This window comes from Nomascus leucogenys, unplaced genomic scaffold, assembly GCF_006542625.1.
Source record: "Nomascus leucogenys isolate Asia unplaced genomic scaffold, Asia_NLE_v1 Super-Scaffold_241, whole genome shotgun sequence".
Taxonomy (NCBI): domain Eukaryota; kingdom Metazoa; phylum Chordata; class Mammalia; order Primates; family Hylobatidae; genus Nomascus; species Nomascus leucogenys.
In genome coordinates, this window is record NW_022095767.1 from 684,262 (window position 1) to 739,247 (window position 54,986).

Consider the following 54,986-nt stretch of genomic DNA (forward strand, 5'->3'; position numbering starts at 1 on the left):
GTAGAGACCGGTGCCTCAAGTGATCCACCCACCTCGGCCTCCCAAAGTGCTAGGATTACAGGCGTGAGCCACCACGCCCAGCCAGACCCTGTCTCTTAAACACCACGGGAAACCACGATGAGACACCACTATACACAGTAGAATGGCTGAACACAAGACCAAGGGAGGATGGGTACAACAGGACTCCTCAACTGTTGGTTGGTGCTCCTTTAGTAGATGGCTGAGTTGTTTTGGAAAATAACTGGGCAGTTTCTTAATAAAGTTCAAAAATACAGGCTGGGTGCAGTGGCTCATGCCTGTAATCCCAACACTTTGGGTGGCTGAGGTGGATGGATCACCTGAGATCAGGAGTTCGAGACCAGCCTGGCCAACATGGTGAAACCCCGTCTCCACTAAAAATACAAAAATTAGCCGGGCATGGTGGCGCGTACCTGTAGTCCCAGCTACTTGGGAGGCTGAGGCAGGAGAATCGCTTGAACCCAGGTGGCAGAATGTTGCAGTGAGCCAAGATCATACCATTGCACTCCAGTCTGGGTGACAAAAGCAAAACTCTGTCTCAAAAAAAAAAAATATATATATATATATATATATATATTTATTTATTTATTTATTTACCATGCAGCTTAGGAGTTGCACTCCTGGGTATTTACCCAAGAGAAATGAAAACTTTTGTTTTTACAAAAAATGTGTCCACTAACGTTTAGCTGCTGTACTCATCATTGCCAAAATTTGGGAACAAATCAATTGGATACACTGGTACATTTATACAATGGAAGATTACTCAGCAATAAATAAGAGCAATATCGACCTACACTGCAACATAAATGCATTTCAGATAATTTGTTGAGAGAAAGAAGCTAGAGACGGTAAATACTGTATAGTTCCATTTAGAGGAGGGCTAGAACATGCTCAACTGGCCTATGGTGAGAAATCAGTGGTGACCTTTGAGAATGAATATGGGGCCAGGCACCGTGGCTTCATGCCTGTAATCCCAGCACTTTGGGAGGCCGAGGTGGGCAGATCATGAGGTCAGGAGATCAAGACCATCCTGGCTAACATGGTGAAACCCCGTCTCTACTAAAAATACAAAAAATTAGCTGGGCATGGTGGCAGGCGCCTGTAGTCCCAGCTACTCAGGAGGCTGAGGCAGGAGAATGGCGTGAACCCAGGAGGCGGAGCTTGCAGTAAGCCGAGATTGCGCCACTGCACTCCAGCCTGGGTGACAGAGCGAGACTCCGTCTCAAAAGAAAAAAAAAAGCATATTTATTAGAAGGGAGCACAAAAGAACCTTCTATGATAAAGCAAATATCTTACCTTGATTTGGGTGATGATTCCACAGATGGATGCATTTGGAAAAGTTAATGAACCTGTACACAAATCACGTGCATTTTGCCCTGTGTGCATTCCAGTTAAATTTTTTCTACAATCTGGGTGTGGTGGTACGTGCCTGGAGTTTCCACTACTCAAGAGGCTGAGGCGAGAGGATCACTTGAACCCAAGGGTTCAAGGTGGCAGTGAGCTATGATTATGTGACTGCACTCCAGCCTGGGCAACAGATTGAGACCCTATCTTTTAAAAAAATCTGCACAAGGAGAATTGCTTGAACCCAAGAAGTGGAGGTTGCAGTGAGCCAAGATTGTGCCACTGCACTCAAAGCTGGGCAACAGAGCAAGACTCTATCTCAAGAGCAACAACAACGAAAATCTGCACAACTCATGGTAACAATTTTTTTCCTTTGTGACCACCTACATAGGAATGCAGCATCCCTTTATATCCCAACTCTCACTATCCAAATTGTCCCAATAATTATTTTATTTCCTTGAAACCCTAAAATAGCTATTTGGATAAAAACCCACTGTGCAACTGTTTCACATCCTGTGTAAGTTCAGAATATGGACTATGCTGGCCAGGCGTGGTGGCTCATGCCTGTAAACCCAGCACTTGGGAGACTGAGGTGGGTGGATCACCTGAGGTCAGGGGTTCGAGACCAGCCTGACCAACATGGTAAAACCTCGTCTCTACTAAAAATACAAAAATTAGCTGGGTGTGGTGGTGGGCACCCGTAATCCTAGCTACTCGGGAGGCTGAGGCAGGAGAATCGCTTGAACCCGGGAGGCAGAGGTTGCAGTGACTGGAAATCGCGCCACTGCACTCCAGCCTGGACGACAGAGCAAGACTCTGTCTCACCGCCCCCCCTCAAAAGAAAAGGACTATGCTACTGTTGTATCTCACCTGTTCTTTTGAGACAGGGTCTCTTGCTCAAGCTGAGTGCAGTGCTGCTATCATGGCTTACTGCAGCCTCAACTTCCTGGGCTGAAGCAGTTCTCCTGCCTCAGCATCCTGAGTGGCTGGAACTACAGGTGCACACCACCACACCTAGCTAATTATTATTATTATTATTATTATTATTATTATTTTGAGATGGAGTTTTGCTCTTGTTGCCTGGGCTGGAGTGCAATGGCGCGATCTCGGCTCACCGCAACCTCTGCCTCCTGGGTTCAAGTGATTCTCCTGCCTCAGCCTCCTGAGTAGCTGGGATTACAGACATGTGCCACCATGCCCGGCTAATTTTGTATTTTTAGTAGACACAGGATTTCTCCATGTTGGTCAGGCTGGCCTCAAACTCCCGACCTCAGGTGATCTGCCTGCCTTGGCCTTCCGAAGTGCTGGGATTACAGGCATGAGCCACCACGCCCAGCTGCTAATTTTTATTTGTAGAGGTGGGGTCTCACTATGTTGTCCAGACTGTTCTCAAACTCCTGGACTCAAGTGATCCTCCCACTTTGGCTTCCCAAAGTGCTAGAATTACAGGTGGGAGCCACTGCACCCGGCCCTACTTCTCACCTGTTCTAACAGGATTCTGTTTTGTGCAATGAATGTGTTAACCATTGTTGATATTGTCTTCTGCTTCCAAACCCCCTGTGTTGACTTTGGCCAGGTGCCTGGAGGCACCACTGACCTGGGTCCAATTATAGACGGTATCTTTAGTATCTTTTTGTTTGTTTGTTGAGTTATACCCCATGATCATTGCACTGCGGAAGGAAAATATAATTTATATCTGATTCTGTGCAGAATAGTTTTGTATTGTAGACAAACATAATCTTTCATGAGTTTAAGTGTTGAATAATTAGGTAATTGGTATTTTAAATGCTTTCTACTATGCCATAATCCGTGGTGGGCTGTTATATAGGTGTTTAAGAGTCTTTTATTGATATCCTAGGAAATTGTTTAGCGTTTTTGGATGAAGCTGGAAGTGCATTATTTTCTCTGCTTAAAATAAAAGCTGGGGCCGGGTGCAGTGGCTCACGCCTGTAATCCCAGCACTCTGGGAGGCTGAGGCGGGCGGATCACAATGTCAAGAGATGGAGACCATCCTGGCCAACACGGATGTAAAAATACAAAAATTAGCTGGGCATGGTGGCGCGTGCCTGTAGTCCCAGCTACTCAGGAGGCTGAGGCAGGAGGATCAATTGAACGTGGGAAGCGGAGGTTGCAGTGAGCTGAGATTATGCCACTGCACTCCAGCCTGGCGACAGAGCAAGACTCCGTCTCAAATAAATAAATAAATAAATAAAAGCTGGGCAGGTGGCTCATTCCTGTAATCCCAGCACTTTGGGAGGTGAAGCGGATGGATCACCTGAAGTCACGAGTTCGAGACCAGCCTGGCCAACATGGTGAAACCCTGTTTATACTAAAAATACAAAAATTAGCTGGGTTAGTGGCATGCACCTGTAATCTCAGCTACTTGGTAGGCTGAGGCAGGAGAATCGCTTGAACCCAGGAGGCAGAGGTTGCAGTGAGCTGAGATCATGCCATTGTACTCCAGCCTGGGCAACAGGAGCGAAACTTCGTCTCAAAAAAAATAAATAAATAAATAAATAATGGTTTATCCCCAAATTTTCTATATAATACTTTTTTGGGAATAGATTAGGTTTATATTCTGAGGGATGCCTGTTTATGGAGCTATAAACCTACCTACATAATATTTCATAAACAACCTATGTGTATATAGAAAAATATGTTCATGAAACGAGCTTTACCAAACGTTACTTACTCATTTTTTTTCTAGTCTAATTTTTTTGTGTGTGTGTGACAGAGTCTTGCTGTATTGCCCAGGCTGGAGTGCAATGGCACGGTCTCAGCTCACTGCAACCTCCACCTCCCGGGTTCAAGCAATTCTCCTGTGTCAGCCTCCCAAGTAACTGGGATTACAGGTGTGTGCCACCACCCCTGGCTAATTTTTTGTATTTTTAGTAGAGATGGGGTTTCACTATGTTAGCCAGCCTGGTCTTGAACTCCTGGCCTCAGGTGATTCCACCGCCTCAGCCTCCCAAAGTGCTGGGATTACAAGCGTGAACCACTGCGCCTGGCCCAAACTTTTTTTAATAAAAAAATTTTTTTTTTTTTTTAGATTTGGGACCTTGCTCTGTCTCGCAGGCTGGAATGTAGTGGTGTGATTATGTCTCACTGTAACCTCCGACTCCTGAGCTCAATCGATCTTCCCTCCTCAGCCTCCTAAGTAGCTAGGACCACAGGCGTGCACCACCATGCCCAGCTATTTTTTTTTTTTTTAAGACAGAATCTTACTCTGCTGCCAGGCTGGAGTGCAGTGGCATGATCTCAGCTCACTGCAATCTCTGCCTCCCAGGTTCAAGCAATTCTGCTGCCTCAGCCTCCTGAGTAGCTGGGATTACAGGCATGAAGTGTACACCTGTGGGCATTTCTTGTCAGGTAGGACAAGAGACTGAGAAAAGAAATAAGACACAGAGACAAAGTATAGAGAGAGAACAGTGGGCCCAGGGGACCAGCGCTCAGCATATGGAGGACCCGCACTAGTGCCAGCCTCTGAGTTCCCTCAGTATTGATTGATCATTATTTTTACTGTCTTAGCGAGCGGAGTGTAGCAGGGCAACAGGTGGGGAGAAGGTCAGCAGAGAAACATGTGAGCAAAGGAATCTGTATCATGAGTAAGTTCAAGGAAACGTACTGTGCCTGGATGTGCAGTAGGCTAGATTTATGTTTCTCTTTACCCAAACATCTCAGTGTAGCAAAGGGCAACAGAGCAGTATTGCTGCCAGCATATCTTGCCTCCAGCCACAGGGCGGTTTTCTCCTAGCTCAGAATAGAACGAATGGGAATGGTCAGATTTACATCGAGACATTCCATTCCCAGGGACGAGCAGGAGACAGAAGCCTTCCTCTTATCTCAACTGCAAAGAGGCCTCCCTCTTTCACTCCTCCTCCTCAGCACAGACCCTTTACAGGTGTCAGGCTGAGGGACAGTCAGGTCTTTCCCTTCCCATGAGGCCATCTCTCAGGCTGTCTCAGTGGGGGAAACCTTGGACAATACCCAGGGCTTTCTTGGGCAGAGGTCCCTGCGGCTTTGCGCAGTGCATCGTGTCCCTGGTTAATCAAGAACGGAGAGTGGCGATGACTTTTACCAACTGCCTGCAAACATATTGTTAACAAGGCACATCCTGCACAGCCCTAAATCCATTAAACTTTGATTCATTGCAGCACATGTTTCTCTGAGCACAGGGTTGGGGCTAAAGTTACAGGTTAACAGCATCTCAAAGCAGAAACAATTTTTTCTTAGTACAGATCAAAATGGAGTTTCTTATATCTTGCTTTTCTACACAGACACAGTAACAATCTGATCTCTCTTTCTTTTCCCCACACAGACACCTGCCACCAGGCCTGGCTAATTTTTGTATTTTTTGTAGAGTCGGGGTTTTGTCATGTTGGCCAGGCTGGTCCCGAAATCCTGACCTCAGGTGATTTGCCTCAGCCTCCCAAAGTGCTGGGATTACAGGAGTGAGCCACCACCCTGCCTGGCCATGCCCAGCTATTTTTAATTAGAAAAGGTTTTTGTTTTTGTTTTGTTTTGTTTTGTTGCACTACTTTGCCCAGGCTGGTCTAGAACTCCCAGGCCAAAGTGTTGGGATTATAGGCATGCGCCACTGCACCCAGCCACTGTTTTTTTTGAAATGAAGTCTCGCTCTTGTCCCCCAGGCTGGAGTGCAGTGGTGCGATCTCAGCTCACTGCAACCTCCACCTCCCGGGTTCAAGCGATTCTTCTGCCTCAGCCTCCCGAATAGCTGGGATTACAGGCGCCTGCCACCACGCCCAGCTAATTTTTGTGTTTTTTTTTTAGTTGAGATGGGGTTTCACCATGTTGGCCAGGATGGTCTCCAACTCCTGACCTCAGGTGATCCACCTGCCTCAGCCTCCCAAGGTGCTGGGATTACAGGCACGAGTCACTGTGCCCAGTGTCAAACATTTTTTAAAACCGGTGGCTGGGTGGCCAGGCGTGGTGGCTAATGCCTGTAATCCCAGCACTTTGGGAGGCCGAAGCAGGTGGATCATCTCAGGTTAGTAGTTTGAGACCAGCTTGGCCAACATAGTGGAACCCCGTAAAAAATTATCTGGGCATTTGTAGTTCCAGCTACTCAGGAGCCTCAGGTGTGAGAATCGCTTGAGCCCAGGAGGCGGAGGTTGCAGTGAGCTGAGATCTTGCCATCGCACTCCAGCCTGGGGAACAGAGTGAGACTCTATCTCAAAACTAACAAACAAACAGACAGTGGACTGTTATTAAAATGGAATCTGTGCAAATCTTGGGTGAAAGATGAAAACGGTGGGGTGGGAGACCTCCTCTGCCACCTCTTCCAAATACTGCAACTTGGAATCTGGAACCCACCAATGTGGCCCTGCACCCAGCAGGTGGAGAAACCCGGATGCCAGGCCAGGCCTGACGGGCGGTGATATATTAAGAGCCTCATTCACTGGGGAGCTTGGGCACTTTGGGTTCCATGGGGTTGGCTCTGGCCTGGCGTTGGGGATCCCTGGGCCTGCTGAGGGGTGCAGGAGCCCGGGTTGGTGCAAGGAGCTGGGCTCCAGTCACGTACAGGACAAGCCACTTTATTTCCTTCCCCTGCTATGCCCTCCTTCTGCCCGTCATATCCCACAATCAAGCTACCAGAAATCTCAGTTTCTCTGCCCTCAAACCCCAAATCTGGCCCTCTACACCTTCCACACTGGGTACCACCCTGGCCAGCTGCCATCATCTCCCACCTGAACTATTGCAATCGCCTTCACGCAGGACTCCTGAGCCCCAGCCTCTTCCGTCTGTTCCCCATATGGCCTCCAGAGGGCGACTGTTTCCATCGTGGGAGCTAGTGGCCCTCCGCAGCTCAGAACGGAGAAAAATCCAAGGTGCTCCCCATAGCCTCCGTAGGATGTGCCTTACTTCACAGACCTCACCTCTTCCCACTCTCCTCCTCCCTCTCTTACTCCAGCCTCTGCCATTCCTTGAACATGCCAGGCCTGCTGGTGCCTCAGGGCCTTTGCACAGGCTGTTCCTCTCTTGGCTGCTCTGACCCCAGATTTCCACCTGGCTCTTCCCACACCTCCCTCTCGACTTGGCTGCAATGTCACTTCAGTGAGCCTTCTCTGACCGCTTTATTTAATTCTACCACCCCTGCTTCCTTCCCCTGCCCTCACCCACCCAACCCATACCCTGTTCTACCCTTTTCTCTCTCTCTCTTTTTTTTTTTTTTTTTGAGATGGACTCTCGCTCTGTTGCCCAGGCTGGAGTGCAGTGGCGCGATCTCGGCTCATTGCAAGCTCCGCCTCCCAGGTTCACGCCATTCTCCTGCCTCAGCCTCCCAGTAGCTGGGACTACAGGTGCCCGCCACCACGCCCGGCTAATTTTTTTTTTTTTTTTGTATTTTTAGTAGAGACAGGGTTTCACCATGTTAGCCAGGATAGTCTCGATCTCCTGGTCTCGTGATCCGCCCGCCTCAGGCCTCCCAAAGTGCTGGGATTACAGGCGTGAGCCACCACACCCAGCCCTTTCTCTCTCTCTTTTTTTTTTTTTTTATTAAGAGATGGGGTCTTGGGCAGACGCAGTGGCTCATGCCTATAGTCTGTGCACTTAGGGAGGCTGAGGCAGGCAGATCACTTGATGCCAGGAGTTTGAGACCAGCCTGGCCAACATGGCGAAACCCTGTCTCTACTAAAAATACAAAAATTAGCCAGGTGTGGTGGCGCCACCTGTAATCCCAGCTCTTCAGGAGGCCGAGGCAGGTGGATCACTAGCTGTCAGGAGTTCGAGAGACGTGGCAAAAACCTGTCTCTACTAAAAATACAAAGATTAGCTGGGTGTAGTGGTGGGTGCCTGTTATCGCAGCTACTCGGGAGGCTGAGGCATGAGAATTGTTGAACCTGGGAGGCAGAGGTTGCAGTGAGCCAAGATCGCGCCACTGCACTCCAGCCTGGGTGACAGAGAGAGACCCTGTCTCAAACAAACAAACAAAAAAGAGATGGGGTCTTGCTCTATGGCCCAAGCTGGTCTCAAACTCCTGAGCTCAAGCAATCCTCCCACCTCGGCCTCCCAAAGTACTGGGATTACAGGCATAAGCCACCACACCAGGCCTGCTCTACTTTTGTTTTTTTTTTTTTTTAAAGCCAGGGTCTTGCTCTGTTGCCCAGGCTGGAATGCAGTTTCATGATCACAGTTCATTTCAGCTTTGACCTCCCAGGCTCAAGTGATACTCCTACCTCAGCCTCCTAAGTAGCTGGGACCATAGGCCCATGCTACCCTGCCCAGCTATTTTTTTTTCTTAATTTTTTTTTTGTAGTGACACAGTCTCTGTGTGTTGTCCGGGCTGATTTTGAACTCCTGGGCTGAAAGGATCCTCCCACCTACGCCTCCCAAAGTGCTGGGATTATAGTTGTGAACCACCATGCCCTGCCCTGTTCTCCTTTCTTAATAGCAACAGTCCCCTCCCAACAGACTATAGAATTCACTGGTTTATGATGTTTATTGTTTCCTGCCTGTCCCCACTGGGAAGGTCACTCTGTGGGGGAACCATCTTTGAATTGTTCACTGCTGTATGCTCAGAGCCTAGCATAGGGTCCGGTGCATGTGCATAGCAGGAGCTCAATAAACACTCGTGGAATGGTGGAAGAGGCTGGTTCAGTCTCGACTCTGCTGCCTGGCAACTGTGTGACCTTGGATGAGCACTGCCAGGTCTCACCCGCCAGTGACAATGGCTCTGTTATGCCTCACCCAAAGGCTGCTGGTGCGGGTTACCTAAAAGCAGAAGAAAAAGCTCTTTGTGTCCCAGTTCCCAGCTCCCACCTTTCTCTCCCTTTCTCCATTGCCCCACCCACCCCTCTTGCCTCTTTAAAGGAGCTTGGCCCAGGAAGGAGGGCCCAGGCTGGCCCCAGATTAGGGTTGGTCCTGGGTTCTAGGCTCAGAGTGGCAGTATGGGGACAGAAAGGCAGAGGGCAGTGACTCAGTTTTGTCTCTCTTAGAGACAGGTCAATGTTCTTAGGCCTGTTGGATTCTGCCCCCTATCTGCTCTTTTTGAGGTCAACTTTATTGAGGTATAATTTACATACAATAGGCCAGGCAAGGTGGCTCACACCTGTAATCCTAGCACTTTGGGAGGTCAAGACAGATCATTTGAGGCCAGGAGTTCAAGACCAGCCTGGCCAACATGGTGAAACTCCATCTCCACTAAAAATACAAAAATTAACCAGGTGTGATGTGCATACCTGTAATCCCAGCTACTCAGGGGCTGAGGCATGAGAATCACTTGAATCCAGAAGGTAGAGGTTGCAGTGAGCCAAGACTGCACCACTGCACTCTAGCCTGGGTAACAGAGCAAGGCTGGCTCCAAAAAAATTTTTTCATATGATAAATTGCACCCATTAAAGTCAGTTAGGCCAGGCTCATGCCTGTAATTCCAGCACTTTGAGAGGCTGAGGCAGAAAGATCGCTTGAGCCCAGGAGTTTGAGACCAGCCTGGGCAACACTGCGAGACCCTGTCTCAAAATAAATAAATAAATAAATAAATAAATAAATAAATAAAATACAGTGAAATGAGTTTTGACAGATGAATATACTGTGAAAAACCACTCCCATAGTCAAGATACATGATATTCTCATTATCCCCAAATTTCCTCATGCTTCTTTGCAGTCTGCCCCTCTCTCCAGCTCCAGGCCCCGGTAACCACTGATCTGCTTTTGGTCACTATGAATTAGTTTTACCTCTTCTAGAATTTTACCTTGGTGGAATCATATACTATGTAGCTTCTTGCATCTGGCTTTTTTTTAATGTGTCATAATGCTTTTGGGATTTATTCTTGTTTTTGCATGTATCAGTAGTTCGCTCTTTCTTTCTTTCTTTTTCTTTTTGAGATAGAGTTTCACTCTTGTTGCCCAGGCTGGAGTGCAATGGCACAATCTCGGCTCACTACAACCTCCGCTTCCTGGGTTCAAGCGATTCTCCTGCCTCGGCCTCCCAAGTGGCTGGGATTACAGGCATGTGCCACCATACACAGCTAATTTTGTATTTTTAGTAGAGACAGGGTTTCTCCATGTTGGTCAGGCTGGTCTCGAACTCCCGACCTCAGGTGATCTGCCCACCTCGACCTCCCAAAGTGCTGGGGTTACAGGCATGAGCCACTCGCCCTGCCTAAAATTTTTTTGGTAGAGACAGGGTCTCGACATATTACCCTGGGTGGCCTCCACCTCCTGGGCTCATGTGATCCTCCAGCCTTGGTCTTCCAAAGTGCTGGGATTACAGGCATGAGCCACCACACCTGGCTAATGTAGACAGGTCTTTACATGCCACCATTGTTCATAGCAAATATTTTGTAACATGTAGGGCTGATACGCAAAATATTTACTGCTTGGCAAAGTCATCGGTCCATCCAACATCCGGGATATGGGTCCCTCTTACCTCCCACTGTACCCAGTTTAACCCCTGGACTGCTGGGCCAGAGGGCAGCCCAGGGGATCCCCAGGGAGAGCTAGGAGGATACTAATAGTCAGGGGGTTCATGGCAGTGACCGTTTATGAATGGGTAAATAATCCATAATTTAGTATTTTGCTGTTTTAACCACTGGCGTAGCCATACCAGGGCGTGTGCTGGCTTGAATGTCAGTTCCGGGAAAGTTCTCTCTGTTCTCCTGAAATGAAGTTCATAGATGGTATAACCCACTGGCACATGATTTAACATGATTTAAGAAAATCCTACTTTGGGAGGCCAAGGTAGGCAGATCGCTTGAGCCCAGGAGTTTGAGACCAGCCTGAGCAACATGGTGAAACCCCATCTGTACCTAAAATACACACACACACACACACACACACACACACACACATTTTTAGTAGAGATGGGGTTTCACCATGTTGGACAGGCTGGTCTCGAACTCCTGACCTCAAGTAATCCACCCGCCTTGGCCTCCCAAACTGCTGGCATTACAGGCGTGAGCCACCGCACCTAGCTAATTTTTGTATTTTTAGTAGAGACGTATCACTGATGGGCGGTGATACATTTTATATATATATATATATATAAAAGCTGGGTGTGGTAGTACGTATGTGTAGTCCCAGCTACTCGGGAGGCTGAGGTGGGAGAATCGCCTGAGCCTGGGAAGTTGAGGCTGCAGTGAGCCAAGACTGTGCCACTGCACTCCAGCCTGGGTGACAGAGTGAGACCCTATCTCAGAAACAACAACAACAACAGCAACAAAAAAGATCCTTGGTTGCCCTAAATGTAATAAAAAGGAGAAATAAGAACATAGTAACTTACAATAAGCATTTCGTTATGCGGATGTGTGGAGCCAGTCCCCTAGAACCCAAGGAGGTAGGCAGATGTTTACGCCTGTAATATAGACAATTCCAACAACTGAAAACATGTGGACTGGTGTCCAATTACCAACAGCCATGTGCAATGTGATTTTTTTCACATGGTGGACAATCTTTGGCCAAGTTTTGAACAAAACACAATACAAACTTCCCTCATTTTTTGTGGTAGTTGCACTTTCTAGAGGATTCTGAGGCCATTTAAAAACAAAAAGGACTTTGTATGTACAAGAGAGATTTTTGGCCAGGGTTTTCACCTCCAAGTAAGGCTAAAATTTAGTTGGTCTGAACTAGTATGGAAATACTGTTCTTTCTTGTTTGTTTTTGAGACAGAGTCTTGCTTTGTCACCCAGGCTGGAGTGCAGTGGCATGATCTCAGCTCACTGCAACCTCCGCCTCCTGGGTTCAAGTGATTCTCCTGCCTCAGCCTCCTGAGTAGCTGGGACTACAGGTGCCCACCACCACAGCCGGCTAATTTTTGTATTTTTAGTAGAGACAGGGTTTCACCATATTGGCCAGGCTGTTCTTGAACTCCTGACCTTGTGATCCGCCCACCTCGGCCTCCCAAAGTGCTAGGATTACAGGCGTGAGTCACCACACCTGGCCAATACTGGTTGTTAAAATACTGAAATACTTCTGACTGGATAATAGTACAAGAGTAGTTGAGAAAGCACTAAAATTCAATACATATTTGAATAAAAATGAATTAGTTCAAGTTAATTGTGACAGATCTTTGTCATATCATAACTTGGGTGATAATAAGGATTTTTGTTTTTTTTGAGACAGGGTCTCACTCTGTTGCCCAGGCTGGAATGCAGTGACATGATCATGGCTCACTGTAGCGTTGACCTCCTGGGCTCAGGTGATCCTCCCACTGCAGCATCCTGAGTAGCTAGGACTGCAGGTGTGCACCACCACGCCCAGCTAATTGTTGTATTTTTAGTAGAGACATGGTTTCGCCTTGTTGGCCAGGCAGGTCTTGAACTCCTGGCCTCAAGTGATCTGCCCGCCTCAGCCTCCCAAAGTGGTGGGATTACAGGCATGAGCCACCCTGCCTGGCCCCCAGTCTGGTCTTGAACTCCTGGGCTCAAGCAATTCTCCTGCCTCGGCCTTCCAAAGTGCTGGGATTAATGGTGTGAGCTACCACGCCCTGCTCAATTTTTGAAATGTTTTGTAGAGATGAGGGTCTTTCTATGTTGCCCAGGCTGGTCTCGAATTCCTGGCTTCAAGCCATCCTCCTGTCTTGGCCTCCCAAGGTGCTGGGATTACACTATGCCTGGCCTAAAATATTTTAAAACTTTGATGCATACATTGACATATACTAATTTATATTACAGTACCAGTGGCAAAACATTTTGAATATTACGCTTCCTTCCTGAATGTCCAATGAGACATCTGGAAAATGCATGAGACAAGGGATGATGCTGTACTGTGTGGAGATTCCTGAATATTACAAGACATCTGCATCCCTGGACCACGTCTGCCAAGAGCCAAGAGCAGCTTCCAGTCATGATGATAATGCAAATCATCCCCATACATTTCAGAATCCTCCCTGTGGACCTGCCAAGTCTCTTTGTGAACCATTTTTGGGTTCAGTGGTTAAAAGCAGGGGTTGGGTTACAAGAAGTCAGGCTTTGGATGTCTGAGCCTCAGGAGACCGGGCCAGTCATCTTCTCTTGCTGGTCTATGAAGCCTCCTCCTCCCAGGAATGTACAATTCTGCAATATTACCAATCTCCCCAGTTTACAGGTTCAGAGAGGCAGCGACTTGCCTGAGATTACAAAGAAAGCAAGTGGCCAAGCCAGGATTCAAACCCAGCCAGACTCTGGACCCCTTTACCTCGAATACACTCCTGTGAGAGGAGCGATCTCATTGCTTCCACTTCCCAAATGCAAGGTGGGGGCGCAGAGGCAGAGTAAACAGAGGCCCTGGGAGGAGGTGGCAGCCCTGGGAAACCCAGTCCTTTCCAACCTCAGAGCCCATGTCTTTTCTTTCTTTCTTTCTCTTTCTTCTTTCTTTCTTTCTTTCTTTCTTTCTTTCTTTCTTTCTTTCTTTCTTTCTTCTTTCTTTTCTTTCTTTCTTTCTTTCTTTCTCTTTTTTTTTTTTTTTTGTGGGGGGATGGGATAATGCTCTGTTTCCGAGGCTGGAGTGCAAAGGTGCAATCAGAGTTCACTGCAGCCTTGATCTCCTAGGCTCAAGCAATCCTCCTGCCTCAGCCTCCCCAGTAGCTAAGACTACAGGTGCATGCCATCATGCCTGGCTGATATGGTTTGGCTGTGTTCCCACCCAAATCTCATCTTGAATTGTAGTTCTGATAATCCCCATGTGTCGTGGGAGGGACCGGGTGGGAGGTAATTGAATCATGGGGGCGGTTACCCCCATGCTGTTCTCATGATAGTGAGTTCTCACGAGATCTAATGGTTTTATAAGGAGCTTCCCCCCTTTTGCTTGGAACTTCTCCTTCCTGCCATCACAAGATGTGTTTGCTTCCCCTTCAGCCATGATTGTAAGTTTCATGAGGCCTCCCCAGCCGTGCTGAACTGTGGGTCGATTAAACCTTTCCTCCTTTATAAATTACCCAGTCTTGGGTAGGTCTTTATTAGTAGCATGAGAAGGGACTAATACAATGGCTATTTTTTTATTCTTTTCTAGAGACAGGGGATCTCAATATGTTGCCCAGGCTGATCTTGAACTCTTGGCCTTAAAGGATCCTCCAATTTTGGCCTCCTAAAGTACCGGGATTACAGGCATGAGCCACTGTGCCCAGTCCTTGCTTATTTTTAACATTTTGCCTCTTATTTATTTTATTGTTTATTAATTTATTTTATTTTTTTGAGATGGAGTATTGCTCTGTTGCCCAGGCTGAAGGGCAGTGGCGTGATCTCGGCTCACTGCAAGCTCCGCCTCCCGGGTTCACGTCATTCTCCTGCCTCAGCCTCCCGAGTAGCTGGGACTACAGGTGCCCGCCACCATGCCCAGCTAATTTTTTGTATTTTTAGTAGAGACGGGGTTTCACTGTGTCAGCCAGGATGGTCTCAATCTCTTGACCTTGTGATCCATCCGCCTCGGGCTCCCAAAGTGTTGAGATTACAGGCATGAGCCACCATGCCTGGCTTTATTTATTATTTTTAACTGAGAAGAGTCTTGCTCTATTGCTCAGGCTGGTCTCGAACTCCTGGGCTCAAGTGATCCTCCTGTCTCAGCCTCCTAAAGTGCTGGGATCACAGGCGTGAGCCACCGTGCCCGGCCACGTTTTTTTTTTTTTTTTTTTTTAACCTGTGGTCTTGAATGCTGGGTGCTCACACCTGGGTGTGCAAAACAAGTCATTGGGATGAGGCAAGAAACATAAAAAACCCCTATTCATATTCATAATTTTAAAATGGAATAATTTAAGCTTTATTACTAACATACAGATAGTAGTATCTGTATGTATTTATAAATAAATATACACATATTGGGAATACATGCCCAAATACCATTTATTCTTAGGTGCATAATCAAATAAGGAAGGCTGCCATTGCTTTCACCTGCTAAGTGGGTCTCCAAGCCCCTCTTGGGCACCATGACTAGAGAGGGGCATAGTGGGTAAGACAATTGTGGGCTCCAGAGCCTGAGCACCTGGGTTCAAGCCCCGGATCTGCCCCTTCCTAAGCTGCCTGACCTTGAGCAAGTGACTTCACGATTCTGGCCTCAGCTTCTTCATCTGTATAATGAAAATAATAGCAGCTGTCACTTCAGAGGGCTCAGGTGAGGGACGCATTAGCTGATCCAAGTGAAGCACTGAGAATGGTGCCTGGTACCCAGTAGGTGCTCAGTGTGAGCTATGGTTAAACCATTGTCTACCCTGCCGTGCAAGTGGGGAAATAGGTGCAGACAGCTGAAATAATGAGGTAATAATCATGAGTGGAGCTGAGATTCAGAAGTCGCTTCTTTTTCTTTTTTAAAAATAGAGACGGGGTCTTCGCATGTTGCCGAGGCTGGTCTTGAACTCCTGGGCTCAAGCGATCCTCCCACCTCGGCCTCCCAAAGTGCTGGGATTACAGGCGTGAGCCCCCGCGCCCGGCCCAGCACCCGGTTCTCGACCACAGCCGCACCTCGGAGCTCTGAGCATTTCCTCCTCTGCAAGACTTGAATAGAATAGTTAAGAGTAGCATGCAGGTCACAGGGCTCTCCCAGGAGGGAAGGAGGTCGCAGTCGGAAAGAAGGGGCGGTGGTCACTGCTGTCCGCCTCCCACAGGGGCTTGGAGAGAAGTCCAAAGGCTCAAGAGAGTAGAAGATGGCTATGGAACAGAGGCCCTGGGCGTACAGTCGCCCCGGCAGCCACAGTGGGCCACCAGGAGCGGGACCGGCGCGCCCTCTAGTGGCGGAAGCAACCCCTGCAGCCAAGGGTCCCGCATCCTGGAAGCAACTGAGGCACAGAGAAACGGCGACGCCCCCCCAGGCCCACCGGGCTCCGAAGCGATAGAGCCAGGATTTGAATCTTCCCAGTCTGGCTCCAGAGCCTGCACTGTTTCCAAAACTCTGCCCCTGCCCTAGAGCGCAGGGCTCTCGGAATCTTGGGCAGGACACTTTTTTCGGGTCTGGGGCCGTGCTGGGCCCTGCGGGACGGCGTGACATCCCTGTCTCCCTCCATGACTGGGATGACCCAGGATTTCCCCACGCATATCTACGGCTCCCAGTGGGCATGACTATTTGATAAATCTGGAGGTCGCTTCCCATCCTCGTCCTGGTGCTCTCCTCCTGCCAATGTCAGCCTTCTCTCATGCTCTCCCTCGAATTTCTTTCTTGGTCAGTTTCCCCCTTCCCCTCTCCGCGACATCCCTCCACCCCTCACCACTCACACAGAGCTTCTCCACATCCAGACAGACCCCCGAAAAACAAAGGCGAGGTTATCAGGGCTTCAGCCGCTTCCCGTCAGACTCAGCAGTGCCGGGTTGGGGTACTGGGGGTTCTCGATGACCCCGGGCCCGAACTTGAGCTCCAGGAAGCGGCGGTAGTTGTTAGGCGCCTGCGCCACGAAGCCGGCAAAGGGCAGGGGCACCAGCGGCTGCAGGAAGTGCTCGGGGAACTCCACATCCTGCCGGTGGTCCAGCCACGTGTCCTTGGTCATGACGCCATTGCGGGGGTAGAAGGGCCACAGGTCCACGTGCAGGTGGTTGCTTTCGCTGTACTGCACGCGGAAAAAGTCGCCCTCGACCGCCTTCTCCCATACGAAGCCGCGCTCATCCACTACCGAGCCGGCCTCTGCCCCCCGCAGCTGCTCGCAGTTGCCCACGTCCTCCAAGTAGATGCCCAGGTCCACGTCGTAGTCCCATGGGATGATGTCCCCGTGGCGGGCGGCCCCCAGCAGTGAGCCGCCCTCGAGCCAGTAGCGCACGCCCGCAGCCTCCAGCACGCCCACCACATAGCGGGCGGTCTCGCGCAGCGCGCGCAGGCAGCAGGGGGGCGTCCAGCGCTCCTCGTAGAGGTAGGCGGGCGTGTCGCCCACCACCGTTCCGAAGCAGCGCGTGGTCTCCTTGTTGCAGCCGAACCACTCCAGCCGCCCGCCCTCCCAGCTCACTAGGCGGATGCCCAGCGCGCGGAGCAGCGCCGCCCGCCGAGCGCGTCCCTCGCGCTCCGCCTTCCAGCGCGCGTGGGCCGTGGCCAGTGGGGGCTGGCGCGCCGCGGCAAAGGTCAAGTCCAGCAGCTGCACCGCCCAGCCGCGAAGGGCGGTCTGCAGAAAGAGGCTGGTGCCCACCGGCCGGGCCAGGGGCGCCGAGAGGTTGAAGAGGTCGCGGGCCCGCAGGAGCACCACAGCATCTCCGTCCAGGGCGTCGCAGCGGGGCGCGGCGGGGGCTGCGCCATAGCGGGCGGTCCACTCTCGCAGGCTGACGTTCAGGGCCAGGCACCTGGCAGGGTTGGCCGTGGCAACCGGGGCGGCCACCAGACGTGCGCTTCCCGCGCGGAGCGCCTCCACCATGCGCTCTAGCTGGCCAGGTGCCTCAGCCCGCGCCCCATCAGGTACCAGGGCCACGAACTCGGTGGCCACGTAGGTCTCCGGGCGCGAGGCTGCGGCTGGCCGGTCCAGGGCGGGCTGGAGCAGCGCCAGACGAACGTTGGGGATGCGGGGCAGGGCCAGGGGCGGGTAGGGGAGCGTGTCGGCTGCCACCACCACGGGCTGGGCCGGGTCTTGCTGCAGGAAGGAGTTTACCAGCTCGGGCACCGCGTTGTCAAATGCCTCGAACTCCCTCACCAGGACAGTGACACGGAGGCCGGCAGCGGAGGCACGGCGGGGTCCCCGGGCCCGGGAATTCCTAGGCTGGTGCTGCAGCCACGAGACATAGAAGAGGACCAGAAGGTTGAGGGTGATGGCGGCCGCCAGGGCAGCCTGGCAGCGGGTGAGCCGCATGGGGCCGAAGGCTGGGGCTAGCTGGGCCTCCGGGGCATCCTGGGGGAGAGGGACGAAAGGGAAGGCAGCAGCTGATTGTCAGAACCACCCCCTGTGCCACCCTCAGCCTTGCCCCTTTCTACAGCTCTTTCTCAATTCCATTTCTTTTCCCTATTTGTTTTCAGCTTTGACTTCCCCTCCTCCAGGAAGCACTCCCTGACCTCCCAGTCTGGGCCACGCACCAACTCTGGGTGTCCTCAGAATTTTTTTTTTTTTTTTTTTTTTTTAAACAGAGTGAGTCAAACTAATAGAAACATAAAGTAGAATGACGGGTGCCAGGGGTTGCGGGCAGGGGGGAATGGGGAGTTGTTTGATAGGTACAGAGTTTCAGTTTGGGAAGATGAAAAGGTCCCAGAGGTTTGTTGGCACAGCAGTGTGAATGCACTTAACACTACTGAACTGTGTGCTGAAAAATGGTTAAGATGGTACATTTAATGTTATATATATTTAATCAGAATTTAAAAAAAATTTTTAAGTGGGGTGCTGAAAAATATACATGAAAAAAAGAAGGTTAGGCTGGGCACCGTGGCTTACGCCTGTAATCCCAGCACTTTCAGAGGACAAGGCGGGTGGATTACCTGAGGTCAGGAGTTTGAGACCAGCCTGGCCAACGCGGTGAAACCCCATCTCTACTAAAAATACAAATGTTAGCTGGGTGTGAGGGCGGGTGCCTGTAATCCCAGCTACTCAGGAGGCTGAGGCAGGAAATCGCTTGAACCTGAGAGATGGAGGTTGCAGTGAGCCGAGATGGCACCATTGCACTCCAGCCTGGGCGACAGAGTGAGACTCCGTCTCGAAAAATAAATAAACAAACAAACAAATAAAAAAAAAAAGAAAAACAAAACAAAAGTGGGGTGGGCCAGGTACAGTGACTCACACCTGTGATCCCAGCAATTTGGGAGGCCAAGGCAGGAGGATCACTTGAGTCCAGGGGTTCCAGACCAACCTGAGTAACATAAGGCTACTTCATCTCTACAAAAAATTAAAAATTAGCTGGGTGTGGTGCTACTCACCTATGGTCCCAGCCACTCAGGATGCTGAGGTGGGGGTATGGCTTGAGCCAGTGAGCCATGATCGTGCCACTGCACTCAGCCTGGACGAGAGTGAGACCCTGTCTCAAAAAACCACCAACAACAAAAAAGTGGGGTAGCTTGCATCAAAAGAGGCTGCCAACCTTAGGACACTCCCCTCCACATTCATTGGCCACACGCTCAAGCACCAGATGGCGCTGTCTCCTTGTCCCCACCGCGACTTTGAAAATTTGGCTGGCCAGTCTCCAGCACAGGTGGTGTAGCTCTGGGTTCCAAGCAGATGATCAAATAGTTTCCCTATGAAGGCTTTTTGTAGGTTTCTGCCCTTCCTAGAGAGAGGGGGCATCCAACTAACCTCCCTATGTCCTAAATCCTCTGTCCCCTCCTCCCCATTTCCACAGCTCCCTCCTCAACCAGGTCCACCCACATTCCCATCCAACCTCCCCCTGGTCTCCTGGCAATTCCTCTCCTCGTGATAGCCAGAGGAGTCTTCCTAAAGCACAAGTCGGACTTCTCCTGCCCCTGCTCTGAACTTGCCATGGCTCCCCAGTGCCCAGGGGAGAAAGTGGAAGCTTCTCGTGACATTCCCCTTGACTGCCCCGCATTCCACCCTCATCTCTTGCCATGCTTTCCCCAACCTGTATGCTTAAGCCACCCTGAACATTTTCTCAAACTGCTCTTATTTCTTTTCTTTTTTTTATTTTTTTTTTTTGAGATGGAGTCTCCCTCTGTTGCCCAGGCTGGAGTGTAGTGGTGGCGATCTCATCTCACTGCCAGCTCTGCCTCCTGGGTTCAAGTGATTCTCCTGCCTCAGCCTCCCGAGTAGCTGGGACTACAGGCGCGTGCCACCACATCTGGCTAATTATTCATATATATATATATATATATATGTTTTTTTCTTTTGAGACAAAGTTTTGCTCTCATTGCGCAGGGTGAAGTGCAATGGCGCCATCTAGGGCTCACCGCAACCTCAGCCTCCCAGGTTCAAGCAATTCTCCTGCCTCAGCCTCCCAGGTTCAAGCAATTCTCCTGCCTCAGCCTCCAGGTTCAAGCAATTCTCCTGCCTCAGCCTCCCAGGTTCAAGCAATTCTCCTGCCTCAGCCTCCCGAGTAGCTGGGATTACAGGCATGTGCCACCACACCCAGCTAATTTTGTATTTTTAGTAGAGACAGGGTTTCTCCATGTTGGTCAAGCTGGTCTCGAACTCTTGACCTCAGGTGATCCACCCGCCCCGGCCTCCCAAAGTGCTGGGATTACAGGCGTGAGCCACCGCGCCCAGCCAAAAACAGCTTTTTTTTTTTTTGAGACAGAGTCTTGCTCTGTTGCCAGGTTGGAGTGCTGTGGTGATATTGGCTCACTGCAACCTCCGCCTCCAGGGTTCAAGTGATTCTCCTGCCTCAGCCTCCCGAGTAGCTGGGACTACAGGCGCGTGCCACCATGCCTGGCTAATTTTTGTATTTTTAGTAGAGACGGGTTTTCACCATGTTGGCCAGGATGGTCTCAATCTCTTGACCTCATGATCCGCCTGCCTTGGCCTCCCGAAGTGTTAGGATTACAGGAGTGAGCCACCGCACCCAGCCAAAATAATTTTTTTTTTTTTAAAGGGACAGTGTCTTGCTCTGCTGCCCAAGCTTGAGTGCAGTGGTGCAATCATGGCTCACTGCAGCCTCGAATTCCTGGGTTCAAGCCATCCTCCTGCCTCAGCCTCCCGAGTAGCTGGGACTACAGGCATGCAATACTGTGCCTGGCTAATTTTTCAAACACATTTTTGTGGAGACTGGCTCCCACCGTATTGCCCAGGCTGGTCTCGAACTCCTGACCTCAAGTGATCCTCCCGTCTCGGCCTCCCAAAGTGCCAAGATTACAGGTGTGAGTCACCATGTCCTTTCTAATCTTTAGAATCTTGGAATTGCCTTCTGGACCTTAGATTGATTCTTCCTTCCTTCGATCCTTCAACATCTATTTTTTGAATTCCTACAACATGCCAGGCACTGTTCTAGGTACGGAGAGACGGCAACAGATGCCCAGAGACAGACAACATGCCTGCCCTTGTGGAGTTCCCATTAGTGCGGGGGCAGGAACCTTTGCAACCACAGAATCTCAAGCCCTTCAAAATCTTAGAATCTTGGAGTTTAGGTACATAGGAGCTCAGGACACACATTAGATGGTTAGTCTGCACATCCTTGAAGGTCACAGCAAGAGACTGTCTTCCTGCTTCTGTTCTTGTTGTCTGTTCCTCATTCAGCACCTCGAGAGATCCTGTTACAACTCACATTTCGTCCTTTCCTGGCTCTGCTCAGGCCCTTCCGTGGCTCACGCCTCGCAGGAAAAGCCAAGGTCCTCAATGTGGCCCATAAGGCCCCGCGTGATCTTCCATCCTTTCCTACTCATTGCCTCAGCTCTAGGAACATTGGCCACCAACACCATCTTTCAAACACACCTGGGACACTCCAGCTGCAGAAATGCCTGTTGCCTCTGTGTGAGTGTTCTTATCCCAGATATCCACATAGGATCCACCCCACTGTGCCGTCCCCCACCCCCATCACTCCAATGTCACCTTCCCATAACCCCTTCCTTTGGCCATTCTATTTAAAAATGCATCTTAGTGGGCTGGGCACGGTGGCTCATGCCTGCAATCCCAGCACTTTGGGAGGCTGAGGTGGGCAGATCGCCTGAGGTCAGGAGTTCAAGACCAGCCTGGTCAACATGGTGAAACCCCATCTCTATTAAAAACACAAAAAAATTAGCTGGGCATGATGACAGGCGCCTGTAATCCCAGCTACTTGGGAGGCTGAGGCAGGAGAATTGCTTGAACCTAGGAGGCAGAGGCTGCAGTGAGCTGAGACCATGCCATTGTACTCCAGCCTGGGCAACAAGAACAAAACTCTGTCTCAAAATAAGTAAATAAACAAAAATGCATCTTGGCCAGGTGTGGTGGCTCACACCTGTAATTCCAGCACTTTGGGAGGTGGAGGTAGGCAGATCGTTTGAGACCAGGAGCTTGAGATCAGCCTGGGCAACACAGTGAGATGCCATCTCTACAAAAAATAAACAAAACTAGCTGGATGTGATGGCTTGCACCTGTAGTCCCAGTTACTTAGGAGGCTGAGGTAGGAGGATCACTTGAGCTGGGGAAGTCAAGGGTGCAGTGAGCTGTGATGGCGCCACTGCACTCCAGCCTGGGCAATAGAGCAAGACCTTGTCTCTCTTAAAAAAAAAAAAAAAAAAAAGCATCTCCCTATCACCCAGGTACTTCCTATCCCCCATTCCTGCTTTATTTTGCTCCCCTAGTAGTTATCACCTGGATTTTACTTAGTTTGTTTGTTGTCAGAATCTCCATGGAAGGCAGGGAATCTGTTTTCTTCCCTACTGTATCCCCAGAGCATAGCTCAGTGCTTGGCACATAGCAGGTGCTCAATAAATATGTTGAATGAATGAGTGACTTGAATTATTAATATAGGGAACGTCGGCTGGGTACGGGGGCTTACTTCTGTAATCCTAGCACTATGGGAAGCTGAGGCAGGAGGATCGCTTGAGCTCAGGAGTTCAAGACTAGCCTGGGCAATATAGCAAAACCCTGTCTCTACAAAAAGTACAAAAATCAGCCAGGCGTGGTGGTGCCTACCTGTGGTCTCAGCTACTTAGGAGGGAGGCTGAGGCGAGAGGGTCCCTTGAGCCCAGGAGGTGGAGGCTGCAGTGAGCTGTGATTCAGCCACTGCACTCCAGCCTGGGAGACACAGCAAGACCCAGTCTCAAAAAAGAAAGATAGGAACCTCTGGCTCAGAGAGATGAGAAGGATGCAGGGGCGAGAACCCAGGTCTCCGCTTCTGAGGCCCTGGCTCTTGCCACACTGTCTGACTGACTCTGGGACAGGCAGGAGGTGCCCAGGAGGGCAGAGGATAGCAGCCAGGTCCTGGATACCTTCAGGCCCAGCACAACACTTGGCCCTCGCAGACCAGACATCAGCGGATTTGATGGCCAGATAAGGAGGTGCCACCTGCTGGTGAGGGTGTGAGGGAAGCTGAGGCAGGGAAAGGAATCATCTACTACCCTGACAAAGCCATGCAGACTTCACCCCCTCTAAGGGCTACAAACCCCTTCGTTGGGGCAAAGTGGATAAGATGATGATTTTGAAGGTCTGAATGTTCTACATTTTTCTGAATCGGGAGGATAATAATAACAATTCTAGCAGCTCACCATGTGCCAGGCCCTGTTCTAAGCACTTTATGCATATTTACTTGTTTAATCCTCGTGTTATGATCACATTTAAAAATGGAATCCAGCCGATGTGGTGGCTCACGCCTGTGATCCCAGCACTTTGGGAGGATGAGGCCGGGGGAGATTGCTTGAGCCTGGGAGTTTGAGACTAGCATGGACTGGTAAGACCCCGTCTCTACAAAAAAATTAAGAAATTAGCCAGGCATGGTGGCATGCGCCTGTAGTCCCAGCTACTCTGGTGGCTGAAGTGGTAGGATTACTTGAGCCTAGGAGGCAGAGGTTGCAGTGAGTCGAGATTGTGCCACTGCACTCCAGCCCTGGGTGACAGAGCCAGACCTTTTCTTTTTTTTTTGAGACAGGGTCTTGCTCTGTCGCCAGGCTAGAGTGCTGTGGCACGATCTTGGCTCGCGGCAACCTCCAACTCCCTGGTTCAAGGGATTCCCCTGCCTCTGCCTCCCGAGTAGCTGGGATTACAGGCATGCGTCACCATGCCCAGCTAATTTTTGTATTTTTAGTAGAGATGGGGTTTCACTATGTTGGCCAGGATGGTCTCGATCTCCTGACCTCGTGATCCGTCCGCCTGGGCCTCCCAAAGTGCTGGGATTACAGGCGTGAGCCACCGTGCCTGGCCGTGAGACCTCATCTCAAAAAAAAAAAAAAAAAAAAAAAAAGGAACAAAGGCACAGAGAGTTAAAGAGTTAAAGTCTCTTATTCAAGGTCACACAATGTGAAGTAGTGGACCCAAGAGTTGATCCAAGAAGCTGGCTACACAGTCATACTTTAAACCAATAAACTTTGCCTTCTCTCTTGGGTTCTTTCTGAAGCCCTGACTCTCAGCCCATCTTTGGTGAGCCTTCCCCAGCCCTAACCTGACAGGTGCTTTCAAAGCTTGGCTATGGCACATTAATAAATTAATTCAACTCAGTAACTCAACAAACTCAAGTACTCTTTGTGGTGGACCCTGTGTTTTGAGGATACAGAATGAACAAGGTACTTATTAGGTCAGCCCTCCAGAAGACAGAAGGAAGACTGACAGGGCCACGTGTGGTGGCTCACACCTGTAACCTCAGTACTTTGGGAGGCCCAGGCGGTCGGATCACCTGAGGTCAGGAGTTAGGACCAGCCTGGGCAATATGGTGAAACCCCCTCTCTACCAAAAAATACAAAGATTAGCTGGGCATGGTGGTGCGCACCTGTAATCCCAGCTACTGGGGAGGCTGAAGTGTGAGAATCGCTTGAACTTGGGAGGCGCAGGTTGCAGCTAGCCGAGATTGCTCCACTGCACTCCAGCCTGGGCGAGACCCTGTCTCAAACAAACAAACAAACAAACAAAAAAAAAACGGACAAAAGCCATGCAACTTACACACAGGGCAGGACACCAGCAGGGGGCGCAAGATTAGAAACAGGGGGCTTGCCTTAGAAATGGTAGTCAGAGCCGGAGAGGACAGTTAAGCTAAGAGTTTGTCTCTCCAGTCCCCACAGAACAATGTAAATGAATCCAAATTCTCTTCAGGCCTTGGGTTCACTGGGTCTGAGTTGTGATTTGGCCTGAGCCTCAGTCCTTGCATCTGTGGAATGTGAATGTGAAGGTTAGAAAAAAATGAGAGGGCCGGGCGCGGTGGCTCACGCCTGTAATTCTAGCACCCTGGGAGGCCGAGGCGGGCGGATCACGAGGTCATAAGTTCGAGACCAGCCTGGCCAACCAGGTGAAACCCCCGTCTCTATTAAAAATACAAAAAATTAGCCGGGCGTGGTAGCAGGTGCCTGTAATCCCAGCTACTCGGGAGGCTGAGGTAGGAGAATCGCTTGAACCCAGGAGGTGGAGGTCGCAGTGAGCCGTGACTGTGCCACTGCATTTCAGCCCGGGCAACAGAGCGACCCTCCATCTCAAAAAAAAAAAGAAAGAAAAAGAAAAAAATGAGAGACATGGGAAAGCCTTAGGGAATGAGGGAAGGGCAGTTTCCATGAGAGTGCGGGTGACACTGAGGGACTTCTTACCTCCTAGGTTGCAGGCTTGGGGAGTTCCAGGAGGGCAGTTCCAGCCCAGCTAAGCTGCGCTCCTGAGAGGAGGAGAACCAGAAAACCCCAAATCAGCCATTTCCGTACAATAGAGCACAATTTCATCTTATCCACAAAAGTGGCAAGAGAAAGGTCAGGGAATCTTTTCTCTTGAAGTCCCATAATCTCGGGCACCACCTGGGGTGTCTCAGGAGTGGGATGGGGTGAATGGGAGGGATGTCAGTTATTATAGCAACCTATAACCATCCCTCTAGCATGAATGTGTCCAGAAAAGGTAGGGCTAGAAGCCAACAGAAGCTGTCACCATGACAACTCTCTCCCTAGACACACTCCACCTCTGAGAGACATTCTTAAAACATCCCCTGGCCGGGCGCAATGGCTCACGCCTGTAATCCCAGCACTTTGGGAGGCCGAGGCGGGCCTGAGGCGGATCACCTGAGGTCGGGAGTTCAAGACCAGCGTGACATGGAGAAACCTCGTCTCTACTAAAAATGAAAAAAATTAGCCGGGCATGGTGGTGTATGCCTGTAATCCCAGCTACTTGGGAGGGTTAGGCAGGAGAACGGCTTGAACTGGGGAGGCGGAGGTTGTGGGGAGTGGAGATTGGGCCATTGCATCCCAGCCTGGGCAACAAGAGTGACACTGTCTCAAAAAAAAAAAAAAAAAAAAAAAATCTCCTCCTTGGTTGGGCTTGGTGCCTAGGGTCACTTGAAGGGGGCTGCTCTATTACCATAGTAATCAGGCCTTGACCTTGCCTGTTTCTCACCGTCCGGAGGACGGTCCAGGCCCTGTAACCATAGCAACTGCCCCTCAGCAGAGCATCTCCTCCTCTAAATACAAACACCTGGCTGGTTTGGTGCATGGGCCTCCCACGATGGGAAGGGGAAGACGGTTACCATGGTAATGCCAACTAAGTGGCTATGGGGGAGGGGCTGGGGAAGAGGTGCTTCTCTTAGATATCAGTGTCCTTGGGGCTGGGGTCCTTTCTACCTGAATGCTAGGTTGGGGGGGGGTTGCCATAGTAACCAATGAGGATAGGAGCAGAAGGACCACCAGGGACACTTAGGTTACCTTAGCAACCTTCTCCTAGTGCAGAGTCCTAAGAGGTCTGGGGTTCCATAACCACAAATGTGGGAGGGAGGGGAAGGCTGCCCCCCACCAACTCGCCCCCACCGCGGGGGAAGGGTTACCATGACAACCGACCTGGCCAGCAATCAGAGAGGATGGGGCCACTGCTGGTCGCCCTTTCTCTCGGAGTAAAAGTAATTGTCCAGGAGAGTGGTGTTGGGGTGTGGAAGGGGTAAGGCTCTTTCTCTGGGGCGAAGTGGGAGGAGGGGGGCAGAAAGCGGCCCCTTCCTCAGTCTCACTCCAGCGAGGGGGACCGTCGCGCGGGGCCTGGGTCTCCCTCGCCCTCCTCGGGGCGCGATCTCCCTCCCGCCGCCCCCCGCGCGGGCACGCTAGCCTTCGGTGTCGACCCGGGTGGGCGAGGCTCGCGCCCGGCCTCGCGCTCGCTGCCGGCCCCCCTTCCCGCTGTCCCCCGCCGGGCGCGCGCGCGGTGGTGGGGCGGCGGGGGAAGATGTTGGCGCGGCCGCGCAGGCGCGCGAGGCGCAGCGGGCGCGCGGGCCGGCCCCGGGGCCTCCATGATGGAGGAGCGAGCGGCCGCGGCGGTCGCCGCCGCCGCCTCCTCCTGCCGTCCGCTCGGCTCAGGCGCGGGCCCTGGCCCCACTGGGGCGGCCCCGGTCTCCGCCCCTGCCCCCGGGCCGGGCCTGGCAGGTAAGGGAGGCGGTGGCGGAGGCAGCCCCGGGCCCACGGCGGGCCCGGAGCCCCTGAGCCTGCCGGGGATCCTGCACTTTATCCAGCACGAGTGGGCGCGCTTCGAAGCCGAGAAAGCCCGCTGGGAGGCCGAGCGCGCCGAGTTACAGGTGAGCGCCGTCCCGGAACCCCCGACCACCCACCCGGCCCGGCCCGGCCCGGCCTCACCCGCCGCCGCCGTCGCCGCCATCTTGGAGCAATGGCCGCCGGGACGGCCGGGGGGGGGCCGGGAGGGGACCGCGACGGTCCCGGAGGGCGAGTGAGGAGCCGTCCGAGGGGTGTCCTGAGGGCACTCCGGGGTGGGACGGGACCGGGACGGCCCGAGGTGGGAGTGGAAGGACCGGGGGTGGGAGGGATCACCGGGACCGGCCGAGAGAAAGGGGCGGAGGGACCAGAACCGGCTGGGAGTGGACTGGGACTGAGCACGCTGGCCGCGGGGCTCCTGAGAGAGGCGACTCGGGCCCTGGAGGGGAGGCTAAGAGAATTCGGGAAAGGGTGTGGAGAGGAGCTGGAGGGGTCTGGGAAAGACCTGAGTGGTCTCCTGTGGGAATGAGCAGAAGCTTGCCGGGCGCCGAGGGACTCCCGACCCCGACCCCGACCCTGGCCCTAGCCAGGTGCAGGTTGGAGGTGGGAGCGTCCGAGGGGGGAACTTGGGACCCGCTGGGAAAGAGCGGGTCCAGATGGGGAACCGGGAGGAGTTAGGGAGAGGAAGTTCGGGAGCCTGGGATGGGTGTGTTTCGGGGCGACTGGACGGTGGGCACGGAAGGATGGCTGTGTAAGGACCCTAGGGTTGGGAGGAGTGTTTCGAGGGGTCCAGGATGAAGGTGTGTGCCTTCCCCTCTGCACAGAGAAACTTTGGGGATCCCGGGCATGTGTGGCTGCACAGTGCAGGGAAGGGATCTTTGGAGTGGAAGTGTGGACAGAGCAGGGAATGTACCCTAGGATCCTGGGTGGGAGAGCTTGAGAGTGGAAGTTCCACTTTGGGGGTGTGCAGGAGTGGGCGCGATGGCACTGAGATATGGGACGTGTGTTGTAGGATGTAGGTAGAGAGCCCGGAACTGGAGTGTGGGGGTGTCGGGCATGTCCAGTATGGAGGTGAGGGTCCTGGGATGGTGCCAATTAGGACGAGTTAGGGGTTACCCTGGGATGATGCTTTGGGGGGAGAATTTTGTAGAGCCCGAAGGCAACATGAGGAGGCATCTCAGAAGGAATGGGGGTGGGAGGGAAGGAGATATGTTTATGGAAGTCTTGGGAAAAGACCCCATGGTTTGTGGGGTAGCTTGGGACAGGGATGTTGTATGGAAGACTCTGAGGAGTTGGGTTAGGGTTTGTGACCTCGTGGAGCGTCAGGTCCACTGGCAGTGACTGGAGGACCATGGAGATGTCCGGATTTGAAGGGATCAGGAATGGCCCGCTGGAAGTCTGAAGACTCTTAGACTGGGTTATTATTAGCAGAAATTGTCAGTACTTGCTTGTAGCAGCCCACCTTTTCCCTTCCGATTTGCCGTTTTCTATCTAGTGGAAGCTGGTACCCAAATAAATAACTGATGAGAATTTTGTCGGTAGGGATGGGGTGCGGTGGCTCACGCCTGTAATCCTAACACTTGGAGAGGCTGAAGTGGGATAATCCCTTGAGCCCAGGAGTTCGAGGCCAGCCTGGCCAACATAGCAAGACGTCATCTCTACAAAAAAGTACAAAAATTAGCCAGGTGTGGTGACATGCGCCTGTAGTCCCAGCTACTCAGGAGGCTGAGGTAGGAGGATTGCTTGAACCCTGGAGGTTGAGGCGACAGTGAGTCATGATTGCACCACTGCACTCCAGCCTGGGCGAAAGAGTGAGATCTTGTCTCAAAAAAAAAAGCATTTTGTTCATAGGATGAGTAAAGACCCTCCAGTAACTCTCCCTCTGCCCTCACTTGTGGTGGCTGAGGCTTGGGGCTGGTGGGAGCAGAATCCTTATGTAACTGCTCTCACTTCTGTCCCACTCTCTACTTCCGAAGCTGTTTCCCAGCATACATCTCATCAGATCTTCACAATGCCCCGTGATGTAGGCAGAGGCAGTGTCATTACCTCACTCAGCAATAACGGTACCAGCTGCAATTTAGTGAGCACATACCATGTCTGGGGCGCTGTATCAAGTACTGTGGATACAAGCTGTCATTTAATTCTTGCAGCATTCTGGGACGATAAAGGATATTCCCCCTGCCTTTAAAAAAGAAATCAGGAGAGGAAATGGAGGTTTTGAGAGGGTGATTTATCTAAGATCCCAGCAGATGAGCAGAAGGGCTGGTCTGTGGACCTTTTTTTTTTTTTTTTTTTTTTGAGACAGAATCTCACTCTGTCATCCAGGCTGGAGTGCAGTGGCATGATCTTGGCTCATTGCAACCACTGCCTCCCAGGTTCAAGCGATTCTCCTGCCTCAGCCTCCCAAGTAGCTGGGATTACAGGTGTGCACCACCACGCCTGGCTGATTTTTGTATTTTTAGTAGAGACGGGGTTTTGCCACGTTGGTCAGGCTGGTTTCAAACTCCTGGCCTCAAGAGATCCACCTGCCTCAGCCTCCCAAAGTGCTGGGATTACAGGCATAAGCCACCATGCCTGACTGTCGGTGGACTTTTAAGCCCATGTTCTGTGCCTCTCTGCTACCCAGTACAGTTGAGAAAATTGGTTCAGGCAAGCACAGTGGCCTCCCCAGGGTCACCCAAGCAGTCATAGCAGAGCTGGGACTGAATCTTGGCCTCTGGGACTTTGCACCAGTGCACCGCACAGCACCCACCACACCATCTTCTCATCCTGGAGGCTGATGAGAGAAAAGATGTTTATCCCCTCACTTACTGACCCTTCTTGGAGTTTGAGAGAAACTTGTGTCTGGCATGGTGCCAGCACTGTCACTTTGTACTTTTGTTTTCTTTTATTCTGTTATTCTGTTAGTAGAAATTCAGACATCTCGGAGGGGGGTGTGTGTGTGCGTTAGTGTGTGTATACACATATATATGTGAGTGAAAAAGGAAAGTTCCTTCTCTTCGTCCCTTTCCTGGTCTTCCCTCCTGAGAGGGAAGAGTTACTGTGCTTGTGTAATAGATGAACTATGCTGTATGTATCATTTTGTGACATAATAATGTGTTTTGGTTTTCCTTTCATATCAGCACAGAGAACTCTTATTCTTTTTGATAGCTGCATAGCGTCCCATGGGCTGTTTGCACCATAGCTGGTTTGAGTTTGACCCTGGTTGGTGGACTTTTAGATTTTTTCAATTTTTTCCCCCCCGTCAGACATGGCTGCAGTGAGAACCCCTTATTCTTGTGCATGTATGAAGCAGAACAGATGAGTGGAATAGTAGAATGGATGTGTTTATGAAACAGTGATTGGGCCGGGAACGGTGGCTCGCACCTGTAATCCCAGCACTTTGGGAGGCTGAGGCAGGTGGATCACGAGGTCTGGAGTTCAAGACCAGCATGGCCAATATGGTGAAACCCCGTCTCTACTAAAGATACAAAAATTAGTGGGGCGTGGTGGCGGGTGCCTGTAGTCCCAGCTACTCAGGAGGCTGAGGCAGGAGAATCACTTGTACCCGGGAAGCGGAAGTTGCAGTGAGCCGAGATCACACCACTGCACTCCAGCCTGGGTGACAGAGCGAGATGCCATCTCAAAAAAAAAAAAAAAGAAAGAAACAGTGATTGACTCTGCCATGTTGACCTACCAGTTTACTCTCCCATCAGCGGCACCTCTTTTACACACCTTTACTTGAACACTTAGCTCTAACAGACTGTGTGACTTCCTCTGTGAGATCCCTTAAGACCTGGGCAGTGTCAGATTTTCCTGATGGACTCTGAATAACTTTTCTCTGAAGAGCTTAACACAGCTACTCCTAGCGGAAGACCTGCCGTGCGACCCTGCTTGGTACATGTGTGTTGAATGGCAGAGAAGGCAGCCCCTCGGGAGGTCCTGCCAGTAGACACCGTAAGTTTGGAGCAGGAAGGTGGTGGAGCTGCAGTCTGATGATGAGCAGGCATTTGCTAGGTAGGGGATTCTGAGAAGTAAGTGATGCAGTTTCTGCCCATCCAAAACTTCCAGGCTGGCAGAGGAAGCTTGTTCGCGCAGGGGACCGCAGAGCTGTAGATGTTCATGCACAGTTGATTGTGTGGCTCTGCCCCTGTTCTGTGGCAACTCTGAGAGGGGAAGCTTTTTGAGGATGGGAGGGACCTTTTAATGAGGGATCTGAACTGGAGATTTGTATAGGAGCAGCGACAGGGAGCTGCAGTGAGTGCGGTACCAGCAGAGAATGTGCGGAGCTGTCCCCTCCCCACTCCAGCTTCCTGGGGGCTTATCCCTGCCAGCAGCTGCTGAAGCTTGTGAAGGAGGTCCTTAGTAGATGCAGGGCTAGATGGCACGAAATGGGAACTCCTCCCAGGGAGCTGGGACAGGAAGCAGCGAATTCAGAGAGGCATCAGCTCCTGGGAGGACTGAATTGTTAGGACTCCTCCGAGGACTTTAGATGTCGCCTTGCTGGGAATAGCTGGAGGGGCGGAGAGACAGTAGCTGCCAGGTATCAGAAGGTTTTGGGGGCGCATGCTCTCTGGCTCTGGCCAGAGGGAGTGGCAGTGGGTGGATGTAGTGAGCAGTGGTGAGTGGCACTTCCAGATCCCCAACCGACCCTCAGGCCTACCTTGGCCCTCGCAGACCTGACAGCCAGTGGGGGCTGCTGGCGTTTGCAGCGAGGGAGAGACTGGCCACTGACGCTTCCCATTTTTGGTGGGTTTCCACCTCCCTGAGATGCTCCAACCACATCTTTCTGGTTCTCTTTCCAGAGGCACTGGGAAAGGGACAGCAAAGCAGAGTGGGCGGCTGAGACCCTCACGTCCTCATTAGCAGGAGGGAGACCACGGCTCGATGAGGCAGCAGAGGGATGAAGGGGGAACCCAGCCAGTGACAGGTCTGGGTGGGATGCCCAACTCCACCTCCTGCCCCCACAGATAGACCACCACTGTGTCCACTGCCCCTGTCCTAGTCCAGGCCACTACCGTTCTGTCCTGGGATTTCTGGGACTGCACTCATCTGTGATGGAGGTCTCTGTGTCCAACTCTGCTGCTCTCCTGCTCCCTCCCTCTAGTCTCCCTCCAGAACTCCCTCCAGTCAGTTCTCCATGTTTTAGCTGGGGCTGCCTTTGTAACATATGAATCGGTTACCTCTCTGTACTTAAAACCCTTCCATGGCTTCACTGAGCCTTTTACACGTTCTGAAGCAGCCATCCTGGCCTTCTTAGAGTTCCTTAAGCCCACCATGCAGCTCTTGTCTCCATCCTCTGCCAGCAGGGGCCTTCCCTCCCCTGGCTAACTTCTCTTCAGCTTCAGGCCTTAGCTGAACTGTCGCCTCTTGTCCCTCCTCCCATAGCATCCTTCGCTCCCGCAATGGGGTCCTAGTCATATTGCGTGTGAGTTTCTGCTTATGCCTGTCTCCTGCACGGGACTGAGCCCTGTGGGTGCAGGAACCACGTGGCTCCTCTGTTATTCCCCAGTGCCTTACTGGGGCACCTGATGCGTGTGGGCAGTCACCAAACAGTGGCAGGTGTTGACCAAGGTGTAGGTTCCCAGCAGGCCGAACTGCCCCTGGGAGGTTGAGGGATCAATCATCAAAGCCCAGGAGGGCAGGGAGGAGAGTGAGGAGGAAAGTTAGGACTTGTCTTTGGTGGTCGGTCCGCCTCTCCTCACATCTTCTCCAGTGATTCAGAGAGTAGATTTGGGGGACTGAGAAGATACACATAGGACAGAAACTCATGCTTCAGAGATGTTGATGTCATATAAGTAGTTTCCCTGTCTGGCCTGGGATGTTTATATACATATATGTTGGTAAAAAGTGTTAAGAGGGAAAAAAATTTCCCATTCTCGAAGTGGACAGATGAGTTTTCTTTTCTATAAGGTAAATGGTGACATGTATTTCTTTTTTTTTTTTTTTGAGACAAAGTCTCGCTCTGTCGACCAGGCTGGAGTGCAGTGGCACGATCTTGGCTCACTGCAACCTCCACTTCCCAGGTTCAAGCGATTCTCCTGCCTCAGCCTCCCGAGTAGCTGGGATTACAGGTGTGTACCACCACACCTGGCTAAGTTTTTTGTATTTTTAGTAGAGATGGGGTTTCACCATGTTGGCCAGGCTGGTCTCGAACTCCTGACCTCAAGTCATCTGCCCACCTCAGCCTCCCAAAGGGCTGGGATTACAGGCATGAGCCACTGTGCCTGGCCAATCCAGACATTTCTAGTTGATCTGGGGTCTCCAAGGGATCCTACCTCCCGTAAGGAACTGGGCCCATTTCGGAGCTGCAAAAAATGGACAGGGAAAATAAAAATGATGAGAGAAGTAGAAGCTGGCATTTGTTAGCCTTTATTCTGTGCCAGGCCTTGACTGAGCAGAACCTAGCACATGAGGGGAGGGCACTCTTATGAGTCTCATTTTCTAGAGGGGCAAATGGAGGCTTAGAGAAGGCCGATGACCTGCCTAAGATCATGTGGCGAGTAAGTGTCTAAGTTGGGCCTGGAGCTCTGGCTGTTCTGGGCTGGAATGGTGGGGTGCTTGGGGAGAAGCCAGAGATGAGCCCTGGGCCGGGGCTTTGGCAGAAGGGCTTCTGGACCATGGTCAGGGGCCAGGATCCTGCCTGGAAGGCAGTGCGCCCAGTGTCTCCAAATGACCTGTTGACAGACTGGAGCAGACGGGGCAGCTCAAGCCAGCAGACGGTGTGAAGTGCTTGGCAGGAACCCAGGGTCGTGTCTGTGGCACATTTCTCTCACACCCTGGGCGGAATGCAGTGGGACGGCTGGTCCCCACAGTGGGCTTGGCTTGTAAAGCTTTTCTATTGGAGCAGGAGCCGAGCCGAGCCACCCACTCTTGTCTCTAAGCTCTAGAAGTAGCTTCCCACGCCTCCCAGAGACAGATGCTCTGGTAAGAATAGTGGGACGCCACCTCCACCAGCAGCCTTAGGGACAGCACCTGCCAGAGGGCATCGGGGGTAGTCCAGGGCGGTGAATGCCCACCCTCCTCTCCACTGCCATCCCTGACCCGACTTCCCCCCAAAGGCAGCCACCAGGTGAGGCCCAGGCTGGCCCCGTTGTCATCTCAGGGGTTAAGGGCTCCCCGTCGGCCCTCATTGTGGGTGACGTGGCAGGGGGCCCTGGAAACAGATCCAGCCTGTCCTCTCAGTGCTCCCTGAACCCTGGCTTGGGGTCTTTGCACCTGAGGAAGTGGCTGCCGCCCATCACTGTGGGGTGGCTGTGGGCTGGCACTATACCTGGGTGAGTGACGGACACACCGGCAGTGAGCCTGAGCCCCATTGTCTTCCTTTGCCTCCTGTCTGCCCTCCCAGGCTCAGGTGGCCTTCCTTCAGGGAGAGAGGAAAGGGCAGGAGAATCTAAAGACGGACCTGGTGCGGCGGATCAAGATGCTAGAGTATGCGCTGAAGCAGGAAAGGTGAGCCTTCATCCTGCCCTGGGCCTGCCTTCTGGGTCCATCTCAAGCACAGCGTCAGGAGGCCACCAGCCACGCCTCCTTCCAGCTAAGGGAGATTTGGAGTCGACATTCTTTTCCATCATTCCAGTACCATAAGATTCTAGGGGAGAAACAAGACAGAGTAGGTGGGATTTGGGCTAGACATCAGGAACAATATTCACAATGCTAGTGGCCCGCTGTGAGCCAAATATCGTATAGTCCTTACCTCCGTTATCCCTTATCCCTTCCAATAGCCTAACGGGTATTGTTAGCCCTGTTTCAGATAAGGAACTGGGGTTTCAGGGCTGATGGTTTCTTCAAGGGCCCCTGAGAGCAACCTAGGTTGCCTGACTCCAGGGAGCGGTTTCTTTCACCAGGCCAGGTCTGTGGGGGGTGCTTCAGCCTCAATGGTAGGAGACCAGTTGGGGGAGGCCCTGTGATTGGGGGTTTGGGATTCCGGATTCCTTAGGTAACCACTGACCCTGTCTACTCTCCCCCATCTCTTATTCATTAATCATTTGCTCTTTTAGGGCCAAATATCATAAACTGAAGTTTGGGACAGACCTGAACCAGGGGGAGAAGAAAGCAGATGTGTCAGAACAAGGTACCCACCCTCTGATGCTCGCACTGTCGGCACTCTCCCGTGTGTGCCGGAGAAGCTGAGTGTGCTGGAGAAACTGGAAGATGGGGTGCCTCTTTGTCACTTTGCTCCTTAAAAGGCAGAATCAGCCCTGGGGCTGGGGAAGGGCGGAATCTCACTCTCAGAGCCCTCCCCATGGGCTGCCAGGTCCTGTGCTGGACCCTGGGGGCCAGTCCTGCTTGGGTCCCCCTGTGTAACAGAGGCAGTCACATGAGCAGCTCACGGGATCCCTTTGCGAGGAGTGGGCGCCAGGGCTATTTATAGAGCGCTGGGGACGGTGCAGGAAAGCCAGGGAAGACGTCACTGAGGAGGTGGCATTTGAACAGGGTTGCCATTCAGTCGTTCATCCAAAAAAGACTTTATTTGTAGGGTACAGGCTTTGTATCACAAATCAGGAATACAGCAGAGAGCACGGGAGACATGGTCCCTACCCTTTGGTCCCTTAGAGTCTAAGCTCCTTGAAAGATGATTCCGTTCCCCAGCAGGAGAGTCAGGGGAGAGAGCACAGATACAGAGACGCACACTGAAAGAGTTAGGGGATAGGGAGTCGGTCAGTGTGACTGGGCAAACGGTGTAGGGCAGAGGATGTGGGAGGGCGGGCTGGGTGAGGGGGAAGCTTGGCCGAGGCAAGCTGAGAAGACCTTGTGTGCTCAGCTGATAGTGATGGTCATTACCTGTTGCCAGCTCCTCTCACTAGAACGGAAGTTCGACAAGGGCAGGTCTTTGTTTACCCGTGTAGCCCAGGCCCCTGGCCAGGCGTAACGTAGATGCCCAGGAAAGACTTGAGTAAAGTACTAAGCAAATTAGCTCATTGCATCCTTTCAGCACTCCCAAGAGGGAGATGCTGTTATCATTAAGCTCATTTCTCAGAGGACGAAACTGACACCGCTTACACTAACTCAGGGTCACACAGCTGACCTGTGTGGGGCAGAGCCGGGCTTGAACCCAGTCGGCCCTTCAGAACCAGGCCAGCTTTCTGTGAAGGAAAATGACAACTCGCCCAGAGTTTTGAGATAAAATCCTTACCTTGTCGGGGGCCAGTTTGGGGAACCACCAGTCAGGAGACCTAGAGATGAGACCGCTTCAAGGAGGAGGAATCCCCGCGTGACGGAAGAGGGCAGGGTTCCAACACTCAGGAAGTGACGCCACAGGACCCGTGACAGTGACTGATTTGGGTTGGAGGGGTGAGGAAGATGGAGGAGGTGATGGGTAGGTGGCAGTGGCCTGACTAAGCCTCCGTTCTCTCACCCACCAGTCTCCAATGGACCCGTGGAATCGGTCACCCTGGAGAACAGCCCGTTGGTGTGGAAGGAGGGGCGGCAGCTTCTCCGACAGTGAGTATGCTCGGGGAGGGGGGCTGGGGACACATGGCACATTTGACTTGAGAGATAAGTCCAAAGACTCCACAGTCCTTTTCTGTCCCCACTGGGGACGCTGAACTATCAGGATCTTAACTGGCCATGGCTGAAATGGCTTTCACCCTGTGGGCGGAGCCTGGCCTGGGGAGAGGGAGGGAAACCCGCTGCAGGAGGCAGACATGGGGACGCCCCTGTTGGAATGTATCCCTGAATGCCTCTGTGGCTTTTTTTTTTTTTTTTTTTGTCTCAGTGGCCATAGGAGCCCTGTGTGGCTTTTTTTTTTTTTTTAAATACCTTGTGAAGATTTATGAAGTGTGGCTTTTTATTCCCCAAGGGTAATATTAAATTATTTTTATTTGTTAATTATTTATTTAAAGACTAATCAAATACAGTAGTGGGAAGTGGGGAGAAGGCAGATCTGTAAGTAGGTCTGTAATTGACTGTGAATTATCACAGTAACTCACCATGTTTGGACCAGCAAATTATTAATGTTATTATTATTTATTATTATTTTTTGAGACAGTTTCTGCTCTGTCGCCCAGGCTGCAGTGCAGTGGCACGATCTCAGCTCACTGCAACGTCTGCCTCCATCCACCTCAGACTATTCTCCTGCCTCGGCCTCCTGAGTAGCTGGGATTACAGGCAGGTGCCATCACACCCAGCTAATTTTTGTATTTTTTAGTAGAGATGGGGTTTCAGCATGTTGGCCAGGCTGGTCTCAAACTCCTGAGCTCAAGTGATCCGCCTGCCTCGGCCTCCCAAAGTGCTGGGATTACAGGTGTGAGCCACCGTGCCCAGCCCAGCTTATATATTTTATAAAAGCTGGGATTTGTTTTCACTATTAAGAGTTGCAAACATCGGCCAGGTGCAGTGGCTCACGCCTGTAATTCCAGCACTTTGGGAGGCTGAGGCGGGCAGATCATGAGGTCAGGAGATCGAGAACATCCTGGCTAACACGGTGAAACCCCGTCTCTACTAAAAATACAAAAAATTAGCCAGGCGTGGTGGCGGGCGCCTGTAGTCCCAGCTACTCGGGAGGCTGAGGCAGGAGAATGGCGTGAACCCAGGAGGCGGAGCTTGCAGTGAGCCCAGATCATGCCACTGCACTCCAGCCTGGGCGACAGAGCAAGACTCCATCTCAACAACAACAACAACAACAAAAAGTTACGAACATCTCTCCATATTAATTAGTTACGTTGCATCACTTTGAAGACCTTATAATTTCCTTCCTTTGGTCCTATGGAGAAAAAAAAAACCAACATATGGTTGTCATATAGATAACCATAACTCTCCATGGCCAGTTCCTTGTATTTTGTCGAGGTTGCTTTTAATTTTTTTGTATTATAGACAATGTGATAGAAATCAGGAAGGTATTTGTGCATATCCTTGATAGATAACTGGAAGTGGGGTTGCTAGCTTAAAGTGTGTGCAAAGAATAACCCTAAAACAATAATAGTAATACTAACAGGCTACACTTACCAAGTACCTATTATGTGCCTGGCACTGTGCTAAACGTTTTCCACCTGTTGGCTCCTCACTGAGCTCTCTGTGTGGTGTAATGCCAGTGTTCCCCTCATGAGAAAACTGGCATGCGGTGAGGTGATCTGTTTACACAAGGTTGCATGGTTAATTTGTGGGATCTTGGGCAATCCGCCCCCAGTGCCCAGCTTTAAAGCCCCATGCTTCCCTGTCTCTCTTTTGGTGGGGAGATAGAAGCCTCAGACACACACAGGCACACAGGATGAGATGTACATGCAGGTGCGTGCAGCCTAACATTCAAGAGACAGGGTCAGGGCTGCGAAGGGACAGGGAACGGCAAAGGCCTCCTGGCCAGGAAGCCTCCTGAGGACTAGCAAGGGACTGTTGTCTCTGTATTTTGAAGCCACAGATACCCCAAATTGATTTTTGTTCTTTTTTCCTTCTTCTTTTTTTACTTTTAGTCCAGTCCCAGCTGGCTTCAGTTTTTAAATTGCAGAAGTAATAAGTGCTCATTTGTAGAAGTAAGTAGAGTAAGTTGCAAAAGTTCCGCTTACGCCCCTAATCCCATTCTCCAGAGGTCGCTGCTGTTATGTTTTTTATAGATCTTTCTAGGCCTCTTGGGGGACATAATACAAACGTGTGTTTGCGTGTGGTGTAAGCTTTATGCACATTAACGCCTTTTTGTTTTTTTCTACAAGCATTGGCATCATGTGGATCATAGAACTTAGCGTTTTCGTTCTGCTGTTTACCGTGGCCAGCTTCCCTTAAGGCTCTGCCCTGTTGATTTTCTGCCTCGCAGCGCTATGAGTCATTTGCTGACACAGCCCCTGTCGGTGGGTGCTGAGGCTGGTCCCTGTGCTTTGGCTTCCCCATACAGCAGTGCAGGGAGCACCCTCACACATAGCATTGTGTGTGTGTACAAGGGCTTCCATTGGAAATAGCCTTGACGGGGAACAGCTGGAGCGAGGGTGTGCTTATGTCAGATTTTGGTGTATGCTCTTAAGTGGCCCCTTGAGAGGTTGTCTCAGTTTGCATTGGCCCCTGCAGTACATGAAGAAGCCCGGGGGATGTCTGACCCACGTGGCTCTGCACCCCTGCAGGTACCTGGAAGAGGTGGGCTACACAGACACCATCCTCGACATGCGATCCAAGCGCGTCCGTTCCCTGCTGGGCCGCTCGCTGGAGCTCAATGGGGCAGTGGAGCCGAGTGAAGGGGCCCCCAGGGCTCCACCAGGCCCTGTGGGGCTCAGTGGCGGGGAGTCGCTGCTGGTGAAACAGATCGAGGAGCAGATAAAGAGGTGAGCCCATGGGCCTGGCAGGTGTGTCTCTCTGTTCCTCCTGACTGCTGGTGAAGGCCAGGGTCAGAGTGTCAGCTGATGGCATTGGGTGCCCTGGTGGCCCCTCCTCCTGGAGTATGCCGTGGGTTCCCTTGTTCCGAAACCCTGAGTCCCTTCACTGCTGTGATCCCCTGGATTCTGTTCTGGGTTCCCTCCACACACTTCCCTACGGCCTCATCCCCAGCCCTGCCCCCATCCTGATACTCAGGCCTGCCCGCTTCTCGGTCGTGTGGGGTGCTTACCGAAGGCAGACCCTGGGTGCCTCGCCAGCAGGGAGTGGAGCACACGTGGTCACCACCCTCAGGAAGCTCTGGCATGTTCACTCTCATCAGCAATTGTCAGTTAAGCAGAGCAAATGAGGCCACGTAGGTGATGCTAAGCACGATGGAGACCACGAGGGCCAATATGTGCTCCTCTGTGGGAGGTGGGCAGGGAGGGCCTCTGTGGGCATTAAATGGAGGGTAAGTCACACGAGTGGCTGGGAGGAGAATGTTCTAGGCAGGGCACAGTGAACCCCGAGGTCCAGAGGCAGGAGAGACGCAGCCTGCACAGAAGCAGCACGAGGCCGGCGTGGCCTCAGGCAGTGAGTGAGGCGTGGGCTGCGCGGAGGTCGTGGTCTCAGGAGTCAACCACTCAGGGCCTTGGGCTCGGATAGAGTCTGAGTTGGACTCAGAGTTGTGGGAAGCCAGTGCTTTCGAGCAGGGGAGTGACATAATCTGACGTACCTGATCCACTCTGAGAAGGAGAGGTGTAGGAGGGTCACAGAGGAGGCAGGGGGACCAGTTAGGAGATGGCTCAATGTCCGGGACAGAGCTGACGGACTTTAGCGGTGGTGAGGTGAGAGGTGTCAGCTTCCCCAGAGGCTTTCAGGCAGTCGACACTAAAGGACTGCAGCTAAGGGGAGAGGAAAAGAAACAAGCGACTCCAGGGTTTGGTGTGAGCCATTGGAGCAGCATCCCCTGAGACGGGGAAGCCTGGGAGTGGAAGTTCTGGGGGCCGCCGAGGTTGTGTGAAGTGTGAGCGGCCTGTTTACCCCCACGTGGAGAAGCAGAGCTCGTCTGGAGCTCGGGGGCATTTGGCCCCTAAACATAGCTCTAGTTGAACAAGCACATGGGCGTTCTTTGGAAAGCCATGGCCATCTGCAGTGCCTGCAGGAGTGAGTGTAGATGGCGTAGAGAAGAGATCTGGGGACTGCCTGGGTGCTCTCCCACTTAGAGGCTGGAGGGAGGAACAGGAGGAGGAAGCTGAGAAAGAGGCTGAGCCTGTGCAGTGTGTCAGTGTCATTGTGGGAGGAAGGCCCGTGAGAATGGAGTCCTGTGTCCCACTGCAAGTGCAGCGAGTGTTCTGAGGATGGAGTGGAGCTCTGGGGATGGCAGCCGTGAGGCGAGAGGGTATATCTGCAGTGACCTCTGCACCCGTTGGTACCTGGCAGTTGACAAGACCTCCAGGGCATCAACCTGATGGCAGAAAGTGGGGATGTTTGCATCGATCTGCACTTTGAATTCCACCCTGCCTTCTCCCGCAGTCAGGCTGGGTCAATACCTCCTCTGCTATAACTTGTCATGAAGTTGGAAGCCAGGAGGTGGAAGGAGGAGTGCCATCTGTTGCTGGGGATAGTATAGGCTCCTGGGTAGCAGGGATCGACGGCGCCCCTGCTTGCGCAAGGCTGGCTGGCTTTCGGTGCCTCGCCGAGCATTTGTAGAATGGCCGAGCATTTGTAGAATGGCCGGTTCCTCTTTCCTGCAGGGCGTGTTTGCCTCCTGCCTGACCTGCCCTTGTGGTCTGACTGGGCTGTAGGAATGGGGACTGCTGAGTCAGTGGCACTTTCTCATCCAGCTTTCCTTCTGACTCAGCACAGATGGAAATTTGTGACCAGGGTTGGGGGCTAGCCCTCTGAAACTCAGGTCGGCGGTCAGTGAGGAGCTGGGCTCCGTTTGTGGTCTGAGTGAGGCTTCCAGTTGGAATGAGCATTTGTTGGGCAGAGGCTGAGGTTGGGGCTCTGTGTGTGACCAGAGTCAAGGCTGCTCAGGGCTCAGGGGGTTAGCGGGGTCTGGGCTCTGGCCACCAAGCCTGGGAGGGCACCTTCCTATCTGAGCTTTGACACCTGGCAGGACTCATGCCTCCTCTCTTCCGCTGTCTTCGGCAGGAACGCGGCTGGCAAAGATGGCAAAGAACGCTTGGGCGGCTCAGTGCTGGGGCAGATCCCCTTCCTGCAGAACTGCGAGGACGAAGACAGCGACGAGGACGATGAGCTGGACAGCGTGCAACACAAGAAGCAGCGTGTGAAGGTGAGCCCTTCCTCCACGACCTGCACAGCCTGGCCTGGGTGTGACCTGATCAAGGCCCTTCCCAGAGTCAGCCTGGGCCTTCAGGGGCTGCGGTGTGTGCTGGCAGCAGGGATATGGAGACACACAGGCCCTGGCCTGGAGGAGCTTGTGGCCAGCAGCAGCCTTGTAAATAGTCATGTGCAGAAGGACGCGTTGTGGTGGAGGCAGGGGCATGTGCTCATGAAGGAGGGACCTGTGGGAGATGGCCTCGGAGCTTTCCCTGAGCCCCAGGCTTCCCATTAGCGGGCCCTTTTGCCTGGGTCCCCTTTCTTTCCTCCTTTAGACTCAGCTCAGACACCCCCTCCTCCAGGAAGCCTTCTCTGACTCACCCTGGGCTCCCTTCCCTGGCCCTGGCCACTCTGGGGTCCTCCCTGTCTGGTCTGTATTCCTCCTGACCCCTCCCTGGGAGGGACTGGGCCTGTGTGGGCCTCCACTCCATCACCAGTATCCCCAGTGTGGCTCAGCACAGAGTCGCACCCCAAGTGGAGTGGCGTGCACGGAGCCACAGCACTGCAGGAGGCCTAGAAGAAGAGCAGGAGGGCTGAGTCCAGGGTCTCAAATGCTGGCCCCTGGTCCAGACACTTGGTCCTTCCTACGCCTCTGAGAATTTCTAGTCCTTTTCCACCCCTCCACCCATTCCATCAGGAATCATCCGTGGTGTTTGCACCCCTTCAGGCCCGCGCCCTTGGGCTGGCTGGTTGGGTAGGGCTCTCTGTCTCCACGCACCAGCCCTCCAGCGAGGCCCAGCTGGGAACCTAGGGAAGTGCCCATGGCTCCCTGGCGGCCCTGGCCCAGCTGCGTGAGTTCGGGCCCACACCTCTTTGTCTTGGCTTCATTCTCCTCACCCTTTAGATGGGGCTGAGTCCCTCTGTCTGGGTGGTTGAGGATTTAATTAGAATGAGCTGGTGCCCAGGAAGCCCTCAGCTGCACGGTGGCTGTCCCCCAAGTGCTCATTAGATGTTAGTCGGTGGCGCTGGTGGCACTTGGTAGTGGTGGAGCCCTCATGGTTCCAGGCACTATTGGCGGAGCACAGTTGCCACTTGTGTGCCCCTCAGAGCACCTGTGGTGGTTCCCTCTGGAGTCCTGAGCCCGGCCGCTGCCTTTCTGGGCATGCTGTCTAAACCCTCCCCTTCCCCATTCTTTGCACAAGTGTTGAATAAACCTTGGCGCTAGGTCTTCTCCATGCCCCTTCCCTCTGGTCCCCCCCATGCAGGTCAGAGGCTGGCCCCTCACTGGTGCCTGAGAGGTGTCGCCAAACTCAGCCTGGGGCGCTGACATGTGGAAGGGGCCAGCCACGCCCTGGAGAAGTTCACAGTGGGCAGAGCTTGGCCTTGGTGACCTAGGGCAAGTGGGTTCCTGCTGCTCAGCCTGTCTCCTGGCCTGTTTTGTGGGAATGATAATGACAGTGTTCATGGTGGCTGTTCCCAGGGTTGGGGGTTAAGTGAAGTCGTGTCTGCGAGGGGTAGTCAGTGGTCATTCAGTGAGTGGAATTTGCTCTTGTGCCAGCACGGCGGCCGCTGCTGTGTTTATGGCTACAATGCTGTGGTCCATTCGTCCTCACTTGTTTGCACCTCCATATATTCACACACGGACACCAGTGCATATCTGCTCTCCCTGCAGGCAGATTGTTGCATTATCTGACTTTTCTTCATCCAAGGCACTTTGCTGGGGGACTGGAGCAGGCTAAGCCCGGGCTAGGCCAAGGGCTGCGTGAGGGTGGGGTCAGGCCAACTGGCCCTAGTGGTAGCAGCTGTCCAAGGCCCAGCAGGGGGCGCTCCCGGGCAGCTGGCTGGCAGCTGGGGCAGCTGGCTGGCGGCTGAGGCAGCCCCATGAGCAGAGACGGGCCCAGAGCCCCGGCTTATCTGTTCCTAGACACGGAGGTGGCTTAGTCTCTGGACAAGAGGCCCCCTGACTTGTCTCGCTTTCTCTATGCGCCAGCTCCCATCCAAGGCCCTGGTGCCCGAAATGGAAGACGAGGACGAGGAAGATGACTCCGAGGATGCTATCAATGAGTTTGATTTCCTGGGCTCAGGAGAGGATGGGGAAGGGGCTCCAGACCCTCGGCGGTGCACTGTGGATGGAAGCCCCCACGAGCTGGGTGAGCTGATGTTTTCTGGCCAGCCCCCGCTTGCCTTCCCCACCGAGGGGGTGGGAGCAGGCTCAGCTGCCCGCAGCTGCTTCCTGTGCAGGGTCTCTCTACTGGACGGATATGTTTCCTGAGAGGAGGGTAGCCAAGGAGAGCAGGAGGCCCAGGCCATGGCCGCCGGCCCCTCACCCCTTCCCTGGAAAATCCCCATGGAGACGCAGGCAGGCCTGGCTCTTCCTGAAGTGGGGCCGCCAGCCCTCCAGGGCGGGCGTCCAGCTCTGGCTGGCCTCAATGAGGGAACAGGATGAGGACCCAGTTGGGGAGAGGCAGGTGGGAGGGCCGCATCTTCCTCCCTGTCCTGTGACTCCCAGCTAGGAGGGCTCTCAGGTCACGTGGGATGGATGGCTGGGGCCTAAGGCCTAGGCAAGGCAGTGAACTGCCTGCTGCCCCACGGAGGGGCCCAATCAACCTCCTCTCCTCTGCTCATGCCCCCCCACCCCCCCGGGGCCAGAGCTTCACAGCCCCGCACAGTGGCAGGGGGCCCTCAGTTTGGGGAAGGCCAAACTGGGTTGGCCAGTCACCTATGCCAGACTGGGTTGGAACTGCTGGGAGACTCCGGCCCTATGCCTCGACCCTGCAGAAAGCCGTCGGGTCAAACTCCAAGGCATTCTGGCTGACCTGCGGGATGTGGATGGGCTGCCCCCAAAAGTGACCGGCCCGCCTCCTGGCACACCCCAGCCCCGGCCACACGAAGGTAAGAGGCACCCCCAACCTGGTCCCAGTCCTGCGGGCCCATGGCAGAGGGAGGCTGCAGAGCTGAGCCCAGGGCTTCTGTGTCCTCAGGGTCGAGGCCCAGCCTCCAGTCTGCAGCCTCCCTGCCCCAAAAGTTCGTCTGTCTGTCTGTCTCCCTCTCTTTTTGTCTGTCCTGCCCTGTCTGTCTCTGTCTCTTTCCAGCTGTGATTCTTCATCTTGTCCTCTCCCTGTCTCTCTCTCTCGCCCTTTATCTCTTTCTCTGCCTCTCTCTGTCACTCTCTCTCTCCCTGGCCCTCTCTGCCCCTCCCTCCCCTCCCCCTACCAGGTTCCTTTGGCTTCTCCTCAGACGTCTTCATCATGGACACTATCGGGGGCGGGGAGGTGAGCCTGGGGGACTTGGCAGATCTCACCGTCACCAACGACAACGACCTTAGCTGCGATGTAAGTTCTCCGGGTGCCCCCTGCACTGTCCCCATTGGGCATTGCGCCCAAGGCCAGCCCCTGCAAGCTCTGACTGGGTGTCGCCCATGTCCTGCTCATCCTGTTTCATAGAGGGGTGCAGATGTAGAGGGTGGAGGGACTTGACTGCGGTTGCCAAGGCGCAGGGCCTGGAAGACTCTAGAGCCTGTGTCTTAATCACAGTTCCTTGGCTCCTCCACTCAGTGCCCCTCCCACCCTGGTGATTTGGGATGCAGGAAGATGACCTGTAGCCACCCCCTGCTCTGCCAAGTCAGGCTAATCTAGTGTGAATGGGCAGCTGGGCTGAAATGAAATATTCCGGGCCTCAGATACGGGGATGGGCCTCTGGCCAGCTGGGAGCCTTTGGTGTCGGTGCATGTGCACATTTTACTGTGACAGAATGGGATCTCCAGTGTTGGTGACCCTAGCGAGGCTGGGTGGGGACCGCTGTGAGACTCAGGAAGTGGGGTCAGAGCAGAGGTCTGAGAAGTGGAGTGTGCCATGGGGTCCCTCTGCACGCCCCGAGATGTCACTCCATCTTGGGGAAGTACAGTGTTCTGAGCCCCGCTAGGGGAGGGGGTGAGTGAACCACACAGTAGCAGATCCTCTGGCCCTAAAGAACTGTGGCAGAAGGGACAGCTGAGGCAGGGACGTCAGCTGGGAGCCCATCTTGGGGCATGGCTCTGAGGCTTGCCTGGTACTCTGCTCGTCATCTCTCCTGAGCCTGGCCCTCTCCGGGTCCCCTGCTGGGTGAGCGGCACCAGGGCGCATGCAGCGTGGTGGACAGAGGCCCCCACACCTCTCCCACTTGTGCACTGCCTCCCGCTTCATGGTCACGTGTCTGGTCTCCATGCCATCAGCTCCCCTGGGGCTTCCTGGCCTCTCAACCTCTTTCTCTGAGGCTACTTTTTTTTTTTTTTTTTTTTTGCTTCTCAAGAGAGAATCTCCCTGTGTTACCCAGGCTGGTCTCGAACTCCTGGGCTCAAATGATCGTCCTGCCTTGGCCTCCCAAAGTTCTGGGATTACAGGCGTGAGCCACTGTGCCTGGTCTGTGGCTACTTTTACCTGTCCCTAATCTGAGCCTTTCAGGGGTGGCAGGAACAAGCCATGTCGTTCCCCTGCTCTAAACAGTTCCCCGGCTCCTTGTTTCTCCAAGGCTTTTTCTTAGGATGAAACGCGCATTCCTCTGGGGCTCACCACCCAGCGCTTGCCTCATCCCCTGCCACTCTCCTTGCCTCCTGCAGCCTGTACGACTGACCTCTCAGGCCTGGGCCCGCCCTTGCTGCCTCAGGGCCTCTGCACGGACCCTTTCCCTCTCCAGGGCCCTCTCCTTATCTGGTGAAGTCCTGCTAGCTTGTGCTTCCTCAGGAAAGCCTCAGTGGCCCCCAGGGAGGAGGGCAGGCTGCCTGATGTCTCTCTGCATCTTTAATTCATTGCCCTGCTCATGGCTGATGATCCTGCACACTTGTGGGATGGTCCAGTTGTGTCCCCCATTCTCCTTCCTCTCAACTGCAAGACCCCAAGGGGTCAGGCTCACCTATGTCTCTCCAGAACCCAGCACAGTGTGGGGACTTGTTGGGCAAGCGTGGAGACTCTGCCCAGCAGAGGAAGGGGAGAGGTCCCGGCTGGAGCCCAGGCTCTGAGGGTATTCCTGCCAGGGTCATCTGGGTGGAAGACAGGGGGCGTCAAGCCCTGGGTGTCAGTGTCTGCATGACTGCTGGGATGGATGCGAAGACACTGAGGCAGCTCCCCCCAACCCCAGCTGTCTGACAGCAAAGATGCTTTTAAGAAGACGTGGAACCCCAAGTTCACCCTGCGCTCGCACTATGACGGCATTCGTTCCCTGGCCTTCCACCACAGCCAGTCGGCTCTGCTCACCGCCTCCGAGGATGGCACGCTCAAGCTCTGGAACCTGCAGAAGGCGGTCACAGCCAAGAAGTGAGGGCAGCAAGCTCAGAGCCGGGTGCAGGGGCATCTGGGGACGGGGGTGACAGGGTCTCAGTGACATCAGGCTCCTCTGTCATCCCACAGGAATGCGGCGCTAGACGTGGAACCTATCCATGCTTTCCGGGCTCACAGGTAGGGAGGTGCCCCTGAGCCTGCTAGAAATTTCATCCTAAATGCAGCCTGACCCGACCCACTCACTGCCATCCCGGGAGGCCCATGGCAGGAGGCAGGAGAGCAGGGGGCTCTGAGTCCCCGCCCCCTCCCTGACATACACAGCCCTGGCTCCTGGGGCTCTGTGCTGACTTTCACATGCCCTGGCAGCTGGTGCTCAGCACATCCCTTCAGGGGAGGAGATGGAGGTGGGGTGGGAGAGGGCAGGGGACAGGCAGCTTGTCCAGGTAGCATGGCCGGAGCCCCAGTCGCTGAATTCTTTTTGGCCATCCTTGAAGAATGCTAGTAGGGAACTTAGGTCCTGTGGCCAGGGGAGACCCTGAGCTTTTCTCATCGCCCTTTCCGCATCTTTGTCCCTTCCAGGGGCCCCGTGTTGGCTGTGGCCATGGGCAGCAACAGTGAATACTGCTACAGTGGCGGGGCAGATGCCTGCATCCACAGTTGGAAGATTCCAGACCTCAGCATGGATCCCTACGATGGCTATGGTGAGGACAACGCCTCCCGCCTTCCCCTCACATTCACTGGGACCTGGCCGTCCCCTCCACGCACGCACACATCACGTCCACCTCTTGCCAACACTGCAGGCCTCAGGAGTGCATGTGACGGCTCCCCCGTCTGCTCTGTTGTGAGCAGCGCGATGCAGTGCATGGCCAAGGGACGAGCCAGCTGGGATGGGAATGATGGCTGTGGGAGGAGGTGGGGAAGCTGCCTGAGAATCCGTGTGAGCCGGCGTCCAGAAGGCAGAGCTGGGGCCGCCCAGGCTGGGAGCAGCGCATGCACAGGCATGGCTGGCCCTGGCAGCTGCTGCTCTGCCATGCCATGTGCTCTGTGTGTGGGGATCCGCCAGGGTCTCTGCGTGGTTGGGGGGAGGACGTGTCCAGAGAAAGCAGAGAAGGTGGAGTTAGCTGGGCCAGGCTGGAGGGAGTTGGGGCGTTCTCTTTGGAGCATCTAAGACCTAAGTAGGGAAGTGACCAGACTGTCACTTCTGTTCAACATCTGTCCCTCTGTTCTCTGCCATCTTTTTGTTTGTTTTTGAGACAGAGTCTCACTCTGCCACCCAGGCTGGAGTGCAGTGGCGTGATCTTGGCTCACCGCAACCTCTACCTCCTGGGTTCAAGTGATTCTCGTGCCTCAGCCTCCCGAGTAGCTGGGATTACAGGCATGCACCACCATATCCAGCTATTTTTTGTATTTTTGGTAGAGACGGGGTTTTACCACATTGACCAGGCTGTTCTTGAACTCCTGACCTCAGGTGATCCACCCACCTTGGCCTCCCAAAGTGCTGGGATTGTAGGCGTGAGCCACTGCACCTGGCTCTGCCTCCTCTTGATCATGCACCTGGCCCTGTGCTCCACCTTGTCTGGGCAGAGTTCAGAGGTCTTTGTCTTCTCTCAAGGGGAGGACAGACTTTAGAGAACAGGCTGACCTGCACAAGGTCAGGATCGGTCCCAGCTACATTAGCCACCACACTTCCGGTGTCAGCAGGCCAGAGCTGCTGGTGTGGACTCCAGCAACCAGGGAAGCAGTGATTGGACCTCTGAATGACCAGGGGGCTTTGGAGAGACCAGGCAAAGCTCATGCACTTGGCCATGGGCTGAAAAGACTGCTCGGGCCAGGGTTGGGACCAACCCTTGGCCAGCACAGGCCGTGTGCCGCTCCTGGGGCCACAGAACCATGCTGTTCCTTCTTCCTTAATGGAGCCTGAAAAATTCTGTATTGAGCTCCCAGTTTCTGGGCCCTGCTTGGGGAGACAGCCGTGAATAGAGGGAAATCCCTGCCTTCTGGAGCCCTAGAACCTTCCTTGGAGAGCTAGTGGGCAGTGGGAGCAGCTGCCAGGCTGTCCTGGCGGTGGACAGTTCCGAGGGGCACCAGGCGTGAAGTGGGTGCATGGGTGATTGGAGCCCAGCTGCCTGGGGCTTGGCAGAGCTGGGGCTCGGCAGAGCTGGGGCTGTGGGCTGTCCAGGGAGGAGCTGGCAGCCCTGACACAGCCCATTTCCTCCCTGCGGTGGGTGCAGACCCAAGCGTGCTGAGCCACGTCCTGGAGGGCCACGGGGACGCCGTGTGGGGCCTGGCCTTCAGTCCCACCTCCCAGCGCCTGGCCTCCTGCTCCGCCGATGGCACCGTCCGCATCTGGGACCCCAGCAGCAGCAGCCCGGCCTGCCTCTGTACCTTCCCCACAGCCAGCGGTGAGTGGGGGCCCTGGCGCCTCACCCTGGAGCTATGCGGAGTCTAGAGGCTATCAGAGTGGTTCCTGCTGAGGCCCCAGGCCTCCCACCTGCTGTCCTCTACCCTGGGGCAGGGCTGGGTCTGAGGGTCCATTCAGCAGCCTTCTCTTCCCTGTGCCCTCAGAGCACGGGGTCCCCACCTCAGTGGCCTTCACCAGCACCGAGCCTGCCCACATCGTGGCCTCCTTCCGCTCTGGCGACACCGTCTTGTATGACCTGGAGGCTGGCAGTGCCCTCCTCACGCTGGAGTCCCGGGGCAGCAGCGGTAAGGGGGCTGACATCAGCTCATGGAATTGGTCTCAGTGTCTTCTGGGCCCCACTTCCTCCTGGGGCTTTGGTGACCCCTTGCCAGTCAGCTCAGATGACTCCCCTGCACCCTCGGGCCCTGAGCAGGAAGGAAGTCGGGTCCCAGTGAAGGGCCCCGCGCCCTCACAGCCAGGGCACTGGTGGGGCTGAGTGGGGACAGCGCGTCAGGGCCGCCCCGTCGGGCCCTCTTGGTAGAGTGGTGGAATGTGTTCATGTTTGTTATTCCTCTTCCCCCAGCCCCAAAACAGGGTCCAGGGGCTGCTTGTGCAGAACCAGCACTGCGGTCAGGGACCGGAGTGCCCTCGCCCAGCCCCCCTCGACATCCAGGCAGAGGCTGTGTAGGGGCTGTCACGCTGCACTCGTGCCTCTGTTCCGGTCTTCCTGATTTTCCCCTTGACATCCTTCCCTCTTCCTGCGTTTTCCTTCAGGTCCAACCCAGATCAACCAAGTGGTGAGTCATCCAAACCAGCCTCTCACCATCACCGCCCACGATGACAGGGGCATCCGCTTCCTGGACAATCGGACAGGTGAGGCCTAGCCCGTTGTGCTCGTGGTGGGTGGGGAGGGCCAGAGGCAGGCAGCAGAGATGCTTGCATCCTTGTGGGAGGCTCTGAGAGTGTCTCCTCCAGTCCTTTCACTCTCTCAGGCAAGGCCCAGAGTGGGAGGGGAACCTGCCACCCGCCCCTCTCGCCTCAGGTAAGCCGGTGCACTCCATGGTTGCACACCTGGACGCAGTCACCTGCCTAGCCGTGGACCCCAACGGCGCATTCCTGATGTCAGGAAGTAAGTTGGGCACACTAGTCCCACCAGGGCTGGGGAGAAGGGGAGGAAGAGGCCTGGGCACTGGCTCCAGGCAAGTGCTCAGGGTGCCCGGGGGCCAGGGCTGGGGGAAGCTGGTCTGGGCGGGAATGACCAGGGTGACCATAGGGGGCAGCACAGTCCGCTGGGGCCCTCCTCTGGGGCACTGGAGCTGCGTCGTCTCATTCAGCCTCTAAGCAGCCTGTGCGGTTGGTACTTTGATCCCCAGTTTACAGATGTGGGCCCTGACACCCAGATGCTTTGTAACTTGGCCATTGAAGCTCTGTAACATCAGTCCAGGTCTACCTGGGGGTACCCATGGGACTTCCATGCCACCCTGTTGTCTCTGGATAAGGGCATTGAGGCCAGCAATGTGTGGCTGTGCTTAGAAGGGATGGAGTGTGACATGGGTGGGTGGAGAAGGAGACTGGAGGTCGCTGTGGGGTGAAGGGTAAGGCCTGCAGTGAGTGCAGCAGTGAGTGTGTGCGTGCAGAGGCGCGGGCCGTGGTGTTGGAGGCTGTGGCTGGCCTCTGCCTCCGGGCCTGTGCTGGCAGCCTCTGGTGGGTGAGGGGCTGGTCAGTGAGCTCCAGCCCAGTGCCCAGACAGGGCTCTCTTCTGGGGGCTACTAGACAGTGGAGGGAGCTGAGCCTTTGCCCTGCCTGATCCTCTTTACCGTAAATTAAACCTCTCCTCGCCAGGGCCCTGCCCAGCCTGCCGTCCTCTCCCCTCTTCTCCCCAGGCCCCTGCTCAGGCTCTTGTGGCCACCCCCACCTCCTGCCTCAGGACCTTTCCCACCTGTCCTTCTGCCTGGAAGGCTCCCTGCATTCCTCCTGGGGCCATTCTGTCGTCACACTGACCGGCTGGGTTGCTTGCTTCTTTCTGTTGCTGTCGCCCAGCTGCAGCGTCAGTGCTGCGGGGCAGGGAGAGTTGCCTGTTTTGTTCACTGCCCCCACCCCGCCCACCCGCCCTGGGGCTCAGTGTGCAGTAGCTTCTCAGGAAATGCTGGGGGATGAGATGGACTGTGGACAGGAGGGGACCAGGGTTCTCCTTTGGGCAGGCCACAGGAGGTGATGAGCAGAGGGTGAGAGAGAAGAGACTTGAGCCCCAATTCCCCTGAGGCCTTTGGACAAGGCCAGGTGAGGGGTTCCAGGGCTGCATCTGAGCAAGGAGCCTAGTGACCACCCCTTCTGTCCCCAACACCTGCGCAGGCCATGACTGCTCCCTGCGTCTCTGGAGCCTGGACAACAAAACGTGCGTGCAGGAGATCACGGCCCACCGCAAGAAGCACGAGGAGGCCATCCACGCTGTCGCCTGCCACCCCAGCAAGGCCCTCATTGCCAGTGCTGGCGCCGACGCCCTGGCCAAGGTCTTCGTATGATGCCCACCTGGCCCTGCCCTGGCCGCCACGCTGGCTAGGGTGCGGGGCCGGGCAGGTGGGGCTGAGGTGAGGGCAGAAACCCTGCATCCTGAGTCTCTGCACGCCCATGCCTAGTACTCCCGGGTGTGCTGAGTCCTGCAGTCCAGTCAGGGGCGTCCTGTGAGAATCACTGGGGGAGCCCTGGGCATGCAGGGGAGGCGTTGAGGCCTGAGAGGCGCCCTAGAGGCAGTGACTCAGTCTCCCCTCCCTTCTCTCTCCCGCAGGGGACTCCCAGCCTCACTGGAGGTGCAGAGGCCTGGCCTCTGTTTGCCGTGGAGCCTGGTGGTGCTAACGGCCCTTTCCCCAGGAATCCCTCCCCCACGGCTGCCTTCCCCAAGCATCCAGCCTGGGGATGGGCCCCTTTCAGGAATCACCCCCGAGGATGGCCTCAGGGTTTCCCCCTGTGCCCTGACAGCCACTCCTGGTATCAGAGCTGCCTTCCAGAAGGCAGCACAGCCAGGGCCGGGTGTCTTTAGGGATCAGTTTTTCCAAGACTCCAGAAGGTGCCAGGTTCTCTCCTTGAGCTCCTGCTCCCCCATCCCCCATCCTCCCAGACCTGGGTGGGAGCTGTGCTGGGAGAAAGGGTGGCAGCCGGGAGCCTCGGAGCTGAGCCGCGGCCTGGCTGTCCCTCCCCTCCGGCCCTCTTCACTGCTTTCCAGACACTAACCAAGGCCTCCAGGCCAGGGATTGCCCAAGACTCCTGGGGCAGCCCTCCCAGCGCCCCATGGGGTTGCCCATGGGCAGAGATGGCTTTCTTGTGCCCCTCCCTGGGGCATGGAGGGTGGAGTGGGCCCCGGGTCCCCCTGAACTCCCTGTATATCTGTATAAATAACGGGATTTTCATGGCGCCGCCCCACCCGCGTTATCACTGTGTGATGGTCTCGGTCAGTCTCCTCCCTGTCTCCACTCTTTCCCTCTATTTATTTCACTCTTGTTTGGTTCTACCCTGCACCCTTGGTCCCCTTCCAGGTTCCTGTTTATAAGCCCCAATCCCTCTGCCCCCATCTTGTATGTGAAAACTTGTCTCAATAAACCCTTTGGAGTAAGATGGGTGACGGTGCCATCTGTTGAGGGGACTGGGGACTTTGGGGGAGGAGTGACCGGCTCTGCCTGGGTTGGGTGGAGTTTGGAGAGAGGGGATATGATGGGTTGGGGTTTTGTGGTAGGGCAGCAGGGGCTGGAGAGGGGCCCAGAGTTTGGGTGGGGTGTGGGTGGAGAGCAGAAGTGGAGGCACTGGACCGAATCTCCTTGTGCCCTTTCTTTCTGTCCCTAAGTGCTCCCTCCCCAGATGTAGAGCACTGGGGAGCAGATACTGTGATGACAGTCCAGCTGAAGCCTCAGCCCTGCCTGGGATGTGTGAGGGGTGGTGGCGAGGCCAAAGGGCTGGTGCCCAGAGGATGTAAACCCCTCTTCCTGTTCCCATCCCAGGCCCACAAGGAGCAGGGAGGGAAAGGCTGCACCTGCCAGTGGAGGATGATGGCTTTGGGGCGCAAGCTGCAGGCTCCTCCATGCTGGGAGGAGGTGCCGCAGGTGCCCGAGCCCTCGTGGCTCCTGTCCTGATGCGTCCCTCCTTTCCCTTCTCGGTGGTCCATGTCTACTGTACTGAGTGCTTTACATGGCATTTCACTGGGTCCACAGACTTAAAAAGAGGGAGCAGGTGTCCACATGCTCCAGATGAGATGGAGGGGACCGCCGCTCCTGTCTCCAGGAGGCTTCCACCACCTACCAGCCAGGTGTCCTTGGTAATCCTAGCACCTCTGCCACAGGCCACTAATGCCCACTTCCTGGGTTGTAAAGGGCTGTGCCCCCAGTCCCCTAGCAGGCCCCAGTGAACATACGAGAAAGGATGGAGGCCGCTGTCTGGACACTCGGGACATGGCAGTGTTTTGCTGGGACAGTAATCTGCCCCTCAGGAAAAAGGGTGCAGGTGGGCAGGAGGCCCTTAGGTGACGCCAACAGGAGCCTGCGTGGGCTCCACGTGGTGTGCTCCCTGCCCATCCCTCTGGGCTCGATGCAGTTCCCCAGGTGGTGGTTTGGGTTTTCACTCCAGCCTCAGACTTCCTTCCTCAGCCCCAGCCCCCGGATGTGGTGACAGAATCGATACTGTACCGACCTCAGCTACCCCCAACGGCCATACACCAGGAAGAGGGGCTCTTCTGGCAGCCCCCATCCCCAGCCAGCCCTGCCATTTCCAGTCCTGCCAGCATCCCAGCCAGACAGGTGGCCCTTCTCTTAGAGCTCAAACCTAGGCCTTGACTTGTCAATCAAAGGGGTGGGTGGGGCAGCTTCCCTCAAGCAACTTCACTCTGGGATCTTGGGCAAGACGTTTTGCTTCTCTGAGGCTTTGGCTTACTCTGTGTAAACTAAATGGCAGCCACTATTTGATTATTAGCTGGGGAGGAGAGATCAAGCCTGACCCCTGTAGCGGCTGAAGTTTTACAGCAGGGCCCACCCAGCACCCGGTAGGTCCTCACAGATGCTTGCTGGGCGACTGAATGGACGTGCCCACCCATCAAAGCCTGAGTGCTGGAGGTGGCCACCCCTTTCTGCATGTTATCAGAGACAACCACCATTTACTGAACTGCTGCGTTTCCAGGCACCTGTATACGATGGCATCGGCTCCCACCATCCCATGTGGGGTCAGTCCTATTACAGTCCCAACAGATGGAGGGACTGAGGCTCACAGAGAAGCCATTCGCCTAAAGTCACATGGAGAGAAAGACACGCACACGTACTCCACATCCCCAGGAGACACACTCTGCATCTATGAAGTGGTATGGGTGTGCTGTCCTCCCTCCGGGCAGCCCCACACTGTCCTAAGGCGGGGTTGGGGTGGGCGGGGGAATGGACCCTCCCCACCATCCAGTTAGCGCCATGCACCTTGCCCAGCATCGCTGGAGACGGACCTAAAGCGAGCCCTTCCTACTAGAGGCCTCGGTCTTAACATGTGTTAAATGGGCTGGGGGGGGGGGCACGCTCTGCAGCACCCCCTTCCCTGGGCTGGGACGCGGCGGGGAGGGCAGGGGCAACGCTCGGAGAACAGAGAGG

General features: G+C 54.1%; 2 protein-coding genes across 5 annotated transcripts; one reads left to right on the forward strand and one right to left on the reverse strand.

Moving 5' to 3' along the window:
* Nucleotides 1–15,023: 15,023 nt before the first annotated feature.
* Nucleotides 15,024–27,375, reverse strand: FKRP (fukutin related protein). 3 transcript variants are annotated; one of them, XM_030807701.1, is made up of 4 exons: nt 27,331–27,375; nt 25,330–25,391; nt 24,695–24,899; nt 15,024–18,082 (listed from the first exon to the last, which is right to left on the reverse strand). In XM_030807701.1, exon 4 carries the CDS (start codon nt 18,041–18,043, stop codon nt 16,556–16,558), a length of 1,488 nt encoding a protein of 495 aa, XP_030663561.1. In that variant the 5' UTR covers nt 18,044–18,082; nt 24,695–24,899; nt 25,330–25,391; nt 27,331–27,375; the 3' UTR covers nt 15,024–16,555. The 3 variants fall into 3 exon arrangements, with proteins under 3 accessions (XP_030663561.1, XP_030663560.1, XP_030663562.1); XM_030807700.1 differs by having other exon boundaries at nt 24,747–24,899; nt 27,331–27,366; XM_030807702.1 differs by lacking the exon at nt 24,695–24,899.
* Nucleotides 26,928–52,986, forward strand: STRN4 (striatin 4). 2 transcript variants are annotated; one of them, XM_030807698.1, is made up of 18 exons: nt 26,928–27,272; nt 34,514–34,617; nt 35,166–35,239; nt 36,531–36,609; nt 39,213–39,410; nt 41,596–41,737; nt 43,715–43,874; nt 44,503–44,616; nt 44,941–45,056; nt 46,837–47,012; nt 47,106–47,153; nt 47,556–47,677; nt 49,208–49,378; nt 49,542–49,682; nt 50,152–50,250; nt 50,420–50,506; nt 51,730–51,965; nt 52,163–52,986. In XM_030807698.1, the coding sequence occupies exons 1-17, from the start codon at nt 26,991–26,993 to the stop codon at nt 51,897–51,899; spliced, it is 2,283 nt and encodes a 760-aa protein (XP_030663558.1). In that variant the 5' UTR covers nt 26,928–26,990; the 3' UTR covers nt 51,900–51,965; nt 52,163–52,986. The 2 variants fall into 2 exon arrangements, with proteins under 2 accessions (XP_030663558.1, XP_030663559.1); XM_030807699.1 differs by having other exon boundaries at nt 44,962–45,056.
* The last annotated feature ends 2,000 nt before the right edge of the window (nt 52,987–54,986 follow it).

Excerpts from the sequence above, each read along its gene's own strand:
- FKRP (XM_030807702.1), bottom strand. The coding sequence starts at position 18,043 with ATGCGGCTCACCCGCTGCCAGGCTGCCCTGGCGGCCGCCATCACCCTC.
- STRN4 (XM_030807698.1), top strand. The coding sequence starts at position 26,991 with ATGATGGAGGAGCGAGCGGCCGCGGCGGTCGCCGCCGCCGCCTCCTCC. Across the intron at positions 35,240-36,530 it reads AGCAGATGTGTCAGAACAAG|TCTCCAATGGACCCGTGGAA; the intron begins GTACCCACCCTC and ends CTCACCCACCAG. Across the intron at positions 47,154-47,555 it reads CATGCTTTCCGGGCTCACAG|GGGCCCCGTGTTGGCTGTGG; the intron begins GTAGGGAGGTGC and ends TGTCCCTTCCAG.